Raw genomic sequence first — 72,089 nt, 5'->3', positions numbered from 1 at the left:
CGTTCTGCTCTCCACTTGTTTGTGGATTTCTCCGAGGGAAATCAGAGGTTAATGGGAAGTAGACTTTGTTTACCGACAGCCGATCGAGCCGTTTTGGAGAACGAGGGGAAAAACGAAAAGCTGCATCTCTTCTAACAAAAAGGAAAAAATATAAAAAGGGAACAGAAAATACCAATTCTCATGTTGCTTAGGGGAATCACAAAAACATTTACTGGTAAACAAGCCCACAGCGGAAACTCTGGGAATCACTTTGGGGGGAAAAAAGGCACACACATTTGGGCAAATCTCTCAGGTGGAGCCATCAAAAGCAAGTGTCGGCTCGTACGCGGAGAGACGTGGCAGAAAGGACCACCTGGAGACGAGGAATGGCACTCGTTTGAGCGTAAATTACTCAAACAAGCATGCCGGGGAATGGCATTTAATACTTGATGTTTCCCAGAGGGGATGCCTCTAATTCAAACAAGGAGTTAGGGTATACAAACACCTCTGAAAACAAACATGTCGTACGTTGCACGCTAAGTTGTGTACAAGGAGACGAGGAGGCCTTTTGGGATGCTAAGTAGGACAGCGACTCATGTGGGTTTCCAGGGGAGGATTTACAGTAGTAATGAGGAGTAGGGCATAGAAACAGGATTACTGTACCGTGTTACTGTTCTCTTAGAAAAAAAACAGGGCTGATCTGTTTGTCATCTTATTCCATTGTAAACAAATTTAAGTTTGAATTATTAGAAAAATTAGGAAAGATGTGTCAAATGTAAACATTATTCAAATTTTATGCATGGAGGAAAGTGTTTGCATCATGTTTCATCTTAATCACAAATACAACACCAGTTCCAAAAAAGTTGGGGCGCTGTGTAAAATGTAAATAAAAACTGAAAGCAATGATTTTCAAATTTCATAAACCAAAATTTTAATCACAACAGAACATAAACAACATATCAGATGTTGAAACAGACATTTAACCATTTCATGGAGCTCATTTTAAATTTGATAGCATCCCAAAAAAGTTGGGACGGAGCCATGTTTGAAATACTGTAGCGCCAGCTTCTTCTTTAACAACAGTCTGGAAATATCTGGGAAGTGAGGAGACCAGTTGATGGAGTTTTGGGAGAGGAATGTTGTCTCATTCTTGTCTAATGTTGGATTTTAGCTGCTCAACAGCCCTGGGTCTTCCTTGCTGGATTTTTCCTGTAATGATGCTCCCAGTATATTCTATTGGTGAAAGGTCTGGACTGCAGGCAGGCCAGTTCAGCATCAGGACTCTTCTACGTTGAAGCCAAGCTGTTGTCTTGCTGAAATAGTCAAGGCCTCCCTGAAAGTGATGTTGGCTGGATGTGAGCATATGTTGCTCTAAAATTTCTATATACTTTTCAGCATTGATAGTTCCTTTCCAGATGTGTAAGCTGCCCTCGCCATAGGCAATAAAGCAACCCCATACCATCAGAGATACAGGCATCTGAACTGTGCAATGATATCAAGCTGGATAATCCCTCTCCTAGTCCACAGGATGCAGTGCTGTTGTTTTCAAAAAGAACTTCAAATTTTGATTCATCTGACCACAGAACAGTTTTCCATTTAGCCTCAGTCTTTTGAATGAGCTTTGGCTAGGGCTGGGCGATTATGACAAAAATCAAAATCACCCCCAACTTTCTACTCTGTTTGTTCTGAAAATACGTGCATAATTTCAAAATAATTAACTATAAGGAGCACGCACAGATTAACAATTTATGGTTATTTATTGAAACAGTCTGAATCAAAACATGAAAACACACATCAGCTGAATTATTTTTGTAAAAAGCCAAATTTTCTAAGAAAAGTAGAGAATAAACAACTTGTATTTCTTGCTCAAGGAACAAATGATTTTTTATACTGTTGTATAAAAAGTAATAAATAACTTTGCTGCTCACATTGCACAGTCAGCTCTGTGTTTGAGTTTCAGTGGACTGAATGGGAATGAGCGCATGACTAGTACTTCCTCTTCTCTTAGGTTTACAGCAGGCTACATGCCTTGCAACACATCGCTACCTATCACATGACTGCACAGCCAGTGGTTTGTTTTTAAGGATGTGGTGCATTAGTAGAGAGAGAATTGCAAGGGAAAACTTTGAAATAAATGACACGGCAGGTTTACGGTGGTTAGAGGCTCTAAATATCGATCAGTCTTTGATTAATTGTACAGCTCAAGCTTTGTTGAAAGTTCTTGTGATTTTACATTGAGAATAGGGCTGGGCAATTAATCGCAAATTAGATTAAATGGCAATATGTTCTGCTGAAATAGAATACTGATTTGATACCAGTTTTTGCAGGAGAGATTTTATGCTCTACACATTATGCAAACAATCAAGTGTCTTTTTGTAGCATGCTTGTCTTGTTTATGTGTATGTTTTTCTTGATCAATCTGACAATAGTATAAAAGTGATTATCCCTTTTTATGTGGAAATTAAAATCAAAATTGCAATTTAGTTTGTCTTTCAAAATCTTTCACCCCATTTTAATTTATCTAGAATTGTGCTGGTTATAATATAGAATGATTTATTGCTTATGTTTGCTGAACAATACATAAGATGAGGAACTTATGAATAATTGCAGATTTAATCGCAATCACAATATTGGGGGGAAAAAAATCGCAATTAGATTATTTTCGCAAATCGTTCAGCCCTAATTGAGAAACATTTTTCTGAAACTGTTTCACAAAGGCTGGTGAATCTCTGCCCACCTTTACTTCTGAGAGACTCTTTTATATCTCCTTATAACCAGTCATGCTAGTGGCTTACTAGCAGTTTACTGGTTGCACGATTCTCCAGCTGTTTTTCATTAGCACCACTTACTTTTCCAGCCTTTTTGTTGCCCTGTACCTACTTTTTTGAGATGTGCTGCTGCCATCAAATTCAAAATTAGTTAAATTTTTCATGAAATTGTAAAATGTCTGGCAAATGTCAGGATTTGGCAAATTTTTCAAGGGTGCAACCCACATACTAAGCTCTGCTGCTCATCCCACAAATGCATGCTCTTTACAAATGTGGCACCATTGAAAAGGAAAATTACTCCCATTTCTAACCCACAAAGTCCATTACTTTTTTTGCTAGGTTTATGAAGTGATCATCAGTGTTACTGTTTTCTTAGCAGTTTTCTTTGCTCCAAGTGATTCATACTTCTCACAGAAGCTTTCAGTTATAAAGATTGACGCTAGTGCGTTACTGAAGAAGCAAAAAACTTCACACTTTTCTGAATTATTGCAGTCAACATGTGTCTGTGCAAAAACATAGTTCATAGAAAGGATCGATGACGAGATCAAGCAGGAAGTGAGACATGCTGCCACCCAAATATTTGCTGACTCTTACAGTTTTGTGGTTCTAAAAAACAAACCGTCACATTTTCCTTCCATTAAAGCCGGTGACCTGAGAGAACAGTCAGCTTCAAACACAAACAAGGACACGTATATGAGTATATATTGGTGTATCCATTTAGTTGCTTAGTTACCACTTCCCTACTATGTCTAAAGGTTAAACATAATTACAGAACTAAATGTGCATATGAGGAAGGTAAATAATAAGCTTCAACTCAGATGAATGCAGTGACATCAGCAGAAGCTCCCTTTATAGTGTGTTGCACACAAATGAAAAGTTTCTGTCAATTTCACTGTCATTCCTAACAGGATTAAAATACACCACAGTTACCATAAAATAAGTGAAATCAAAGCAGCAGGATCATACAAAGCATTAATATCCTACAAATGATTAATGAGCTCTATGCTACAACCCTTGAAGAGAAATTTCCTTTAAATTGGTCTCAATGTACACAACTTAATTAGCTGAGTTTTAGATTAAATGGAATTTCCAGAGACGGCACTAATTAGTTCCTGTTCAAGTCACCATCCTCAATGTATGCTATGTAGTACAACCTATCAGACGATGTAGTGCCATATGGTACACATGGCCTATGGGCTTTGAGAGAATTACTTCATGGAGAGAGTCCAAGCCAAGCAGGTAGAGCAGTGTTGTGGTTGCAGCGTAGCAGCAGCAGCTTTCATGGGAGACAAAGAGGGACATTTTTCTGGGATGAAGACGTGTGGGAAAAGGTTTGAGAGATCACACCGCATGAGAAGATGATAAAAAAATGACGTCAACCATGAATGGACGGGGAGAGGAAGGGGAAGACACTAACAAAAACAGACACCAGAAACTGAGCGAAATAATGAAGTCTGGCTTGTGGCCAAGTGAAACAAGTGACATGATGTAACTGACTCCTGTATCCTAGTAACACAACAAGGCTGAGAGAAAAAACAATGGGTGAATATAAATCATCCAAGAATGGGTCATTTTTTTCCCTCCAAGACAGGAGGCATGAAAGACAAGTTATTCACAGAGCATGCAAATATGTAAAATACTAATTAGAAAGCAAAAAACAAGATTTTTAGCATGTTTCCAACCTCAATAAGCATGCAAACAGAAGTGGACTGTGGGTTTACAGTACAGTAAGTTACTGTTTCATCAACTGTACAAGACAAGCAAAAGTGATTTACTTTTTGTAGGAGATGTCCCTTCATTCAGGCGATGCTGGTCAGTTGTTTCATGTTGTACAAACAGATTTTTGGGAGAACTGCTTGACTGCCGACCAACAAATGGCTTCTTTTTATCAATTTCCAGTCACTCCCAGCAGAGATTTTTGTTGCCACCGCAGGAAACCTTCGAAAATGAAAAAAAAAAACAAAAAAAAAAAACAAGCAAAACTAGTCAAGTAAGCCTATCCACTGAGCTAGCATTCACAAAGCATTACTGCAGTGCTCTGTGTTATCAGCAACACCGGGGCTTTCCCTGCTCTGATGCTATGATTTTAACAGATTTCACAACAGGACTTCACAGTTACACGGTTTCAATGTTAATTTATGTAAAGTCAAAATATTTATAAATTCAGTATTAAATCTGAACTGTTTCTGAGCACAGTATGTACTAACGTACAATAAATAGAGGCAATGACACTGTGCATAAGCTGTAACAATTTATACTGGTAGTTATCTTTCCTATGTACATAATTATTTGGCAACAAGTGAACAAGAAACTCTAAGTTTACATTCTGATGTCAGATTTGCTCATGTGGTATGAAAGATGCATATTATGAGACAAAAACTAAATTATAGGTTACTATTCCCCAAACAATTCTTTTGGAGTTGATTTTCCAAGTGCCAGTTCCAAATACACACAAGGGACACTAGGGGGCGATGCAGGTGGCATAGAAAAAAAATGATAAAAGAGGGCGGTCAATGGCTAGAGGTGGATATATGCTATTTACAGCAAATATAGGTAGATACATGCTAATATTTACAGCCAACATAGGCAGATATATGCTAATGTTTACAGCCAATATAAGCAGATATATGCTAATGTTTACAGCCAACAAAGTTTGATATATGCTAATGTTTACAGCCAACAAAGTTTGATATATGCTAATGTTTATAGCCAGTATGAGTAGATATATGATACTATTTACAGCCAATATAAGTAGATATATGCTACTATTTACAGCCAATATAGGTATATATATTGTAATGTTTACAGCCAATTTAAGCAGATGTATGCTCATATTAACAGCCAATATAGGTATATGTGCTAATGTTTACAGCCAACATAGGCAGATATGTGCTAATATTTACAGCCAATATAGGTAGATATATGCTCATATTTACAGCCAATTAAAGTAGATATATGCAAATGTTTACAGACAATATAGGTAGATATATGATAATATTTACAGCCCATAAAGGTAGATATTCACCAATTATATACATAGAATTATATATGTAGTTTGACATAGGATGATATTTACATCAGATTTAGGCCAAATTTTCTATCCGATACAGGCAGATATTTACAGACAATGAAGGCAGATATTTAAATTATACTTATATATACTTATTAAAGGGGACATATTAGGCAAAAATCACTTTTTCAGGCTTTTCTAACATAAATATGTGTCCCCAGCCCGTCCACAATCCCCTCAAGTACCAGTAAAATCCATTCCCTCTCCCCCTCTTTTTCTCCACCTTTCAGAAAATGTGTGCTGAAACAAGCCATTCTCAGTTTTTACATCTAGTGACCTCACCAGGGACCCTCAGCACCTGCCCCCAGGTTTGGTTGGCCCTCCCCCACTTGGAGGAAAGTTCCGCCCTCCTCTACTGATCCTCTCAGCTACCAGCTGAGATGCTGGATAGCGCAGTGGGTTACCCTGCTGACTACTGTCCAGGAGATTGATGGTTAGAATCCCAGTCTAAACTTTGGAAAAAAGTTTCAGTAATATCACAAGTGCTGCATCCATTTCCTGAGAGGGGTGTGGTCAGGGGCGGAGTCAGACAGTTAATTACCATTTAAAGCCACAGACACAGAAATAGCTCGCTCTGAGAAGGGCTGAAACAGAGGGGTTTTTAGACATGCAAAATCCAATACTGAAGTGTTTTTCAGCAATAAACTTCACAGGCATGTTTTGGGGACCTCTAAGACCAATATAAAGTTGTCTTAAAAGGGTAAAATATGTCACTTTTAACATCTGACATAAGCAGATATTTCAATCTGATTTAGGCAGATACTTCCTGCCAATATATCAAACTGTACTTGATATTTACAACAGCTATAGGCATTATTAGATTATTAGATTTACATCTAGTATAGGCCAATAATTACATCAGAAAATGTCCAATATTTACATCCAATTTAGGCTGATATTAACAGCAAACATAGGCCAATATTTACACTAGATTCAGGCTGGTTCTTACATCCAATACAGGTCGATATTTTGTCCAGTATAGGTGGATATTTAAAGTAGACATAGGCAGATATTTTCATCTCATAAAGGCTGTTATTTACAACGGGTAAAAGACAATTAAAAAAAACCTGTTGTAGACTGATAATAACATCTAATATAGACCAATATTTACAGCTGATATAGCCCAATATAGCCCAATATTTACGCGAATAAAGGCGGAAAATTACATCCAATATTTGCTAATATTTACATCTGATATAGGCTGGTATTTACAGCCGCTATAGGAAGAGTATGCCAATATCAAGAGATGACATGCAGATATTTATATCCAATATAGGCTCATGTTTACAGCCGATATAGGCAAATATATCGTCCTGTTATAGGCCAATATTTAAAACCACTATATGCTGATATTTACATCTTGATATTAACAGCAGATCATGACCATGGATTACATTTTTGCAATTAGTCAGCCTGACTTCTACAAGTTAAAAACAGTGTTTTTGGGTTTTACTATTGTGTTGTTATGCAACATAAATCTCATAGACTGAGACGTGCCCTACTGTTCTTTATGAAGACATTAGTGCTATATCTGTGGATGGAAAACTACATTGAACACAATCCAATGACCAACCAAAAGCCTGAAAGGATTATGCTGTGGCCTCTATAACTTTTTATGACATAAACTCCCCATTCTAAAGAGTCAGAGGCACGTTATGGTTCCAGAGTAGAGTGGATTTAACAATCACAGCTTCCTTGGATTACATAACTCTAGAAGGGAAAAAAGCAATGCTGTACGCTAGGAAAGAAGAAAAAATTAGGAGGGTATGAACACAAAAGGGAGGGTGGTATGTTTAGTATTATTTGGGGGGGAAAAAGTTTGAGAAATTATACAAGAACGAAGCTCAGGTTGAGTCAAAGAGGGTAAAAGCATGGATATTTGCTTTCACCTGTCACATGCAGCCATTTCCTAATTTCCAGACTATCATGAACAAGGCTCCGGCTTAGAAACAAAGGGCCCCGCTAACAAAGCTTCCCACGGAGAATTGACTGCGGCCTTGGCTGCTATTTACATACAGATGCACTGGCGAGAATTTGCATAATGTTTTTTTGTTGCTGGGTGCTCAGGGGAGCGGCATTGTAACATATTGGTGCCTAATGAAGTCTGAAAAAAATTGATTTTCCACAGAGTAAATTAAGAAATGCATTATAGCTGTTAAAGCAATCTTGGGGGAAATCGGAGCCTTCCTCTGCTAAACTACGCTTGATAAGTAATAAATTACACGTTACACTTATTTGCTTTAATTCATGCTAATTTTGCCCAATTAATGTATCACTGTAGTTCTGAGGGCAGCCACTGGAGATTTAATTATTTATTGTATTTTGGAGCGTGTATGAGCACTAGTTGTATTGTTAGCAAAGGATGTGTGCATGAAAGAGTCAAGGATTATTTGCAGATATTGTTAAATACTTCATACAGTTTATTTTTGTGTTTACAGCTTTCTGCAGTAAAGACAAATGTTTTGAGTGTCAGCAGAGTTAAACCTCACGTCTGCTGGGACTTCCCGACAGAGGCCTGATTGTCTGTGGTTGCTCTCTCTCTCTTTTTCTGACTCTTACACACACTTGGGCGAGTTTTGGCTGCCCTCCTCCCCTTCCTTCCTTCCCCTCCCATCCCTCACTAGCTCGCCGGGTGACTCATTGTTTACAGGCCTTTTGCTCTGCTGTCCTATCGGCCTGCTCTGACGCTACTTTTCCATTCAATCACAGCCCTCTGCATGTGGTGACAAGACACCAGGAACTGGACATTTCCGCCTGGGCCTACTGCTTCTGTCCATACAGGAAAAGGATACAACTTACTGCATCTTTAAACTCCTGTTTACAAAGTTTACTGCAACTGCTTGATGTATGCTTTTATCCCAGCAGAAAGAATATTACTGCTACCCCTGGAAAACACTTGGACAATTTTATTTCTGCTATTTCACCAAGAAATACAGGTGCATCTAAAAAAATTAGAATATTATTTAAAAGTTTGTTTTTCTTGTGATTTACTTTAGAAAGTTACATTTTCATACATTCTAGATACATCTCATACAAAGTGAAACATTACAGCTCTCAAAATATGAAAATATTGTGGGAAAATATAATTTGCAAAGGTTTCCTGAGCCTTCATTCTGTCACTCTGGTTCCTTTACAGGGAGGGAAGCCACAGAAGGTCATTGCTGGAAGGGCAGACTGTATTCAAAGGTTGTATCAAAGTTTAATGGAAAGCTGTAACCTGGCATGCCAGATAGTCTGTTGACAGGCTGTAACATGTATATCCATTGCATGGACATATTTCACATTCATCTGGAATCCTCCCATAGACAGGCCAATCAGGGCGGCAAAATAGAATAGGTTAACGCATGCACAGCTCAGAGGTAACTCCAGTTTTACAGGTAAACTCTGCTGTAGTGCATAAGCATGATTTGATATAGATAAATATTATGCTGAAGTCGGGAGAAGCAAGAAAACATATCCTCCGTCTTGTAAAGCTTATGGTGTGGTTCTTCACTATTGAATTCATGAAGAAATGTGGCTCAATTATGATAAAACTCCAAGCCAATTGCTACACATTAGCAGCAGCCATTGCAAATGGCTGTCAGTACAACTAAAACGCCAGTGGCTATAGCCCTGCTCTCCTCAAATGATGCTGACTGGTCCAAACCGTGTTTCTTGCTGCACAAACTGTGTGGACTGGGGCTTTTTGGGGCAGCAGATTACATGGCACCCCTGACCATCACTAAATGGACTTCAAGAACCTTGGATTTTGTGCCTCTCTGATCCTCCTCCAGACTCTGGGACTTTGATTTCCAAATTCAATTCAAATTTACTCTCATCTGTACTAAGGATGTTCCCAAGTGTCTATTTCCCTATTTGGCTAAATGCTCATTTAAATTTAGTTTAACCAACTAGTCAACTAAAGGGGAGAAAATCCTTAGAAAGCAGTCAAATTTATCACAGGGTCACTGTGTTAGCGGTTGTGATGTGAGCCTGTGATACTCTGTACAGCGTGGCTAACATTAGCAGCTAGCTCCACCAGCCTTTGTTCCTCTATGCAGATTATTATCTCGCTTTGATATGTGACCTCTTTCACTGGGGTTGAGTAGTTATACGTGAATTTAACCCTCGACGGCCTACATACCATTTTATTTCCATTTACAGCTTTAAAGAAGTAGTGAACACTTTAACATTTTTTTTCATTTGTACACTCGAGTATCTGACTGAACTATCATATGATAACACATCAATGCTGGTGTTATTTCTGACATTTGCAACAAACTGATAAACAAACAGGCCTAAACAGGTAGTGCTCAGGACCACCACGCTCCACCCCCACACAATAGCCTGCTTCAGGGGACTCTGGAGGGAAAAATCGTCCACCTTAAAAGATCACTAGTAGGCAGCAGTGCTGTGGGACTCTGTGTCACTCTCTGGCAAGGGGACATCACTGTCACTCCCGCCTCATCTGGAAAACCCTGTCCTTTCCCCCTCCTTCCTCTCAGTAGCAAACTGCTCACTTTCTGTGCATGTTTTGAATTACTCAAGTGGGCGGAGTTAGCTTTGAACTGGGGGTTCACCTCCACTTGAAAAACCGTCATACTGTGCTATTCCCACTACATGCTAACCGCTTCGGTGCCGTTGAGCTTCTCACATTTGCATCCAGTGAAGTGCCAGGGGAAAGCTCAGACAGGTAGGCAGCAGCCATTAACTGAAGCTACAGTGGCCTCTAGTGGCAGGAGGCTCATTACAGTTTAAGCATTATAGAACAAGAGTTCAAGCTTGTGTTAATAAGAAATGGCAGGTAATTAGATTTACAAACTCGTAACCGTTTAACCCTTAACCCTTAAACCGCATTCCTACTTTGGACCACTAAGCAACAGTCCATTCCTGGACCCGTCTTTGTGGTGGCTCTTGATCCACTGACTCCAGCCTCAGTCCACTCCTTGTGAATCTCCCCTAAGTTCTTCAATCTGCTTTGTTTGACAATCCTCTGAAGGCTGGGCTAATCCCTTTTGATTGTGCACCTTTTCTTGTCACACTTTCTCTTCCAGTTCATAAATATGCTTTGATACAGCCTCTGAGACAGAATGCCCTTTCAGTGATGACCTTCTGTGGCTTACCATTCTTGTGAAGGATGTCAACAATTGTCCTCTGGACATGAGTCAAGTCAGCAGTCTTACCTATGATTATGGTTGTGTGTACTGAACCAGAGAGGGAGAATGAGGCTCAGGAAACCTTGGCAAATGGGACTTTTCCACAACACTCTAATATTTCCTAACCCTAACCCTTCTAAAAAAGAAATGAGCTGTCTTGTTTGCTTAAGTGGGTCATACAGAAGCAACAGCACTAATTTCAGATCATTTCATAAGCTCAACTTGATCATTTATCAGTTTGGAAGGTTTTAGAATCAGATTTTACGCTGATTCTTTACAGACAGATGGAATTTCTGCTTGTTTGTACTCTGATAACTTTTATGGGAATAGTCCTGGTGAAATAAGGGTTAAAGAAAACAAACTAATATGGGGAAACTGCGACACTTTGCCACTATCTGAATGTCAACTGCTAAACACACATTTATACCCTCACAAATACCTTTCTGGACGAGTGAATGGAATCTCAAGCCGCTCAGTGTTCCTTTGTGAACTTTTGGCAAAGCGGCTGGAAAAATTTACTGTTGAATTAGCCTTTTGTTTCAGCAGCTGTAGCCGAGAACAGCCTTCTGTTTCCCTGCCACGGAAGAGCCTGTGATAGAAATGCATATTCCAGGTGATGCAAAGTTCAACTAAAGAACTTTTGCAATCAGAGAATATGCAAATTCTGGGTTTTGCTAAGCAGATCTGCCAGCATACCTGTAAGAAAAAAACACAAACGCAAACAAGACTGACATGATGGCCTAGTTAGCTATCAGCCTGCTGTCACAGCTAATAGGAATTAGAGGGAGTTAACGCTACTTTGTTTCTCTCGCCTTCAAGTACTCCCTCTACCCCTGCACTCACTTCTGAGGCATCCTCTAAGTATCCAACCTCATCACGCCAATATTAAAAAGCTTAGCTAGCGACGGTTTTTCAAGTAAATTAGAGAAAACAAAATCTCTCAGATTAGTCAATTAAGTGGCACATTAGCCCGAGACTTAATTAAAAGATAGCGGGGCATACAGTCTTTAAGGATATTGAGAGGCGACGGGAGTGTTTAAACAGCAGATTGAACAAATGGCACTTATTAAAAACTTGACTGTGAGTCACTTGACACCTCACATATCCCCTGCACCTTGAGCTACATAAACAGAGTGTCAGCTCTCCGGGTTCCTGCTATGCAAATCTGGAGGATGAGGCAAAGGGAGGAAGTGCACTCATCATACAGCATCCCCGCCTAGAACGTCAAGATGCCCTCCTACAATCAGCGGCTTAGCAACCGCAGCAAACCGAGCGGAAATTTTTACTATGTCACACTTTCCTCCAAACTACACCACTTCTGGAAAGTGGTTATCAATGTTTATGAGAGGACGGGAAGTTTAAGTCTGGGTTAGGACGCATCCTGTGATTTAACACAGAAAGTGTGTTAGTAGGTTTGACTCCAAAGGAGGAAAATGCATTCACACGAACCCTTTCTGAGATATGTGTGTGCATGCCTGGTGTCAGCCTCTCTTCGGAAAGCATCCTTAATTAAACCTTTTGTTCTTCCAAAATGACAAAAAAAGCAAAGCCAGGCGAGCAAAAAGGCAGTTATTGTGTCAGAGTGCCGAGACTGAAGAGCAAGGTACACTAAAACATCACAGTTCACTGCTCGTGTTGCCATCTCAGCGTCACTTTCTATCGGGAACAATGCGACAGCTGACAGCTCGCGCCCAAGAATTATCACGCTAAACTGAATTATTTCTGCCACGTGTTAATTTATTAACAACCTGTGCATGCTCTAATGTAGCCCGCATTTGCATATACATTTTTAACCTGCAAGCTCGATCGTCGTGAATATTCTTCCAGGGGGGGTAAGAGAATATTTCAAACCGCCTTTTGTTGCGCCGCGTTTGAATTTTGAAGATTGAGGTGGGGAAGAAAAGAAAGAAAGACGTAATTCTCACTCATGTCCGCAGGGCAAATATTCTTTAAGGGCAGATATCTGCACTCCATCACCTTCCAAGATATGAAATGTGAAGTCCTTTTCTTCTCTTGGTCTGTGAATTTCCTACCTCTCCCTCCCTATGACTGGCTTTAAATACTACGGATCCCTAAGAAGCAAACATTCAGTACAAATAAGCACAAAAGAGATAACATAATTAACAGAAAATATTACAAAATCTGTTTTCAAAGTTGTATTATGGTGAATGAAACAAAGACATTACCCATCGCCACTTTCATGAGTGTATTCTACACATGTCAATTATCACCTTCCTCCATAAGAACAACCCTCAACCCGCCCCAGGTGCCCTATTACACACGTCTAGGAAAATGACATTTCCCACCCTGTTAAAACACTTCCACCCACCTTTACAGTTAAAGTTGCCTCCTGTGTCTTAATTGTATAATTCTAAATCAATAATATGATTTATTCTAAAAAAAGACAGGAAAATGAGACACGGATCGCAGTGTTTACCTTGTTTTAGAAAGATGAATGCATTTGCGTTGCACCTCTTGAAGTCCCAGATGAAGACCAAAAGCCAGAAAGCATTAAATAAAGCTGTTCTCTGAACTTCAAGTGTTGCTGGATCTTCTGTTTCTACCTTTGTCACAGCAAAGATAAACACATTACTCTACTTAGATAAGAATCTAAGCTGTTGTGAGCTGATTTAAAACCCAGAAGACATTTTAACTCCATTGTGAGTAAAAGGCCTGTTCCATTTAAAGTTAGTCCAACTCCATAAAACAGTCAATTAATCTAAGCTCCATATACAGCCATGTCAGGCGGAAGAGTTTTCCCATAATGCCCTTGGGCTGAGACATTAGATGTGTTATTTTTATGGGTTTAGATGTGTTCAGATGTTCCCTTTTGTACAACGATCACTGTTGGGATTACTCTGCTCATGTTTCTGGTGGAATTTTGATGTTTCTGATGTTAAGACACTTCCGCACCATGACTGAAGTTATCCACTGAGTTAGTCACTTTCCATCCATGCACCTGATTTTACCACAGTTTGCTAGAGAAAGTCCAAAAGCTCAAATTTCCATTTTTTTTTCATTATTTTGTTGTTTTTTATAAATAAGTGCTATCGGCTCTTGTCTGTTGGATTTTCCTGCAAATTTTAAATCAATAAAAGTGTCACAAAGATGCCAACTACAACCGTCCATTATCAAACTATTTGTAAGATTTTTTTTGTTTTTTTTAGTCTTTGGGAAGTGGCGGCTTTGAGATAAGAGGTTTTGGCCGAACAGCAAAATTTTTGAAACAACGTGGCAATACTTTAATTTACACCCAAAGTGAAAGGAAATAAAAAACACTGTTGATTTAAAGGACACGTTAATGTTTAAAAAGACAACAATGTGAGTGTTAAATTTAACACTAGAAGACAGTTAAAAACATCAACACTTTCCAAAGTGTAAATTTAACTTGGAAATGGAAAAAAATTATATAAACTTGGAAAAAAGTGTTCAGTTTAACACTGTGTGAGTTAAATTAACACTGATGATTCTGCTGTGAAAATCGTGGAATAAGAACAGGTCACTAGTTAAAATCCCTTATCTAAACAACCGTTCTGTATTACAGTCACAACTTTGACCACAGTCATGTCACAGCCCACTTTGTTGCAGGCAGGAGTTGTTGCCAAGATAAACACAGCATTAGTTTACTTCTGGTTTGTGATTTTAAAAGCAAAAGTTAGCCCTGCCCCCCAGGTTCGGTTGGCCCTCCCTGCTTGGAAGAAAGTCCCGCCCTCCCGATCCGATCAGGAGAGCTACATCCTTTACTTAAGAGGGGTGGAGTCAGGGGCGGAGTCAGACAGCTCATTAACATTCAAGACACAGAAACAGCTCTTCTGAGAAGGGCTGAAACAGACGGGGTTTTAGTCATGCAAAAACCTAATCCTTCAGTGTTTTATCAGCAACAAACTTCACAGGCATGTTTTGGGACCTCTGAGACCAATATAAACTTGGCTGAAAAGGGTAAAATATGTGACCATTAAGCTGTTGTTCTGTACTTAAAACAAGCAGGTTATTACTAGAAATGACTCCTTTAAGCAGTTCTGTATTTACATGCACTTCTTTGACCACTATCAGAGTCACAGCCTAACAGAGTGAACCCAAAACAAGCTCGTTGTGAGTTGAAATCACTACTTAAAGTAGTTATTCTGTATTTACAGACATTTTTGACCACGATCAGAGTCACAGCCAACTTTGTTGGAAGATTATGGACTTAAAACAAGAAAGTTATTACTTGAAATACTCTTTTAAGCAGTTCTGTATTTACGGATACTTTTTTGACCATAATCAGAGTCACAGCCCATTTCGTGGGAACACTGTGGACTGAAAACAAGCAAGTCATTAGTTAAAACCACTCCAAAGTGAGCACCTTCATGTCTTTGTGTCACTATTATTAAAAACGCCAGGCTTTAAGAAGAGGGAACGCTTGTTTACCTTATTGCTACGCTATTGTGGTGTATTGAAACTGCCTTAATAAAGATCTTAAAGATAAAGATTCATGCTGAGTATCTACAGGAGAGAAAAGTAAGAGTTAAGAGACAAATTTGTTGCCTGGAAGAAGCAGCCTTTATCCTTCCTGCCAAACAAAACATCACATCTTTAACATCCTATGCACAATGATAGATTGCATTCAACACTAGTGCTTCTTCTGACAACACACCCCAGTGTTACACACATTAATTTACACTTTATGAGCTTCTCTTCTGCATGAAGGTGCGAGCAGGTGTTTCCACCGCACACCTGTAAAGTTTCCCCACATTTCCAATTCCCTGCGGCTTGTGTGTACAAGACACCCTGCCGATGCCTGGTTACCTTTCTTTTAATCCGCTTATCATCACAAACAAAACTGTCGCCACGGCAGTTTGTTGCTCAGTAAACAAAGATGCAACAGGAGATATGTTTATTTGTAGCAGATGAAACAATTAAGGACCCCTGACAGGCAAATAAACACACCAAGGGGAAGCATCTGCTAGCATAAGGGGGGTTATCGCTGCTGTATTGATGTTTGTGTTGGAAGCTTTTAGAGACACGCATCAAAAATGACACTGTGAAGAGAAGACGCACTTTTACGGTGGGAAAACAATTTATCAGATCTGACAAGCAATTAATTCTGTTTGTTTATTTCTGAAAGGGAAAGGAGAAGAAGCTGCTTTGAGTTTGTGCCTGAGTGGAATACGGAAAAAGCCGCATATGAACATGTTTGTTTGATCTTTTATGTTTTCTCCTGTTGTTGCAAAGCATGTCAGAGCCGGCCTATTTGTGTGTGCACTGTATGTGTGTGAGAGCGGCTTTGCCTGTCACTCATGTTAACTCAATGTGAAGAGGCTGCTCCAAGCGGAAAGTTGAGTCCTATATATTTGCCACAATGGCTGGTGTTATTAAGACCTTGATCCGTGTTTTCTTTCTGCATGGAGGAGCGTAAGCTACTAGATGCTTTCCCTCTCTCTCAGGCGGGGTGGCTTGAGTCGGGTTAAGAGGGACACACACACAAACACATCTTTGCTTTATAAACAAGCCTGTTATCTTTAATAATTTTGATGGGAGTTTCCGTTTGTGCTTGTGTTTATGCTAAATTTGAAGCATTTTCAGTGGAAGAAACATAAATATAGTTTGATTTACAAAAGGTTGCAAATCTTCTGAACCCTACAAAGACTGAAGAAGTCATTTTGATGGTTTGCACATTCCTAATACATTTAACTTTGCTGAATTAAAAGTTAGAATGCCGCTGGAAACATAGTTTTCCTAAATGTGGCTGTATTTGAATATCAAATGCTATTTCAAATAGCTGCACAAAAGGCAAAGAAAGTGTGATCACTTCTACCAAGAAGGACTGCAGGCAGTCATTTTGGCTCATAGACCAAAAAATTTAGCAGCTTAATTTATTTACAAATGCTTTTTGACCACAATCAGAGCTACAGCCCAATTTGTTGGGACATTGTGAATGTGAAAAAAGCATGTTGTGAGGTAAAATCACCCTTTTAAGCAGTTTTTTTCTGTATTTATAGACACGCAGTTGACCACGATCAGAGCCACAGCCTACTTCAACCAGTCTAAGGAGGTTTGAGGCTGTTATTAGTCAGGATAAAAGTGACTCTCTGTGGTGCTGATCAAGGGCTGATTCAATGACAATTTCATCTGGACCATACTCAGGCATCACCTCTATCCACCTGTTATGGAGAGGGACACATCAGAAAACATTTATTTGGCTGTTGCTGGAAATAACATGTACATACAGTGTTTAACAAATTTATTAGACCACCCATGTTTTGTTAGATTAAAAATATAGTTCAAATTGTTGGCAGTAGGTTGCAGTATTTATTGGAACAGTCTCGCCCAAACTTTCCAGTGATCAGGACAATTCATTCATTTATGATACTAAGATATTATTTCTGTTGTTTGGGTGTTGTGATTCTGCTTAATGTCGAAGCACTTTGTAAACCTCTGTTTTAATACAAATAAAGTTTTTATTTACAATAACCAAAAATTACAGGGAAAAAAGATAAATAATTTTAACAGTTAACAAACTCAGCCAGCTATTTTGTCCTTTATGTTCTCTGAACCAGTGTCACAGTTTAACTGATGTTGTCTTTGAAGGTATTAATGCTACTTGGGTAGAGTTTGCTGGACCATAGTGTTCATTTTCAGAGGTGAATGTGAGAAAAAAAAATTCAAATGACTTTGTAGACGCCCAAATGTAACAAAATAAATGGCAGTGGTTCATCAAATGTACTTTATGACCCCAGAAATACTTTCTGAATATGTTAATGTATCTGAAAGCAAAGTATTTGCATGGAGATTATCTTTTTATGAAACAAAAACATGATATTGATGATTAAGTCTCATTCTATGGTTGTAAACAAGGGTTTTGTTGGGCCCCTGAAGACTCTCAGGTCCCAGCTTGGGCCACAGCATACTGAAGTTTGGGAAATTGCAAATGCAGGTCTTGAGTCTGAATCGAGTCTATCATCAAAGATAGAAGAATTTGTAATCTTGCAGTTGAAATGATTTGTCACGGTCTTTCTAAAAGGTTTGGAATTCTGTTTTCTAGTGCTAAAAAAACTAAACAGGAAAAACAGAGCAACCAACAGAAACGGGTGTTTGTATAACGCACTGTTTCACTTGGCAGTGGTAGAAAATCCAACAAAGAGTCGAAAGAAAACTGCAGATTGAAACCCAAATTGCAAAAGACATCTTATTCCAAAAGCAGCATTAAGAAAACACATTCCTGTGTTTTGCAAATGCGCAAAAGTCAAAGCAACTCATCTGATCATAGACACATCCTGGCCTGTGTATTGCTGTTCATGTTCAAATAAGCTACAACACTACAAGCACGCCTGCCAAACAACCTGCCAATCAACCCGCTAGATCCAGATGACTGGAGGCCAGTGGAGTCGGCGTTCATTTAAGTGATGTTAAGAACAAACAATCAAAAGAGCTTGCTTGGGAGACGGCAACACGTCCACATCAGCAAATGACATGTAACAATGGTGACATCTAATTTATAGCTCAAGGAGCGTGTACAAGCAAATAAACAGGCATCCCTGGTCCGCACGTCCCTCTCAATTTGCCTCTCCCACGGTCCATTGCCTTCTAGACGGAGGACAGGAAAAGTTAAAACAGAGCAACTTTGCACTGATGTCTTATTTACAGGTCCTTTGCTTTCCCTGCTGCTTCTGGAAATCTCTGAAGGCAGCAGAGAAAAAGAGGAAAACTCCCAGAATACATGCTCACAAACAGAAATACTTCACTTACATGTTCGATTTAAGAAGCCGCAACATCTTAACTCTAGGGATGTGAGGAAGGAGGGGATGTTTTCAGCACTGTCAGGGAGGAAAAAATATGAAATGACTCGAAAACATCGTCTCTTCTCCCCTTTCATTTCAGTTTCATTCTTCAGGCAGATGTTGTCAGCGCAGGGCAGAAACTTTGAACCTCGCCGTGCCCCATGTAGAGTGTTTTTTCCAAGCTCCAGTCTCGTGATCTCGCTAACCGCCGCGTTACCGTTGCATCGCTGTGGCGACGCCTCCAGGTAACAAGGAGATTAGAAGCAGTCAGAGGCCCATGTACCACAGCAAAGCTTTAGCAAAAGGGGGTCTTTAAATATTTAAGGTGTGAGTACGATCACACGTTGTTGCTCTGAAGAAGAGAGGGGAACAAAGAATACAAATCTTTCCCTTGGAAATCATTTACATTTCATCGCTGTGACACTGTTCAGAGACTGATGCAATTTCTCAGTGTTGAATTTGAGCTTTTTTGTGTGAAATATGCAAAATTTATTTGTGAGGCATTAAAAAAAAAAGGCTTGCCACAAATCTGTCACTGCTAATGCAATTTTAATGCATTTTTCATGTTGGCGACCACATCAATAATTCGTGCTGCAAGAGAAATAATAAGCAAACAAATAACACGTGGTGGAAGTAGAGGCAGACTTCTTCGGCCTCTTGTCAAAGTCAATTAGAGTCCTCAGGTAATGACCCTATTTGCATTGTAAACCAGGCCCTTGTGTGAGAGGGCTAATGGGGCCACTACCTGAGGAGATTAATTGGAAGTGACATCACTTGAACTCTCCTTTTTTCCATTCTTGCACAGCCTTCTAAAATATCCTCTCATCTTATTTTAATGTCGTGCCACGAGTGTAAACAGCGAGGCCGAGTCTTTGCGAACTTTGACGTAGTGAAGGGGAGGGGGAGGAGGACGGGGAAGGTACAAGAAGATGCTTTCACCAGCACACAAAGCTCCTGAGAACGTCCTGTAATCTTCAGGGGGAGCTGCATATGCGAACACAAAAGTTTAAATTTACCCTTCATTTTTCCTGCCAGCTTCTTCTAAATGTTCTGCATGAAGTTGGGGGGGGGGCTCATGTGAGAATGTAGGAGAAAATGGTGCACCATGCATGCATACATTATGTTCACTAGTTTGTTTGTTGGTTATACAGTGAAAATGCCGCCTCAATGACTGCATTAAGAACATCAGCCCTATGTGAGTGAAGCAAGACTGTTTAGAGCCTCTTCTGATACAGGACATGAAACTGCCCACTCAATTATAACAGATGGGTTATGGGTCAAACTACTTGAACTTGAAATGCACATAAGGGATGCACAGATGCACTGGTTTAACATCTGTATTGTCCAAAATTGGCCCTGTTTGCAGACATCGTCAATCTGTAAAATTATGAGGCATGAGCAGATATCAGTGTTGGCATTTGGCATATTTAGCTACTCAATTAAAAAAGATTTGATAAAGAGATAGATTAGCAGTGTTAATTTTGACAGCACTTTTTAATTTAGTTTTAGTAATAGTCTTTTGCCAAAAACATCTTTTAGTCATAATTTAGTCATCTGTTTCAGGTTTAGTCTAGTTTTAGTTGACGCAACTTCCCAACATTTTAGTCGGCGAAATCTACAGTAAATTTAGTCGACTGATTGGATCTCTCCCCAACTTACCCCACCACCACACAGCCAAAGTAGCTGTGACTGGATCTTCCCTGTATCTCATTCCACCCTTCCACACAGCCAAAGTAGCTGTGATTGGATACACGCCTAACTTGCCCCTACTTTCTTCATGACAAAATTAGGTCTGATTGGATAAAGTCTCTGTCAAACATTTTCATCTCGTTTTTATTTGTTGACTACAGTGTCAATTAATTTTGTTTTAGTTTTTGTCCATGTGCGCTTGTTTTTATTAGTTAATGTCCCGATTTCATTAGGGGAAAAAAGGCTATTAACGAAAACTATAATGAAAATCATTAGTCAACAAAATTAACACTGCAATTTAGACAATTCTGATCTGATTTTATGGTCAAATATGGGAGAAATGTTGACCTACCAGGAGAGTTACACTATAAGTTCATGCATCTCTAATACACATAATTTTTTTCTTAAACCTGTAGTCTGCTGTGACAGTAAGAAAGTTATCATCATTCACAAAGTATACAGACCCCTTCAGCCATTTCCACGCCTGTCCAGAGATGTTCGATAGGGTTCAAGGGTTGCCCTTCTGGATCTTTGTCCCATCTCCACACAGGATCTCTGGATTTCAGTCAGAGTGGCCATCGAGTTCTTCTCCCCCAAACTGCTCAGTTTGGCACAACCAACTCTTGGAAGAGCGCTGGTTGTGCCAAACTTTTTCCATTTGAGAACTATGAAGGGCCACCGTGCTCCTGGGAACCTCCAGTTCAGCAGAATATCATTTGCAGCCTTCCCCAGATCTGTGCATTGCAACTGTGCTGTCTCTGAGCTCTCTGGGCAGTTCCTTTGACCTCATGGCTTGGCTTTTTGCTCCGATGTGCACTGTCAGCTGTGAGGCCTTCAATATAGAGGTGTGTACCTTTCTAAATCATGTCCAATCAATTTAATAGACTCCAATCAAGGTGTAGAAACATCTCAGCAATGATCAAGAGAAATGGGAGGAAGCTGAGCAAAATTTCAAGTGTTGCAAAGGGTCTGAAGGGTTGTTTCAAATCATAATATTCTCACCAGCATGTTTACATGATGCATTTTTACTCTGCAGGCTTTGCATCCATATAAACATCGTAGCTATGAGGTGTTTGTGTGAGTGACTATGTCAGGAAGATTTCAGTGGTAGCCTGAAGAATATTTCTCCTGGAAGTTTCTAAGAGTGAAGCTGCTGTGAAAATGACTGAGGAATGCGACTTTTATCCTCAGAGAGAAATGCATTAGTGAAGCTTTAACTGCTCTGCTTTACATAGATCATTATGTAGGAACAAAGACATATGTACATGTATTATGTTTACAAATGAATGTGACAGATGCCATATTGTATCAGTGCGTTTTATTCTTAATGTAGTCATGATCCGCACAGATGCTGACAGTTGCTGCATCTGCATGATTATCTTTAATGACTGACAACAGAATATCATAAATATATCCAAATGAATCACCTCATTGCTAACAGCCAGATAATGATGGCTATTATTGAGCCTATGGATTGACAGAGGACTAGAGGAGGGGGGTAGTGTGTAGTCCTATTTCCTGCAAAAAGAAGCATTGATGCTCCATCTGGAAAAAAAAAAACAGAAGGCGAATAAAGAGAGGTGTCACACATTACCGCCACCCCCTCATGTCCTGTCTAATTAGTCATATTAAATGTAATTATACTATGGTTATAATCTTATCAGTACACAACTGTCAGGGTCTAGCTTCAATATGAAAAAGAAGGAAACAAAACATCAATGTTGCCATCTGCTATTTTTCTAAAGTAAGGCAAAAGCAGTAATTTGTTCCATGCAGGAGACTTTCTTTGCATCCAATTGTGCAGGAAAAATGGATGGATAGACAGATGACTGGATGGGTATGGGGTGGAGGTAGTCACCACATGCTAATTTATTAAATATTGTAAGAGAAATGACCTTGACATCTGAGAAGTGGTGAATTTTCTCCCCAGACAGCAAACAGAAACAACGGAGCTGTCCTAATTGTGACATTACAATCCTGCACAGCGAGCTATCAGATGGGGATTGATTAGAGGAGTGGAGGGGTGGACGACTTTGTGAAAAGGTCATTGCACACTCTACCTGGAGTTTTTAATATTTCCCACCCTCCGCCTGCTCTGTGAAGTGATAGAAAGAAAAAGAAAAAAGTCAAACTCCTGGGTGATTACAGACTTTCTGGACAGTGATATTTTCCCCAGCGCATTAGTGAAATAAGATGGTAATTTCTGGATGCCAGGGTGTATCCAGGCAGAAAATGATAAAAGGAAATAAAGACAGAATTGAAGAGGGTGTTCTTTTTCTGTGCGCGTGCAGCAGGGGGGCTGACGCAGAGGTTAATTGAGGGGTTAACAGGGGGTGGTGTCGGCTGAAGGTCAGACTGCTGTTCCGGGCAGCAGGAGGTCCCTGCTCCCCGACGACCTCGCTGAGTGTTGTTGGTCATGTTTTCCGTGTAAGTGCGAATGCCGCTGCCAGGTGAGCACCCTCACAAATGGAGGAAGGACCAAAGGAGGAGGGATGTGACACAGAGAGGTGGAGGGGCAGAGCTGAAACTCACACTTCATTATGCACAGATGCTCCAAACATGAGAGAATAAAGAAGACATGTTCATTTATTGTATGCAAATCTGAAAAGACGTAACAATATGAATATGGATTTTACTGGTTTTTGCAATCATCTGACAAAATGTCCATGGGGGGGATCTGGAAGTTGGGGACAGCAGTTAGGAATGAATGGGAATGAAGGAAAGTTAGAACTTTACAGCTCTAAACAGACCTGTCTCAGCAATCATACCTTTGTCTGGCGTGCATGCAATCAATTTACTCAGTCCTGTGAGCCTTCAAGCATCTACTTACGAGAGTCGTCCTGAGGAGTCTAGTAGTAAACTACGAGTCTAGCTGTGCCCCTTTAGCATAAAAAAATCCTAATTTTGTCACAAAGGTAAATTTAATTGAAACTGTCATGCACTATCAACCAATTAAACCTTGTGGGACTGAATAATGAGTTGATCATGAAAAAGTCTAAGAAAAGGCTCTTTAGTTAGCTCCTGTTTGAGTGCCAGTTTCCTTTCCTCCATCGTTTATCGCTATAATCCACATTTAAAAAGTGAAAGCATCACTAAATGTAGAGCTGTTTGGGCACCAAATGGGTGCCAGAGATCTCATAGAAAGCTCTGGCAGGAAGTCAGCAGTCATTAACGAAAGCTAGAGCAGCTAACTGTGGGAGGATGTGTTGTTCCAGTCTTAAAAGAGTATTTAACTGGGATTTCAGGCCTGAACGTATAAAAAAAATGATTCTTTTATTAGTTTAGTCTTTGTACTCTTGATAATTTGATATCAGAAATTTGCTGTTTAGCATGCTAACCACATACATCCCTTGTGGCTTGGTTTAATTTGGGCAGGGCAAATATAGGAACCCATCACGCCACTGGTCCCAGGGGGGAATTACCCCTCCCCTCTAATGCTACAATGATAAATTTCCCAAATCTATCATCATATCATATCATCGTATCATAATGGAAAGATGTGTACCAGAAAACAGTAAATGTAATCCACAACTTCTGTCTCTCTGCTCTGGCACAGAGCCAGGCCACTACACTCTGACCAGAGTTCACAGTAAGGTCAGGGAGCAGGCTAATTGCTGGAGTGCTAGTGTACTTTTCACTTGAACCAGATGCAGCAGGAACAAACATTTTACCTGCTGTTTAATCCATTTTTATACTGTCTTTAGTCCTGGATGATTAAAATAAGCGGACTGTGGCTTTGTCTCTCTCGAAGCAGCCACAGTTCAATCCCTTACTTTTGTCAGCGTTGCGATGCCAAAAAATCAGTAAAGTACCAGATAATTATATTATACTTCTGCCAAGTCTTTCACAGTAAAAGCCTCCAATGCTTATCATTACTGAGGACTTTTATTTTGACGAGAAATTTACGGACATTAAGCGTCATTAAAGAAGTCTCATACACAGGAGGGACATAACTTCACATAACTCAGAAAATGAGATATAATGAATACCTGGGGAGTTAAATACAAAATGAGAAAATATAAAATGAGACTTTCATTTCTCATTTAGAGAAGATTTTACTGCCTCATTTTCATGATTTTGAACTTTAATTTTATACACTCAGAGATGTCTTTAATGACTGCAATTTGATCTGGTGGTTCATAACACAGTGGCCTATCACGCAGCAAACTTAAAAACAGATTATCAGTTTATAGGGTCTTTAAGAAAATCTTTAATAAATTATTCTAAAATGATTATATCATCATGCCTGTAAAAGCCATAGATTTTAAGATCATTTTCTTATGGTTTTGTATTTCTTAATTTATGAGCTCAGTTTAATATCAGGAACATTTTATTTCTAAATGTTTCTGTTAACTTTCCACTGTTGAAAGCACATGGCCCTAATGTTTAAAGCACAAATGCTGTTTTAACTCTTGACAGTCGGCTGGTTGAGGAAGCAGGCAAGAGTGAAAAAAAGACATTTTTATCATATGACAGAGTCACTTGCTGATTTTTATCACATGACAGTTTATATCAAAACACATGATACACAAGACTTCAAATTCAAATACAGGAAAGGTTTGTTGGTCTTTAAAAACAATCATTCACTCAGTCTTTGGTTATGTTTATTCTTAGGAAACAGATCTCTAGGATAAAGGCTAATGCACAAAACTACTCAAAGCGATATGACCTCATAGTTGAAGACGTTTGAGATGAAAATCAAGTTTAATGCAGAAAGAAAAAACATAATAAGAGGACAACTACTGCAGCTACATGTATACATGGTTCTCTTTTCAGATAAACTGTTCACATTTTCTATATAGTGTTTCCTAGACACTAATAAGCCCGTAACAAACTTGCAGAGTGAGTTAATCATAAACATAAAAATGAGGTTTTCTCTCTGCACATTATCTACTGCAGAGGTGCCCATCCAACCTCTAAAGGCACAATAACAGTGCACCATTAAGACAAGCTGTATGTGACAGCACATTATCTTTGTTGGCGTTTGGAGGGGACTTTTTTTTCGTAAGCGTTTAGCCAGCAGTGCTAATGAGGGCCAGCATTAAGTATCATCACTTAAACAACATCAAAGCGGATCTCCAAGACAAGAAAATGACTTGGCTTGTGATTCACCACAAACTCATCTGCAGATACACAGAATTACAGATCATTAAAGAAAGGAGAAGAAAACTGCCTTTACCCTGCATTAGTTTACCATTTCCACATGACAGTTCATGATTCCCCTTTTTTGTGTTGTGAGTCACTGGGCTTGATACATGAAAGCCGCTTATATGGCGACCACGGTCACCATTTTTTAATTCCTTATCGCGGCCCTCATGAACAGAGTGCAGTTCAACAAGTCATGCTCACACAGTTTGTATGTAAAACAGCATCACAGAGCAGACGGGTACCATATACAGCTGACAAAGCCTTTTGGTTAATAAAAGAGGAGGACTCTGGGAGAAATAAAGACATAAGCTGTACATTGTTTATCTTCATGGAGCAGAAAACTGTACAGTAAGCCAGTCAGAACCCTTTTTTAATCAAACACGGGAGTATTTGCACAACATTTCCAGTAAATCAAGGCTTCAAATATCACAAAATAAGGAGATGTGCATGTTTTCATAGAAATAAAGAATAAGAGCTTTAAAGAATAAAGTGGTAATATTATGAGAATAACTAATTTCAAGACAGAAAATTTCCATACAAAATGACTGCCTGTTTGACTGTCCCTTCGAATAAACTGTTTCCAATCTATGTATAATAAGGCTCAACCTCACTGGTTGCTCATTGTAGCAGAGGTAGCTGGCAGCTTGTCTGACAAAAGTAAGACTGACCACACCAAATTATATCGCTATTCTCTACACAAGACCTTGTCCTCAAAAAACAAGGCAGGTGTTGTTTTATTAAAACTCTTTTATCAAAATATTTTTTTACTTTGATTTGATTTATATTTATGTGTACTAAGAGAGTAAAGTTTAACCAGAGTCAAATTTTGCTTAACAGGGTGCAGGTCTAGCTGATAGGTCCTCGCCAATTTTTTTAGGAAAGGCTGGCATATGTGGCATGAAATCTATATCACTGAGATAAACCATTAAAATGCATATCCAGGTGTTAAAACCCCTTCTCTCCCTAAAACTCCTGGCACAATGAGCTTATGTCTGAGCATCAGATCACAGAAAAATGATTTTGTTTATCACTCTGTGATCAGTTATAACCGCATCTGTAGTTTTAAGTTTCTCCAGTCTATCCTGCTGAGGTGTTTCAAGCTGCTGTAGACAACGCCACACTTTCTGATGTGACCATTCACAATAAAAGCACTCCATCAAAATAAAAACTAAGGACTTTTACTGTGAAGAACTTGTCTGAAATAGCAAGTTTAGCTCAAACACACCTTTAAAGTTGCAATGGACAAACCGAGTTGGTCAACTGCAGCTCACAGCTTGTGTTAAAGCCATAGACAGGCCAATGGAGATGCTTTGCAAGCTGAGCATACTTGCTGTATGTTGCTGGTATTGCAACATTAAACTTTGAGAGAAGAGGGCCCATATTTTACTTCATGATTGCATTCAACTTTGATTACACTGACAAAACAGAGGGCTGTTCAGCTTGTCACAAAACACATGCATTTCAATCTGTGATGATGGTGCAGCTAATTCAGTGGCAGAAATTATACTAGAGAAGGCCAAAGCCCATGTGTAGAGGTCACAGTCATCCAAGCGGGAAAGCCAGGGCTCGAGTCCTACACTCTTAACTGTCCTATCCTCTCCACATAGGCAAAAAGGCAAAAATCCCTAAAAAAAAAAAGAAAGGAAATCCAAAAAACAATCTGGGACTTAACCTCCCGAGACCTGTGCTTTTGTTTGGATTGCATTTTTAGTTTCATACATTTAGGATCAGTAGGACCTGGTAACTAAAAATCTAAGCTTTGTCTTTGAACAGGAAGAAGTTTTCACCAAAAAAAAAAAAAAAAAAAGTCTTCATATGACAACAACAGGCTCTTCACAACGTTTTTTTTTTTTAATGTTTTGTTTTAATTTTAATACATATGTTGTGTGTTTCTGCAAGTTTATAGGGGTGTACGGTGTAGTCCTTTTTCTGTGTTGAGGCCAGGTATGAATTAAATATCCACTGAAAGTTCTGGAAATCCTTGGAAATGCCTTTTTAAATCATGAGAGCTAACAGAAACATTAAAACCCCCCTTAAAATATTCAAAACATTGGCAAAAAGTTTTGTGAAATTCAAAAATCCCTTTAAAAATAGCCCAAGATGTCCCCCAAATATACCCACAACACCTCGGTAGGCTTTTTAGAAAAAGCCTTAAGATTTAAATAAAATGTAATTTTTAAAAAGGCCATGAAAATTCCCAAAAATTTTCAAGCAAATTCCCCAGAAATTCTAATAAAAGTCACAAAAAATGACAAATAAATTCTCCCATAATTCCATGAAAAATTATGGAAAATTTACAAACATTCTCCAAAAAATCTTAGTAAAATCCCTACCAAAAACAAGTAATTCCCTAAACACATTAAAAAAAAAAGTTTAAATCATACTCTCCAAAACATACATATTCCCAAAGCTTTTCAGATAATTCCTTAAATTTCAAAGGGAATTCTTCAGACATTCCCAGCATGTAACTTAAACTTTGATGGGAATTCTGGACAATTATCCTGTTCTAGTGGCAGAATTCACAGCTATGTCGAAATTAAATGTAACAGTTTCCTCTTAGGTATATGCAGGGTCTCAGGAGGTTAATTCCAGTGATTGGATTATTTTTTGTAGTAACATTAGCACGTAATTCTCATAATAATAGGACTTATTTACAGTTATATTACCACTTTTTTCTTAAAAGACTACCACCAATTTATTCTCACAACTTTTACTCCATGATCAGCATATTTTCCCTTAATTCCAGTAATAATAAAACTGCATTATTACAACTTATCTTTTTCCATTTATATTTTGTCATTGTTGTCATTATTGACACAAATATTTTGTTAATATAACAACTCAAACAACTTAAAATCTGTGTATTGTTCTTACTTTTTTTGGTCCTAATTGTCCATCATACCTTCCAGTCTCTTTAAGAAGCTTATAATCAGAAGCTTAATGTGCAGTTACTTTCTTTTTAAATAAGCCATCTGAAACCTTTTTAAGATTAAAATTTAAGTTGGAAGCACCTCTCAAAAATTTGGCACATTCTTCATCTTTGGTTTCAAAAAGTAGCGGATCCTGATTCACCTTTGATATTTCACCAGTTTTGGCTGTTCTACAGTAGATATGAGTCAATGAGTCTGTGTTACAAAACTACAGTATCCAACTAAGAATGAAGAAGTGTCACATGAATCCTTACAGTGTTGTACAGTACTAAGACTAATGTTTCTGAGCATCAAAAAAAACACGTATTAACATCAAAACAGGTTGGATATAAGCATTTTGTTTAGTGCATGCAACACCTTGGTCATCAAAATGACAAAAAGGAGAGGAAAGAAAGGATGAGACAGCATTCCTGATGTAGTAGAAATCTCTAAGGCAGTCTGTGATAATACTTGTTATACAAAGGAAAGAGTACGTAACAGAAAAAATCCTACACTCTAAAGGTTTAACTGACATGTTCATATATGTGGAGTTATTTGTAGCCCCTGCTGAGCTGGTTTTGATGGAAAAGCCCAGTGTCAAAATAAGTCTTTGAAAGCATGCTTTACACTACCACACAGCCACACTCCACAAACACATCTGTCAACCATCACACACCACACGCACTCACACATTCCCTCTGCTGCTGTATTCAAAGTGACAGCAGCAGCAGTTTCCTTCTTCTATCCAGGGTCCAGTTATCCCCTGCAGAGACATCTGAGTCTACCCCAGCGCAGGCCTCCTTATGTGGGGAAGCAGATGCCGCAGCACTCCATACAGATCTCCAGGCAATCCGACGACTCGCAGCAGGCATCCATGATGCCGCAGTCCATGTCGCAGGGGCAGTTGCAGTCGTCGCCCAGGTCGTCGGAACAACAGCAGCAGCAGCACGCCTCCGACGTACACGCCCCGCACGAGGCCTGTGCCACCACCATGTTGCAAAGTGTCAGGAACTCACAGAACAGGCACGCCAGGATGCAGTGGACGCAGCAGTCTTTGTCAGCAGGAAACCAGCCAAGGTGATACGTGGCAAGGTAAAATAAATATGTGAATACAATAACAATCACAAATACAACACAAGTGTACATAGTGATGCCCTTTAATGAGTTTTCATTAATGAAGGCAGTGCAAGCAGAGGGAGTGCATGCTCAACAGGCTGGCAGCGGTTAAAGAAGGGCAGAGCCAACTAGACAGAGGGAAAAAAGGAGAATTCAGAGAAATCAATTCACCCCCTGCAGTTTTGATTAACGGACTGTTAAATAATTGTGGCATTATCATGCAAACTGCAAGGTTGATCACACAAAGATGATTAGCAAAGTCCAAGAGTCTCTGCTGGTAAATAGGTGGATTAATGCTGGCAATGCTCACACCTCTGATTAACATTTAACCTCCGCACAGACCCTTTTTAAGTAGCTGGTTGCATGTTTTTGCTCTCATCAGAGGAGAGTTTCCCTTTAAATTACAAATACAGCCATTAACCAGAGGAAAAAGTGTGGTTCTGAGTGGCTGGATTAGTGTGTTTGACAGAGAAACGTTCCCTTCTATTCATCAGACCTTTAAATCCCCTACAGCCCCGCACCATCTCTCAGGTCCTCTGAGCGGTCCCTCCTGGTCGTCTCTAGAGTCCAGCTAAATTCAGAGGTGACCGCTCTGATGTGTGGAACAATCTACTTCCCCACATTAGAGGTGCAAACACTACATTTATTCTAGGCTCAGCTAAAAACCTACGCATTTTTTCCTGTCTTTTTAATACTACTTAATACTTAATAATTTCTCTAAATTGAGCCTAATTCTATTTTTCTGCATATGCATGCTCTTTCCATTGCTTCTTTGTCTGTCCATTATATTTACTGCAATTTTAAATACTGTGGTCAGCTGAAGACTGTTTTAAATGTGCTATACAAATAAACTTTACTTACTTAACTTACTATAAAGTACGATAAAAAGAACACATTACATTTTTTAATAAGAAACTTTATCTGATAATGAATGTTAGTCAAACCAAGAAAAAGTTCAAGGACTTTGCAGAAAGCATGAGTTTGGCTCCCAAATTCCTCCATTTTTATGGAAGCCCATTCATGCAATGAGAAAAATGTAAAAGTTAATGAAAACCAAGTCAAATTAAAAAGAATAAGTCTTAATGTTAGAAAAAATTATAAAATAAAAAGTCATAATTATAAGCAGGAATGAAGGTCATCATTTAATACAAAAGGTCAAGACATAATTCTGACATAGTCATGACTGGGATATAAAGGGGCTTCATTTTTAGATAAAAAGTCAGAATTTTAAGATAAGTCACATTTCTGACATAAAAAGTCATTATTATGACATAAAAAATTGTTTATGGGCACGCCGGTAGTCGAGTGGTTAAGGCGCGCGCCATATACGCAGGCGACCCGAGTTTCCTGCATGTCTCTCTCTGCTCTCTTCCCTGTTTCCGACTTATCCACTGTCCTATCCAATAAAGGCAAAAAGGCCAAAAATAAATCTTTAAAAAAAAAAATTGTTTATGAGAATTAAAGTCAAAATTTAAAGATAAAAATTCATAATTGTGAGACAAAATGTCAGAATTATTGATAAAAAGTCATAAATTTAGGATCAAAGATCAAACTTATGAGATAAAAAGTCAAAACTAAGAGATTTAAAGTCAGAATTTTGGGATAGTCATAACTGAGAAAAAAAATCAGAATTGTGAATAAAATCAGGATTAGAAGGAAAAAAGTCATAAATGTGAGATGTAAAGTCATTATTATAAGATAATATTATTCTGAATTCAATTAAAAGTAATAATTGTGAAATCAGAAAGTCAGAATAATGATATTAAATGAAAGTTTACTATTAAATGTCAAATTGTGAGATAAAAAGTCAAGTTAAGAGACATGGAGTCATAATTGTGCGGTAAAAAAAATCTGATTTTCAGGTAAATCTGAAACATAACTTTTCTTCTAATGATAAACATGATTTTTCAATTTTTAATCTCCAAATCTTGACTTTTAAGTCATTTTCAGTCAGTTTACATAACAATGTTTTCTTAACATCTCATTAGCTCAATGTTCTGCCACATTATTATGAACTATTTTCTCAAAATGTTGCTTTTTTGGTCATTATTTATAACTTACTCATAATTTGACTTCTTATCTTACAGAGTTTACTTTGTATATCAAAATCATGACTTTTTGTCTCATGATTTTGACTCTCTATCTCATTATTTTAACTTACTACTTCTAGTTTTGACTTTTTGAACTTTTTATCTCATACAGTAATAATTCTCTTAATCGTCAACTTTTACTTTCAAATGCAGTGGTGGTGATCTGCAAAAAGCTGCATTTTTGAAAAAAAAAAAAAACAAATTTTCATAACATGTAGGAAAAAAATCTTAAGCTGTCGACAATATGATTTAATATAAGGCAAAGTTTGTTTTTCTGCTCGACCACGGTTACAACATTGTACTGGTAACAAAGAAATGTACACAGTTCTGTTGTCATCAATCATGCTGCTCTGCTCTCCTACTTCTGTAGAGGTATCTGACTCAGTTAATCATATTTAATATCATTGGGCAAGTGTGCCTGGCACACACTTCTTGCAGCTGTCTCCTTTTTGAACCGAGCCCAGCTCAGCGCCACTGCTTTGGAGTGTTAAAAAGACATGATGTGGATGTATGCAGAAAAATAGCATTACAAACAGGGCACATTTGCATAACTTTCATCAGCCCATCTTGAGCTGTCAGAAGGCGCTGTTACTGATTGGGTTAGAGGGAATAGCAAAAGGAGGAGAGTGTGGAGGACGAACATAGGGAAGGCAAGCTGTGGACCGCTGGATGCTCATGTTTGATTAATCAAAGTAAAGGGGGGATTTTTTTTTTCCCCCTATTTGCGCGGTGCTCAGGGGCTGCAGAGCTGACCAGAAGCAGGAGCTGAGAGTGATACAAACAAGATAGAGAAGGGAACATGAAATGAGCAAGTGTGCGCATACATGTGAGTGTGCCTGAAGTTTGAATGCATCTTATTATCCTTATCTGAGGCCATAACACCAGCAGTGATGGAAGATGCATGAGAATCCTTCATGAAACACCTTAAGTGGGCAGTGTATGAAGCTGCTGCTGGCCAGGTCAGGTTTTCTCATTGGCTAAACAAAACTCTCTAAAAGCTCTTTACTGGCACCTCAGATCAGGGAAGGGGGGTAAGTTTGCATAGAAGAATGTGATAAACTCATCACAGCAGAACACAATGAGCAAAGATAAGGAAACAGAAGGAAAATTATGTTAACTTGAGTATAATGTGATGTTATATGTTGAACTCAGACGTAGCCTACCAAACGTCCATTGGGTAATGGCTGACACGGAGTACTGATCTGATACCGGTAAACTTTCCAGTCCGAGATTGCTGTGGAAAACTGGCACACTGTTTTAGCCTGCAGTAAACTCAGAACATGGCTCAACAGAGTCCCCAAAAGGTCACCTGAGATCTAGACTTGCTAGAGATGCCTACACAGAGGCTACTAAGGATAAATTTGGACATATTTCTGATTTTGGTATCAGAATCAGAACAAAGAGACATCTAATGGACCTCCTTTTCACGTGCTTGTGCATTACAGTCACGCTCCAACGATGATTAAGGACCACTCGCATATTTCACAGATAATCTCTATGTTATAAGAGAAACAGTTCTGTTTGTGACCAGCTGAGTTGTGAAGTGAGTGAGGTCTGGGTGTGTCATACATATATAAACACAAGCTTGCACTCACTGTGTGAGCGAGGGAGAGGAGAGAAGGACTCTGCAGCAGTCAGTTTAACACTTTTATTTGCTGCATTGAGCATAAATGTGCATGAGTTTATGTATTTTGGGACACGATAGTGTTGCATCAACACTACCATTATGCTATGTTTTGTTGCTGTGTCATGTAGGGATGTTCTGATACCATTTTTTCCTTCCCGATATGATTGTGATACCAAGGTGTCTCGGCCAATACTGAGTACTGATGCAATACCAGTGTGAACTTTCTGGACTGACTGTGCAAACTAGCAAATTATTTAAAACCTATATTGTACTGAAGGCAAAACCACTAGCTTCAACAGGAAAAACAAGTAAAAGGCAACGATTTATGGTTCAAAAGTTATTTAACTTTTGATAAACTGTGTCACTTCTTGTCGTGTATGAGAGCACCGGTCAGGAAGGCATTTTAACGATCATATTCAGAGAAAAACTGTCACATAGCCGACATTCTTTGCTGCTGCAGTGGGTCCTTTAGTTCTTCTTCAGTGCTCAAAAAACAGTTGCTTGTGCATGCAGTGTTTTCAGGCAGTGAATAAGAATTGATTTCCAGTTTATAGTGCTAACACCATGACTAAACAAATCAAAATATAAAGCTGAACCAAACAGAATCAGATCGGTGCATAAATTTGTGTACTTGCAGATACCAATACCTGCATTTTAAGCAGTAACGAACATATTTCCGATAATGGTATCGGAATCGGAACAACTTCAGTGTCGTGTCACTATCACTGATTTGCATGTACAGTGCTTAACAAATTTATTACACCACCTGTCATATTAGTCTCAGAGACCATCCAGCATCATGAAGTGCTTTAATGCGGATTCTTTCATTTTCAGTGAGCTCTCCACATTTTACCATTTTGAACAGGAATGAGGAATTTCAAACCGAATTCACCTTTTTATACCCAAATTTCAGCCGGCTCACTTGGCTTCTCTGAGAAGTCAGAAATTATTTAAGCATAACATTCAACCACTTAAACTCATTTTTCTGTTCAGGAATGCAAGTAAATAACTATAATTTGACACATTAATCAAGAAATAATAATGTGCTTTACTATTTTTTCAGTTTTTTTGTAAATCAGTAAAGTTTTTTAATTCATGGATAACAATAATAACTATATTTTAGCATTAAAAATATAATTTGGGTTGAAAAGCTTCTACATATTGGTGTATTAACCATTGCAGAAACATAAAAATGATTTTGGTAATTACCAATGTTGTTAATTCAGGGCAGCTGTGGCATAAACCTTACTTTGGGTGGTGGTCTAATAAATTTGTTAAGCACTGTAATTCTGAGCAAAGATTGCAAAGATGTGAGACGACTCATTCCTCATGAATCTCCATGCTGGGAAAACACAAATCCAAATAATCAACAATGAAATTTGCCACTGACAAATTTTGTCACCAAATTTTGTTGACAATTCATTGCATCCTTATTGCTTATAAAAAACTTTGAAAAACTTGCAGGAAACTTTATGAACGAGTGTTGTCTATGAGTAACCTGCAGTATGCAGAATTTGTTAAGCAGGTCAATTAACATCAGAGCGCTGGGTCTATGTCTGAAAATGATGTCAACAAAGGACAGGCTCAAGGCACATTTGATTTGAAAATCTACTTCTCAATTGTCACAGTGGGACAGTGAAACCAGTTTAAGATGTCCAAGCACTGAGAAAATAAAAAAGTTTCATACAAATTACCTAAAGTCTGTAAAGGAAGTATTTCATGCCTTTATTTTGGAGGGGTGGCAGGCGACTGCGCCAGATGAACTGTGGGGGAATAACTGTATTCAATGGGATATTCCTAAAAAAAATTGCTAGAAAGTATCCTCAGTCAAGAGCATTTTCCACCTCATTGGGCCTTACTAATATCCACTATCCTGCTCTGCCCGTTCGAGTGCTACAAAAGCCGATATGTTAATAAATGCTGCCCTGCCACAGCCCCATGCACAAAACCTCAAAGTTCATCCTAACAAACTTTGAAGGACCCAGAGGGTATAGCCATGCCAGTGTTGAGAATGTAACAGCGGACTGTGAATACGATATAAACACAGTACACAGGCATTAAGCAGCAGCCGGCCATCTCAGCTATTCACTTGGATGTATAATTCAACACCAGCGATTAGTCTGGATCTTACAGAAGCCAGTAAGAAGAGGGGGTGGAGAAGGGGGGGGGGGGGGGGGGGGTCGTACACTGTACACAAGAGAGAGCTGGACGCAAGGCACATCTCCATGAAAACAAGAGAGAGACAGACAGAAGGGCAGACAGAGACACAGAGTGAAACCAACCAACAGACAGACAAGAACAGCACACACTGACACTGCTCCTGTTTAATGTCAGAGCGCGGCGATGAAGCCCACAGTTTGCAGGGCCAAAAAAACAGCGTCCGGCGCCTCAGAGGAAATAGTTTGAGACATCTGGAAAGCTAACATCAAAAAAAAGGGAGCGGCATGACACAAAACAAGCTGGATGGGCCTCAGAGCGGCAAGCTGTGCAAAACATTCAAACTCTCAAAGAGGGAGAGAGAGGGCAAGATGGCTAGACGGACGGAGATAAAGAGAGAGAGATTGATCAGGAGAAAAGCCTTGGTGGCCACGGGAATGCACTGAAGGCACCTAAGGGTAAAAGAGGACAGAGGATGTGGTCTGTAGGTCTGTAACATGCACTCCAAAGCAGGCCTGTTTATAATGTATGAGGGAAAAGTAAAAGTAAGAGGAGTTACACAATACAAACAAATACATCAGAGGCATAGCATGCTCACGGCTTTGGCTCTAAATCTCTAAATGAGGCTAAAGCAGCTTGAAGCCCTTAACTGATTACACACAATTAACAAAAAACTCAAACTGGATGACAAGAGTTGACAACCCGCCCCGCTGAACAAAAACAATGTGGGTAAATGACTCCTCAGAAGCAGCGGTGTTATCACAGATTGGCTACGCCGCCAACGGCATGTGCCAAGAAAACACAGGGAGCCGCAGAATCCCCAGAGCTAGCTTCAACTAGCTTTACGCCTTTTATTTCCTGTGTTCAGGGGGCTGTTTAGGAGGCTAATTTCACAGGCAAACAGATTATGTTAATCCGTGTAAACATTCAAACACCACAGCTTGGCTGTTTTCCGGGGGGAAATAAATAGTTGAGAGCGAACATATTGATTCTGAGAGCTCTTGCGTCTGCAAATAAGCAACACAAAGCCATAATGAGACAGACTTGTTGAGATGCTGTTGTGTTTTACACCCTCTTTATTCTGTTCTTTAGCAATTAAGATGTTGTGTGATGAATCCCACCTTATCTGAGGAGGTGTTGTGGTTGAGTTGAGTGCTGCTTTTTTTGCCTGCAACTCCATCTGATGCACATTTAAAGCAAACAACATCAAATAAAGATCTGTCTTTCCACTTCATTTAAACTTAATCTGACCATTAGAAATCTTTTAATCACATGACATATTCTGTTTCCCCTTTCACCCAGGAGTAAAATCCCCTCCCAAAAGAGGAAAACAGAAGAGGCCAAGGGTTGGATGAACGGGTCAGAAATGCTTTAACCCCCACACTGTCCACGCTACAGAGCACACGCATGCCCACACAATACAAGCACATGTGCATAGTCGGAGGAAGGATGCGACGGGGCCTTGTTAATGAGGGCCAGAGGTGGTGCTGACGAGATGTAGGGAGAGCCAGAGAGGGCCCAGAGAGGTGTGAGGGGCCGTAAGGGGCCCAAAGACGGCTGGTCACGACTTTTAATAGGCACCCTGTGCTCTCAGGCCTCGTTAGACGGTCACACCTATCTCCCTGATGGAAAAAGGACCAGCAGACCGCCTTCATTACTGGACTCACCTCGGCCTTGCACCTGACAAAGTGACGGCTTCCCCGCATGGCAAACGGACCCTCTGACTTGTTGTTAAGGCAAATAAAAGCCACGGGTGCGGGGTAAGATGTCATTTGGACGACGGGAGTGATAAATATGAGGGATCATGCACTCCTATCATTAAAAGGTGAGAGAATGGAGGCGTTTATTATCAATATATCAAGAGGTATTATTTCAGCTGAGCCCGACAAAAAAGGCCCTTCAGAAGACCCCTGACAGTCTTGTTTGTTCTTGTGTATACTTTCAATACAATTAATCATTCCTTTTCTTGAATTTTTAGCTGCTTAATTTTAAAGTTTTTTTCCTTTAAATGTGGTGTAATGACCTTTTATTTTATGAACAAAACTGGTAAAAAAAAAGATTAAAAAAAGGGATAATGGGCACTTAATCCCTCTGTATTCTCGAGAATATTAACATATAACTTGCTGTCTAAATTCAGGTATATATGAGGAAAATACAAAAATAGTATTAGTCAACATTAAATAAAAATTACCAAGAGCTTAAATTTGTTGTTTTTCAGTCATTTTCAAGTAGCTTCACTCAAAACTAGGGCTGTCAAAACATTACATTTTCAAGCGCGTTTAATCCCATAATTTCTGTGGTTTGTCCTGATTAATCGCACCCTTTTGTTGGCATTTAAAAATTTCACAATTTTGCATTTTAAACTGTTGTGTCATTTTGGATCTTTAAAGTGTCTTTAACTAAGGGTTACTGAATTCCTGTTTGAACACAGGCCTGCCTTCATAGATGAATGGAAGATTATGACGTGAACTCAAGCACAAAAAAAGGAACTCATTATGGACTGAAAACCCAATAGGAGGGCATGAAAGTGTTCAGATGACTAATTGTAAACCTTGATTAATCATGTTTAACTTGATTAATCTTGACAGACCTAATTTTTAAATGATACACTTTACAAGTTTAAAACCTCAGAAACTCTGACTACAGCATGCCAACTGTGAATGAGTCTTTAATACACCAGTTATGTTAGTAGCAGTACGTCTGAGCTTTTTACAGATTTCGTTTAACGCTGATTTGTTGATAGAGATCTGTATTTTACTATAACATATCAAGCTAGAGCTCTGGGTATTAATTTAATGATAAGATATCAAGACACACTGCTCTACAGAGAGCAGGTGACATGAGCAAGCATGTCTACGCTTAAAGAGAGCTTTTAATGCTCACTGTACAGCCAAAACATTGCTGCCACCTTTTATTCCTGGTGTTTTCTGGGCAGGCATTAATAACCAAGAGAAAAACAAATCATCAACTAGAAAAAGGATAGGATTAAAAACAAGTCTTGAAGAAAATACCATCTAATATTTCAGACTTTTAAGAGGTAAAAAAAAAAAAACACCTTTTAAGACTTTTCAAGGATCTGCAGCAACCCTGTCAATTAACTCGTGCAAGTTATGAATGATTGAAAAAGCACACAAAAATGGCCTTGATTCCATAAACTAAAGGAATGATTTTACAAAGTATTGATGATATGATGCAGAAAGAAAGCATGCAAGCAAACAAGTGTTAGAACAGTTAGTCTGAGAGTTAATGTTGATTTGCTCTCTTACAATCATCCTTGACTCTTATTTGATACTCACCTTCAGGTAAAGGAGGTTTCTGTGACCCTGTAGAACTGCCTTTGCTGCGTCTGCTGCTGTCACTGTTGACCGACAAGCTCGATCTCAGTTTTCTCTGCATCCTTGTTGACACCGGTGTCGACGGCTGCTTCCTGGGCTGCTCCGTCGTTGTCGCAGCTGCTTTTGACCCGCCTGTGGCACCCTTGCCGATGTTGGCACCGCAGGAGCATGTGCACGTGGCCCCGGTCCCGCCGATGCCTGGGTGGATTCCGTTGCCGTTACTAAGCGCGGGAGTGCCGGTGCCATTGTGGAGAAAACCATTTTGGTCCTTGGCAGCATCTCCCCCGGCAGGCTCTGAGGGCACATGCTGAGTCTCAGACTGAGGCTGGGCTGAAGGGAGACATAGAAGATTATATTTTCACTCATGTTCAGTAAAGAGTGGGCTGTGTAGAGCAAGTATAATTAATAAAATTAGTATTTAAGGACAGTTTCCCTGCAGTGTTTCACATTTCAAGTATCTATTCACGTTTGGAAAGTCTGAAATTTGATGGTTGGGATGCCAAAACTTCAATTCCAAAAAGTTGGGACACTGTGTAAAATGTAAATAGAAACAGAATGCACTGATTTGCGAATCTCATGAACTCATATTTTATTCATAATAGAACATAAACAACACACCGGATGTCAAAACTGAGACATTTTACCATTCCATGAAAAACATAAGCTCATTTTAAATTTGGCAGCAACACATCTCAAAAAAGTAGGGACAAGCAACAGAAAACCCAGAAAAGTAAGTGATACTTCTGAAACAGCTGAAGAGGCATTTTGCAACTAAATAGGTTAACAGGTCAGCGGTACCACTGGGTAAAAAAAAAAAGGAGCATTTTTGAGAGGCAGAGTCTCTCAGAAGTAAAGATGGGCAGATATATACCAATCTGCAAAAAAAAGAAAAGGGGAAGGGTAAAGGTCAGTGTTGGATGCTCAGGCCCCTTGGGTAGCAATGCATCAATAACAGACATGATTCTGTACTTACAATCACTGTATGGGCTCAGAAATACTTCCACAAATAATTGACTGTTAACACAGTTCACTGTGCCATCCACAAATGCAAGTTGTATTTGTGCTGTATCATGCAACAAAGCAGCCATATGTGAACAAGATCCAAAAACACCACCATTTTCTCAAAGTTCATCTAAAATGGACTGAGGCAAAATGGACAACTGTTCTGTGGTCAGACACCGTGTCCTGACCATCCAGCTTGTTTTCAGTGCACAGATCAAAAGCCTGCATCTAGTCCGAGAGCAAAACCAGCCTGTCTGCAGCCCAGATCTTTCACCAACAGAAAACATTTGAGGCATTTTAAAACAAAACATCCTACAAAGAAGATCCAGGACTGCTGAGCGGCCAAAATCCTACATCAGAATTTCAAAAATGAAATTATTGTGCATAAAAAGGTATTCCTGATTGTTTTATAACCAACCTTATATTTCTAGTCTCTTTTGTGCAGTGGAGAGAGATGTGTAGATTCCGAGTCTTCCTTTGTCTTGAATGCTTAAGAAGCCTCTAACTTTATTTCAACTGAAAACAACTTTGTCTGTGCCTCACACTTCATACTTCTCACTCATATATAAAGCTGCTGAAGCTTGTGAAGATAGTTCTTACAAACTAAACCTAGCAATGGAGACACACCACCACTTTCAGCCAAGTAATTCTCAGCAAATCTTACCACCATTCCCTTACATGATAAAATCGATCATATGGCAAACATTTCATCCCAGCATGATAGAAAGAAGTGAGAGATATAGGATCCTTATATGTGACAGGTTCACAAAAGCCAGCCCTGCAGGCAGATAGACATTTGTGGGAGCAGCACCCAGGTGAGTTGAGACAGTGTGAGAAAAAAGAGATTAATGCAGCAAGAAAGAGAAAGAGAGCCTGTGATACTGTGCATATACAAAATAGCTGCTGTCTGCAACGGTAATGATCTCCTTTCCTCTGAAAAGCTCAGAGATGGCCTCCACTAGTCTTTCTAAGCGGATGTGTGACAGCCTCGGAAAGTCAGGAGACAGCGACCTGTCTGATAAGAAGAGAAGGCGAAGGATGTGAGTGACTAAAGGAGGTGGCATTTTACTGAGAGGAACACCTGCACATTCAGCTCTACTGGGAGTTACTTCTACATTACCTTCCCTGCACATCTGAACGCTGTGCATGTGCACGCAGCGACAGTGCACAGTGAACTTGAGAGTTTGTGAATTATTCATCTCTTTTCAAGTCTGTCTGTGTGAACCATACTTATTCTTTGTCCTACTCCATCGATATACCTTAAATATATGGTATATCCTTCACCAAATTCAGTCTTATTCAACAGCTGCATGGCATAAGCTGAGTTTTAGTTGTCCGGGAATAAACACATTTTCCAACATGGATGCAAACTTCATTTTTTCCATCTCTATTTTCTTTCTGGAGCTCACCAACAAGTGCAATTACAGTTAACAAGACAGGGTGAGTGTGTGGGAATCAGGGCCTAGCGCCTTTTTAACAACACATCACCCTGGGAGAGGCCGGACGTGAATGTGGATGTAAAACAAAGCAATTAAATACGCACGCTGGGTTTTTGCCTTCTCCTCATTCAGGCTCCTGCATGCAGCTTGGATAAACAAATATAGACTTTGGGGATCAGGATTCCATGCAATTTGAATTAGACAACTGGGTAGCGCAGACTAGAATTCATTATGCAGTGATTTAAGACCAGGTTGATGGATTTTTCTTCTCTAAAAGACAAAAGCTTTGCAGGCTGCCCATGACAATGTGGGGAGGGACTAACGCTGGCTAACAAGAAGATCCAGAGTATGCCTCATCTGTTGTTGTTCAGTTTTACCCCTGACAGCTGCATTTTGGTCCATTTTCAATCATTTTTAATATATGCAACTTGCATTTTTCCCCTCGTGTTTTGTTTAATGCTGGAGAACTAGGAACACACACTTCAGTATGCTCACCAACATCCGCAACACTGAAGGCCGCACTTGAATGACCAACAAAGTTACCCCTTTACAGAAAGACGACAACTTTGTAATTAATGGCAAAGTCCTAATCAGGTGCATCAAATCCATATCAAACTTAAGTGGTAATGTGATGCAGCTTTCACTATCCATGCTCAAGAGAGGTGTCTATTTATATATAAATGCACTATAAGAGTTGTGACATTTCACGTTAGAAATTGAGCTTTTTGCATTGTCTTTTAAACATTATTCTGCAGCTGCTTGCTGCAGATATACTCCTGTACTCATGCACTTAAGGATGATGGTTGCAATACACTATCTCATCCACAATAAGCTTTAATAAACATGGCCCAGCAGCTATAATAAAGGAATATCAAGTAATACATTTCAAGAGGAAGTGATGATTTTTTATACAACATACTGCTAGTGATGGGCAGTAAACTGGTGTTAAAACCACCACAAGTATAATTTCTGCCACAAAAGGGATTATTGCAACACCCACATCATCAGTTCTGAGTTGTAATGCACATGCAAGGCATAACCAATGCTACTGATAACTCAAACTACCTGTAACATAATAGTGTGACAGACAACAGCCCAGTCTGTCATCGGCATGTTTCACTGACACTACAGACATGCCAGGTAACCAACTGAATGTTAGCTCAACCCTGAGTGTAATTAACATGAAACCCAGTAATAATCTCTCCAAGTTTGATGTTTGTAATCACAACATACAGCTAGGGTGCTCGCTTTGCACAGCGCCTCTTTCAGCCTGTCTGGGGCTTAAACACAAGCTGCGTGCTCCAATGGATCAACTGGGTTTGACTTGAGATTGTTTCATAATAAAAGCCATTGTATAAATAAACATTTGAGGAGTTTTATTGTGAAGAATTTGTCAGAAATGAAATGTGCTAATCATGTAGGGGTGTGGCTCAGTAGGTCGAGTCAGTCAAGTTACTCAACCCCAGTTTGCTCTGACTGACTCACTGGTGGCATGTAAATGTGTATGGATGCATTTGTACTGGATTAGCTAATGCTGATGGCCAGGTTTCCATAGCAGTCTCTACCATCAGTGTGTAAATGCTGAGTGAATGGGTAGGTTTGACCTGCAGTGTAAAGACGCTTTGAGTATTCAGTTGACAAGAAAAGAGCGACACAAGCTCAAGCCCATTAACCATTTACTGCATCATTCATTGGGATTTGGTGGATCGACAGCTAGCAAAGTTCATTGATAACAGAGCGTCACAGTATTTACAGGGGCTCTTTTTACAACGAGTCACAGCCACAACCACAGCCCACCTCTGAGTGGAGTCAGTGTCAGTGGCTGTCTGTCTGAGCAAATTCCCTCGACACTGCACAAAAACACTTGCTTTTGGTCCTGTTTGTGACCACTTCAGAAACAAAGTCCCATCTCTTCAACTTTACAAAAAGCATGGAGGCAAAGAGCTCAATTTCTTTTCCTGTTAGGTAACTAGGCTTAGCAGGACTCAATGTCCTGTTCAGTTAGAATGTGAGCAACTATAACAAACCATTTTAACATTGAGTGATGGCTCAGACTCACTACAACCTACTTCTGCACATTGAGCTAAGCCAGAGTCAGAGAATGCAGGTCCATTTAAGCCCAATCCAGACCAAATTTCTTGACATAAAGAGTCTAATTTATAACATTGCTGGGGACTGTTGCAACTTGATGTAAGTCCTCTAATATTGTTGCCTACAATTCAGTTTTTCAGACTGCAAACAGCTGTTTTTTTTTTTTTTTTTTACATTGCAAGCAGATACATGTGAAATGGAAATTTCATTCTGGAAGGCTATAAAAGGCCAACAAATATGTGCTCTAAGTGGAATATATATTTTTCAATAAAATCATGCTGTGAATTTTGAAAATGTTTACATCTTTGTTTTTTTTTTTTTTTTCCTTTTCACACGGAAACTTAAGCCTGATAAACACCTCTGGAAAAAGTATTATTCTCAGCAGATACTTCAGTTATAACAATACTGAGCAAGACTAAAATTTTCTGTTTATATGTGTTGTGAAATCTCACCGTCTCACTAGAATAGTAATGACAAAGGAATGAGTGATGAGCACAAGTCCCACAGTCTGATGTTACACATCACCATTAAGATGATCAAGACACAGGGGGAAAAACATTTAATGTGCGATACTGTCCTTCTTTAAGACAGACTTTTTAAGCACTTTAGATGCATTGTCTCTTCTAGCCTCAGCAGTGTGAACTGACAGGCTTTAAAAAAGCTGCTGAGTTGCCATCATACACAGCTGCCAGTTTTAACTCATCTCATCACAAATTTTAGATCTGAATTGGGCTTTAATGACGTATTATGGGAAAACACGCAGTTTTTCCTCTAAATTTGCGCCTTCACTTTTTAAATTAGAGAGATTAACTAATTCACCATTCATCATTAGACAAGGTAAGGTATTAATGTATAAAAATGAACCTGAAAGTTGCTTTTTAAGGTGCTGACAGGGGAAATCTGTGTCTTCAGCCAATAATAAACTTGTCCTAATTTATTACAAAAAATCTTTCGGACATGCAAACACAACTTGCAGCTAACAATATAGAGTCTTGAGTTTGTTTTTTTATGTCAATCAACCCAGCAAACTTTTGTCCAAAGGATGACACTTCATAACAAATCAATCACCTTAAAAACCACCAGAACATCTCGTATAATAAAACAGTCATGTCTGCCATTTAGGTTAAACAAACTAGCCACACAACTGCTCAAAAAGGCTGAAGCAGACTGGGAGGCATAATTACCTTTCCTTTTGAGGAAGTCAAGCTTTCAATTTAGCAGAGTATAAATAGTCATTAAGAAACCACCACGTAAAACCCAGAGTACATAAGCGGCGACTCGGGTTTCTGACACACTGCAGAAGACCCAAAAAGTGGTTCAAGTCTGCAGAGATGTGTGTTTCAGTGGCAGGTTCTTGGATGGTCCTAACACAGTCCCATACTTTATTTTTATCCTGATGAATAAGGCGACTAAGACGAATGGACACAGTGGAGTGATATTCATAATCATTGATCATGATAATGATGATACTGTCAAAAATGGCAATGACAGACTTGTACAGTCACTGAGAGACAAATGAAGACATAATGAGAAAGAGGAGGGATAGAGTAAGTCCTGTTGGAGAATTTGAAACTTTGACTGTCCATACACTGCAGTAAAAAAAGATCAGACGGGCAAAAGAAAACCTTGTTGTTCATGTACAGCCTTTTATCACAAGTTTACACCAGTTTTTATGTCCTCGACTAAAATTATGACTAAAAATGTTCAGCAGCTACCTTTTTTTTCTACGAGGAAGACTCACTAAGACTATACTGATACTGATAGTCAGTGTTTCCTATTAATTACCTAGACTATGACGGCCAGCCATAGGCTAATATTTCCATACAGTTGTCTACTATAAGAATGTTGGCCTGCCCAGTAGTTGGTGCACACCTCTGCATGCTGGACGTAAAGCTGACACAACACAGAAAGTTAATAGACAGTCAGTGTTTTATTACTGACATGAAAGAACGTTATGAAAATAAAATCTGATGTTAATAACATTTTTTTTTTTTCAAGGAAAGACAATATGTATCATCCAAAATATTTATGAGGTCAAACCAGAAAAAATCCTTTGGAATTGGCGAATCATGTTGTAATCAGTGCACCTCTGGTTTGATTACTACAATAGCAAAAAATGTTTAAGATAGCAAAGTTTTTCATAGATTTGGCCTCTTAATTTTTCTCTCACAATGCATAAGATTGATGCATTTAAAATGTAAACATTTTTCTCCTGGTGAGCATGTTTCCAGACCCCTTTAGACCATTCCCCCCACCATAGTCTTACTAAATTCTGTGGGAAACCCCAGAGGTAGAACAAGTACATGACTACTGTACTCAAGTAAAAGTAGAATTACTGTGGTTAAAATTCATGAAGTAGAAGTAAAAGTACCGGTCTATAACCCTACTCAAGTAAAAGTAAGAAGGATTCAATTTAAAGGACACTTCAAGTACTGAGTAGCCCCTGAGAAACAGTACAATAAAGTCTGATCTTTACTTATCGGCAAGAACAACAAAGAATAACTCTCTACCCAGGTTGTAAAGGTAAAATCACACCTCTGTAATAAAGTAAAATAAAAGCAGAGTCCACGTCATAGCAAGGCAAGGCACACCACTGAAGAATAATCACTATGCATCCCTAAGGGCCACCTAAAGTCACAGGAGGGATCTCTAACCCAGCAGATTACTTCATTCATGGTGCAAAGGTGGCTCTCATGAAAACCAGTAGTCATTAGCTGTTTAGGGATGTTGAAATAATTCTCTCACTATGCGTGACTGTTTAGTCAACAGAAGTGGAAAAAGTACAAGAATTTTGTACTCAAGTAAAAGTAGAGTTACTCTGAATAAAATCTACTTAAGTAGAGGTCTAAGTACCCATTTCAAAATGTACAAAAAAATGCATAAGTACCTCAAAAAACTACTCGCTTACAGTTATTTGAGTAGTAAATGTTAGTTATGTTTTACATCTAGGAAATAATGACGGTGTTTAATATGAATATTTTACTGTAATATCAATTATATGATGGGGCTGATTAAAATGGCTAAAAGAAAACAAATGCATTCACAAAAAGTACAGACTAAGATGTAAGGACTTTTTAAACACTAAAAGTGGACTAAAATGTTTTTACAGTTTTTGTCAACTTAAACTTATAAACTAAAACTTTCAAGAGTGAAAATACCTAAAATGTAACTAAAAGTAAGAGGCACTGTAGTGCTGCATGATTAATTTAATTGCAATCACAATAATGTAACTGAAAGGTCTAAAAATGCTTGCAGAAAGGTCCTTTATTTTTTAAAAAGGAAAAAAAAAACATTTATTCTGGGGGGAAAATATAGAGTTATTATAATCCAGGACTGTAATTTTTTATGCAACTTAATATCCGTATGTTTTGAGTTGGGAAATACACTCTTAGCTATCATTTTTTTCTGTATATGACTTGATAACCAAGCAAGTAGACTCATGATACCATTTATGTATAATTGCAATCACACATTATTATAGGAATTGTGCAGCACTTCTTGATATTTACACCAAACTTTTATGGCAGAACTTTGCTATGTGTTCATGATCATTGCTTACAAGGCAGTAAGTTGGAAAAATCTGTCATTTTATACTGTGATTGAAGTAGATAAAATAGTGATATTGATTCTTGCATCATCTAATTTAATCATTATTGATAGGCCTGGCCTACAGGCAAAAACAAACTATTTTTTTATCCATCTAATATTGTGTTGGTTATAATATTGAATTATTTATTGCTTATGTTTGTTGATACACAATCTGGGGAACTTAAGAAATAATTGCAAATCACAATCACAGTTGTGATTGTGAAGTGGCAATGAGATTATTCTACCAAACCACTGAACTCTAGTCTATGTGCCGCTTCTTTCAGCTTTTACTACAGGTTAACACAAAATTGGACATAAAGTGATGTGCTGAAAACAATTAACTTTTAACATCAGTTTAATTCTGCACTTGAGATTTCAGCTGAAAAATGCGGAGAAGAGCTGGGCCTCCCCCTGATGGATGAACACAGACGCACCACTGTTGCATTGTTCCTATAGCACAGCAGGAAACACAACCTGCATCAAAATTTTATACGAACAACTCCCAGCAAGTTTTTCAAAGAATAATACGAGTTGTGCAGAGAAAGGTAGGTGTCCTGAGATAACCGAATGCACACAACCTGACAGGTAGCAATAAAACACCGTGTTTTGGAGGAAAAGCCGGACACACGCATGCACCCACGCTTCAAATTGGACTTGTAACCTCCCTCTTTCGAGTACATCAACAACTGTTGAGAGTGTACATTTGTAGTTGAATAAAACATGGTACTCCCCTACACACGCTGTCACACACATCACTGGGGAAACTAGGGGGTGAGTGCTTCTTGACTGTCTAAGCAGCATCCCAATTTGGTCGCAGCTACTAGTAGCTGACAGCCTCAAATATCTGGGGAGCATTTTTAAAAGGCCAGTGTTTGATGGATTCATGAAGAACACACAAATATAATTGCCATTTGTCACTGAGTCTTCAACGGCTGCGCCACACAGGGACCAAGAATCGGAGTGCCTGGAGAGCGCTGGAGCTGTGCAGGAGCTGTGTGGGGGATCGCTCTGTATGTAAAACTGAGTATATAAACACCTCAGTTTTTTTTGTCATAGAAAATAGGTCCTACAGGAGGGAGCTGGAAATTGCACCCAAAAGACACAAGGAAGAAGAGGGGAAGCGTATACATATGTCACATGCCCACACATGCACACAGTTATACCCACTTAGAGGCAGACCTAACAGGAAGAAATATGCATGCATGCATGTCAACTATAACAGAGCTGTATAAACAAGAATTCTAAAATAGTCAAGAACATGAAAATATAACACAGAGGTCAAACAGGGCAGCATGGAGATTCTCATTTGCACACCATCGTCGCAGGTAAGTCAGGGAGAGGACTGAACAACCGTACAAGCTCTGTGTTTCTAAAGCTCAGTCCTTTTTAATATTAATGCCCCAGAGACGGAGAGAAAAAGGGAGAGGAGAGACGAAAGGTGTTTGCCTAGGCTTATTAGAATGCCCATCATAGCGGGCATACAGTTATTCAAATGTCACATCATGTCAGCCAAATAAACACCACAATCCACATCTTGTTTTTATCTCCTAATAGCTGTTATTACACAATGCTGCGAGTTTGTCAGTTAACACTGAATACAATATGAGGCTGGAAGAGGCACCTTTATTTTTCCTTATGAGTTCTAAACAGTTTCTTGTACAATATCTAGTGACAGTTAGCTGTGAAATGCTAATTCTTCCAACATGGCCGGCGTTTTGTTTATCTTTTTGTGCTTTGTATTAGAAAAACATGTATATTTTCTGCTTGGCTGCCCATGTACCTGCATGATTGAAATGCTAATTTGCAAATGTGCAATGACCTAGCCAGACTCCTCTTACCACCACTACACCACCACCACCCCTTCCTCCTCCTCCTCCTCTCTCTGCCAAAACAGCCCGAGGTATCATCTCTCCTCCTAACAAACAGCAGCACGTGGAACAGCTCTCTGCCTTTCAATCCAAAGGGATATATTTTCTCATTAGAAATTATACATCTTCCCTGGCCATATTTATAGACGCAAAACCAGGGGAATTATACTGCGGAGAGAGTGAGGGGGACAGCAAGAGAGAGAGGGAGGAAAAATAGTACAATGAATGTTATTACAAAGGGCTCTGATTGAAATTTTCCTTGGGCGTATCAAAGCCTCGTTTACCGTTTGACCTTCCAAACTACGGGACAAGGACTTTCTTTATTGTCTGGAAAAATGCATCTGAACGAACAGACAAGCGACTCCAAGATCATCATTCAAGTGTCCCGGCACAACAAAACCCCATAACTGTGATTAGCATCAATATAATGCAGATATCAGCCGTGTGAAATGAGAACAAATTAGGAGATGTCAACCAACACTGAGCATTTGGTTGGAAAATTAGCCTCCTGGCATGGCGTTTGCAGAGTGGACAGCAACCTGACAAAGGCTAACAGAAATGTCACTTGTTTCAATAGATATTTTAAAAAATGTGATGCTGGACGTCACGCGGCCATGACGGCATTGTCAGTTCATACACACAAGCACAATGTTTTCTATTTATCCAAGATAATTTGACGGTGATGGCGAAGGAACGGGTGATGATGACCGCTGAGGATTGCTAAATTACCTGCTCTGATATTGGATCCTCATCAGCAAAAGTGACATGCTCTGTGTATGTGTGTGGGTGTCTGTGGGTTTGTTAACCTGCAACAGAACTCTATTAGCTCTCGTCACCTGTCAAGGCTGATCATATTGTGTGGCGTCTCATTTAAGCAGGAAACGTCACATTTTTCAGCCTGTTTTTATGCCCCTTCTCCAGCACAGTCAGTGTGTATGGCTCAGTTTGCTAATTTCTGACCTGTGAAAGAAGACCACAGCAGTGATTGTGACTGTTTTCACATTCACAAAACTTTGATTAATTAAAAGTTACAAAGCTGCTGGTTTGACTTCTCCTACAAGTGGCTAGAATTTCATTTAAAATGTTATTGTAAGAAGATGCACAAAAGGCAAAGAAAATAAGATCACCTCTACCCAGAAAGACTGCAAACATTTTGGCTCACAGAAAAAATGCCTATTTATTGGACCAATTTTAGATGTTTAGTAGTTGAATTAAACCAGGCTGAGGAGGGTTTAGGCTGTTTTTAGTCATGTGCTGCTCTGTGATGCTGATCAAGGGCTGGTTTAAATGACAATTTCTGACATCACCTCTGTTCAGCTGATGTAAAGAGAGCGGCACATCACAAAACACTAATTTGGCAGTGATGAACACTTCATCGTGGTTTCATGAACTAAATTTATCTGAAAACTTCTGAATTAAAGCTCATTATTCTACTAGAGAGAAGTACAACTAAACATGCAAATTTTGCACCAACAAAAAAAAAAATCGGTTTGATACAAAAACACTGAAAAATAATTCTAAAAACATCAAAATAATAGCTACAGATGTTTCTAAGTGTATAATTTCCCATCTGATAAAACAAACTAAAATTGCAATAAGCTGACAAGCTTAAAGACAAATTCTATAAAAAAACTTAACACTGCATCAGTCAACAATGTCACACCATAAGGATGCAAATTTGGTTTGCAGAATGTGGTTAACTTTAGCAGTGCTGGCGTCCAAAGCTGACTATTGTCACACATTGTAAGACCAAACAGTAAAAGGTGAGTTGTGTTAACTTAAAAAATCCAAAACAGTTTTATTTTTAAGTAAACAGTACTCAATCACTGAGATTTTGTCATTGTACTCAAATCATTTGGCAATATTCCCTTAGGCATCGTTTTCCCAGAATGTCTTTGGGTATTAGATACTTACGCACCATGAGTGAAGTTACCTACTCAGTTGGAGCAGACCCAGCTGTAGGGACCAACTTCAACCCAGCAAGTAGGGATGTTCTGATGCATTTTTTCCTTCCAATATGATTCTGATAGTATCGGCCGATACCGATACTAATCCAGTATCAGTCTGAACTATCTGAAATGACTGTTCAGACTAACAAATTATTTTAGATCTATATTTGACTCAGAACATGGCTCAACTATTAGAATTGTAAATGTACAGCGTCTCTGCGACCCTAAAGGTGTTTTTCCTGCTGATTATTGAGTTTTGCTGCTAAATATTAAAATAATACTACAGTAGCCTGCATCACAGGCTCTCTCTATCACTCTTTTTTTTTTAAATACAAACTTTAGTGCACTTTTCCAAATACAAAAAAAAACGTACAACTCACATATTAACAATTGTTGTATACAGATATGCACTAAATGTATACAGTTATATAAATCATTAAGTGCGTTGAACTCTCTCTCTCCTTTCTGTTATTTTGTGCAGCATCACGTGATTATGGAACAGCCTGCTATTGGCTGACGGGCACTCAGAGAGAAACAATATGGTGGTTAGCATTCGAGCTAGCGGTAATAAATGATCGTAATTCGATTAAAATGGACAAAACAACGTTCAATATCGGGTTTACTGGTGTGGATTTAATCATTAAAGTCCCCAAAAGTCACACGAGTTCCAAGCTCGCTGAAAACGCTGCCGCACGGGATTCACAGGCATCAATAGCGTGAATGGGAAAACACAACGGCTAGCTTCAGGAGGAAAACAAGAGGCAACGATTTATGGTTCAACGGATATTTAACTTTTTATAAACTGTGTCACTTGTTGTCTTGTACGACAGCGCAAGTCTGAAAGGTATTTTAACAATCACATTCTGATAAAAACTATCACGCAGCCTCCATACTTTGCAGCTGCAGCAGGTCCCTTGGTTGTTCTTCGCTGTCACTGCACTAAAAATGGAAGCCTACGGCAGCCAAGGAGAAACTATTTCCGGTTTATAGCGCTAACAGTTAGCATGGCTAATCGCAGCAAACTGTAAAGCTGAACCAAACAGTATCGCATCGGTGCATAAACTCATGTACTCGCCGATGCCGATACCTGCAATTTAAGCAGTATCGGACGTATTTCTGATACTGGTATCGGAACAACCCTCATTTGACTTAACAAATAGAATCATAATGTACAGCATCTCTGTGACCCTAAAGTTGTTTTTATTTTGATTATTAAGTTTTACTCCTGAATATAAAAATAACAGTAATACAGGGGGCTGCAGCAAAGGCTCTCTTGGCCTCTCTATATATATTATGCTCTATCCAGGCAGCATACATGCTTATAGAACAGCCTGCAACTGGCTGACAGACACTCACAATATGGTGGTTAGCATTTGCATTAGCATTCGAGCTAGCAGTAATAAACAATCATAATTTGATTAAAATGGATAAAAAAGACGTTGAATGTTGCGTTTACTGGTGTGGATCTAATAATTAAGGTCCCAAAAAGTCGCACGAGCTCCAGGCTCGCTGAAAATGCTGCCGAAAAGGATTCAAAGGCATCAACAGCGTCAATGGGAAAGCACAACAGCTAGCTTCAAGGGGAAAAATAAGTAGGAGGCAACAATTCATGGTCCAAAAGTTATTTTAAGTTTTGATAAACGGTGTCACTTCTTGTCCTGTATGACAGCGCTGGTCTGAAATGAATTTTAACGATCACATTCAGAGAACATGCAGGCAGTCAGCATGGCTAAACAAAGCAAAATATAAAGCTAAACCAAAGGCTATCGGATCAGTGCACAAACTTGTGTACTTGCCAATACTAATACCTGCATTTTAAGCAGTAATGGACATATTTCTGATACTGGTATCAGAATTGGAACACCCCTACTAGCAAGGATGATGTCCTGGACTCTGTGGAAAAGTACTTCCTGGGTCAAAGTGCACAGTCTTTGTAACTTGTAGTCAATACAATAAGCTGACTTTGGGTGGCATGAATTTCCAAAATTAAAATATCTGAAAGACATATGGGATGAGAAACATGTCTATTATATATTAAAACTTACAATGTGCTCAAGATAAATTTATTTCCCTTACTTAAAACATTTACACAGTTCCAATAAATATAGAGCGTACTTTCAACTTTTTTGGTTTTACAGTGCACATTACTTTGTTTAAATGCAAGTACAACCTGACACAGCCACTGGACTTTAGTGCTATTTTCAGGATCAAAATAGAGTCAAACCACCATAAGAGGTTATCGGTGCTACAGCACTTAGCAGTTGTTGAAATTGGGTTAAAGAGCATTGTAGCAATGAGGCAGTAGTCTTTAAGAGCAGCTACAGTGGCTACAAGTGGCAGGCAGCTGCTTTGACTTTAGACTGAGCGTCTGACTGGGATTGTTGGTTTAAACTGATAAAAAATGGTTGATACTTAGTTCAACCGACTTGTACTTATGGTGCGGTTTACCTGGCTCCTTAATAACAATAATGAAAATATGCTTTAATGATTAAAACTTCTTTTGCTGTGTTGATTTAGCTTAGTTTGTAATACTTCTCCTGAGTGAATCTTTGATGACACTTAATTTTTTTGCGTTAACTAATAGCACAACATCTTATCTGCAAAAAACTGAGCCAAAGTCTCCGTGCTTTCACACCAAAACTCTGTAGCGATCGGGGCAATTCCACTCTCAAAATGCATTTTCTATAAATACTTTGTTTATGACACTTGAATTATTATTTAACCATGAGAGGGGGGCAAAATTGAGCTATCTATTGCAAATACATGCTTTTATATGGAATGAAAAAAAAATATCTACATGAATTAGCAACATTTTGTGTTATTTCATTATTCAAAAATATATCCTAACAATAAATGTTTATATTTTTGTATTGGGTATCTATCATCATCATCAGAGACAACAGGGTTTGTGATCCAGCAGTCAAATTGTGAGACCTCTCACAGTCTTTCTAGTAGGTTTAGTATTCTGGCCTCTCTTATGTTAATTCTCTTTGACAGTCATTCAAACTTGGCTCTGCCAAACCTGCTGAAAAGGAAGGGACACGTGAAGACAGAGCTTAATATTATTTCCAAGCCCCCCTCCTTCTCCTTTACTACCGCTTCCATGCAACAAAGAGAGAAGCAGGGCGTTAGGGACTAGCTAATTTCAAATTTTGCTGCTGATTAAGTGGAAAAAATAACCCCCTCGGACCTTGTTCTGCTTAATTACATTTTACAGTAGAAAAGGCAACTTGAAAGACAAGAGCTTGATTTGACGAACCTCTCAGCGTACTCAGTGCATGAGGCTGGTTAAGGTGTGTGTGTGTGTGTGTGTGTGAGAGATGAGGATGGGGGTGGTGGTGGTGGGGGGGTCATCAATTATCCTTTGATTTCAAAACGGAACATTTTCCCCGATTAATATGTCTGACTGCTATCTAAATCATTAAAACGCCCAATGAGATGCCATTTTCTCTTACATGAATCACATTGAGAGGGCGTCATTCACCTCACCCCCCTACCAAGCTCTGACCACAGAAGTCTCTGGTCTCTCCACTGTTGTGTGGAATTTGGCATGGTGCTAATTTGAGTGCTGCTAATGTAGCACAGCGCAAGACATCAAGGAGTGTTCAAAGCATCAAAACCTGGCTGCTGTGAGGGGCTCTAAATGGAGCCTTATTCTCTTCTTTTCCTCATTTCGGAGATGAATTTGTACAAGCCGGTTTCTGCATTAAGCTTTGCCAAACGCCTTTTATTTTCCCTCATCTGTGTCTTACCATCCAAGAAGAGGAGAAGGAGTGTGAGTGAGGAGAAAAAAAAAAAAAAGAGGAGTGCAGTATCTTTAAAAAGCTGCACATCTTGCACAGATTTAGGCTTTACACGGCTAGCTACCACAATTTCTAGAAAGATCAATTATGACGTGACTCAGAGCAGGCCTGAGGGAGCTGCCAGGCTCCATACTCCAAAAACGTGCTCCACCCTCTCCTTCGCTGACGACTCAAAACAAAACCAGAGCAACAGAGCAGGAGTGAGCGGGGAGGGGAAAGGGGGGTATTTTCAGTTTCAGTTACATCGATGACTCAAATATTCCACCGGCTTCAAAATCTCCTCGCTGAAGTAGAAGTTCCACAGGAAACTCGCTTGTTTGAAATTTGACAGCATGCACATGCGCATACTTGTACTTGTACACATACACAAAGGCATACAAAAACTTAGAGACAACTGCAGACTCTGGATAAATATAGACTGCCGATCCACCGCTGGAGCGAGTGATGAGGATCTACCACTCCCTAAAAGCCAAAATAAAGCTGAGATCTGACTCTGGGTCAGAGAGGGGATAGGCAGTCTATCAAAATACCCCCACATCGAGTTCCTTTATTTGCTCAGTATCAATCTCAGCATTAACCCTCTGCTAATGGGACAGCTGTGGGTCAGCGCCTCGCATCTTCGGGATGCCAATCAAGGCCTTAAGCTGAGAGATCAGCCTCTGGGACAGAGGTGCTCGTCTGCCTCTGAGTGGCTTTTTAAACACAGAGACGCCAGTATCGATTTTAGCTCTTGCCTGAAAGAGAGGGGGTGGATGGAGGATGGAGAGGGGTGTATTGCACTCGCTGGGGCCTGTGTCAGCTGTGGCTGTCTGTGAGTCTGGACGGGAGTCATCCCCGCGGTCCCTGGTCACCCTCGGATGATCAGGGGAGGGGGCCTGACAGAATGACCTCGCAGAGAGGCACTGAACCTGCAAACACGAAGGGGGCAAGACGCTGGAAGCTCGAGGGGGCCAGGGCTTTCGGGGGCAACATCAGCAGAGATCTCGGTAATAGAAAAGGGTTTTAACCTTAATGTTGGAGCCAAAACCCTGTTAGGGGCCAAGTAATCCCCCCTGTGCTGCTCTCATTTGAACTAGCTGATTTTTTTGCTCCCTTCTCTGTGAGTAGCTTGTGAGAGGCAGTGATGCTGTCTTTAGTGACACTGGTTAGAGAGGCAGTACACCTCAGCTGAACAGTCTATCATAGTCTTTAATAGAGATCAGGTTGAAAGAAGTATGAAAGGTGCATCAAAATACTCTATGAATTATCTAAATGTTAAGATATACAGTCCACAGTAAAGTATCTAATCTCTTAGTTTCATATTTTCTTGGCATTCTATCTAAAAAAAACAGTGAACTGATGTAAAATATTAGTTCTCTTAATCAAATTATGACTTTGTCTGTAACTGATTTGTCACAGTCAATACAATTCAAGTTAATATTAAACAATATTGATATCTGTTTAAAACTAAAGTATGAAAAAATCAGATAAACAAACCCAAGGTTTTGTCCATATATCTGTTAAACGCAGTATGCATATTTTTTAATCTGGTTTCTTTCATTTAACTACATCTGTGCTTGAGCAAAATACTTAAGAGGAAGAGGAAGAAGAAACTGAAACTTGGTAAGCAGCAGAAGAGCATTTGTACACAGCATTTTTGGAGTGAAGCTAAAACAAAATTCATGCCCAGTGAAATGTAGGATATGAAATTCCTTCCTCTTCTGCATTGGAAATGAAAAAAACTTGAGAAAATTTCTTTAAAAAATGGTCAAGATGGGGTTTACAAGGATAATAGAACAGATCTTCTGCCACCAGAAAGCACTTAAGCTAAGATATAAAACAGCATGAGTGGGTCTGAACATGAGATCTTCAGGGTCATAGACTTTTGTCATCCACTGTGGAAAGAAATCCAATTATTGAAAGGATCATGTAAATGACTTTTTTCTGATATTTCATTTCTGAAGTGCATGTAATCACGTCAAATCAGATTATTACTATTACTTGATTATTTCCAGTTATAGGATTAATAGAATTATATAGACGCAGTGTGTGAATGGCATATTTGTGATGTCAATGTATTGTGCAACACAGACCATGCTCTTACTCTTTCGCCTGACAGCTTTGGGTTAAAGATGTGATAAAAAATATACAATATTTAAATCCTAAGTAAATTTGGATACTTTTGAAAGTTAAACACCAGAGATGGAGTTGTTTCAAGAGTTCTGTATGACAAAGTAAAGAAAAGTTTGACAATCTTAATTTCAAAACAGTTACTCGGAAGCTTAGTTACTGTAAAATCAGGAATATAAGTCACTTCCTTATCAAGCTGCAGTCTATTTTTTTAATATCCCACTGCAAAAACGTTAAAGCTGTCCTCCCATATGATAATTTCAGCTGTCACTCTTCTAGAACTTTCCGTTTTCACCAAATGGAGTGTGCATCTTCTAGCTACGGTAATGTAGTTGAGTTGTCTTCCTATAGTGAGACAAACATCCTGTCAACAACGTGCTCTGCCCTCCTCCGCCTGTCACTTGTCCTTGCTGAGGACTGTTTCCTGTCAAACCCTCACTCAACAGTCACAGTAGTACTAATGGTAAACTTCCAGTTTTCTTTAAATGCACCAACAATGTAGAAAAGCGGTTAAAGAGTGGCACCAAACCCAGCTGTTCTGGTCTTTGGTGTTATGCATTCCACTATATTCTGAGAAGTGAAGCAGTGAAGTTGCATACCTTAGGGATGCACAATATATGATTTTGGCCAAAATCCTATATGCCAATATTTCCAAATTTACTTTGGCTGAAACTGATGCCAATATATACACATTTTTTATTGTAAAGAACACCAAGTGTCTCCTGTGCAAAGATAGTCTAGTGGAGATAAGAAAGAAGTAGCAGTTTTACATCTGAGGCTTCATTCAAAATGTTCAGGGCTATTGACGGGCCTCCTTGAGTGTGTGGTGCCTTAGGAAACCAACTACACCTGATGGTACAACATTTTACAGATACCAAAAGCCAATATTTGATACATACTGCCAATATGCACGGCCAATATGTCATCTGTAAATATCAGAAAAAAATGTTCATATAGATACTTAACTAGTTAATATCTGCAGATACCGATATCATGACAAAACCGCGTGCTTCTTCTTCCAATAGCTCCTCTATGATGTGGCTAAAAAAATGCATATTTATATAGTTTTACTACAATTTTGGATGCAAGACTTGTCTTTCTTTGTTTTTTTTTTTAACTGCTGTATTTATTTTAAATGGATAAAAGTCTGAAGATTTCTTCTACTACTGCAAATATGTTCTGAATACGAACCATTTACAACGAGGAGGTCAATCAGTGTTAAAACAACTTGGAAAGATTACCCTTAATATAGAGGAGAATTGCAATAAAGAAAGAAAAACACTCTCCCTACATAATCAGAGTCCCTATATGTTGCCTAGTATCTTGTATAAGCACTTAAAAGAGACTGCGGTCCATGGATCGAGGTATGCATATCTAATCATTTGGCTCAAGTATTTTGAATATCTTAAAAAAAAATTAAGAGTGAATAGGCTTGGGCACTTCGGGTAAAATATGCTAATTAACACACTTGAAATTTCCCATATGAAATCTATCTGCAGCAAGACAATGAGAAAATAATTACAACAGAGGTAGAATTACAATGGCCATTTTAATCAACCCCTACACTAGCATTTCACCCTATTTATACAGTTTTTGATTCCATGACCCACTGGTAAGTAATCACTTGAAAATTACGGTTCAGTTTATAATAGGTCTTTGCTTTAGACACATAATTTCTGCAGAGACAGGGCTCAGAGGATTACAATGAAGATATGAATCTTGCATAACAACAATTGCTGTATGCTTCCTATAGAAGAAAAAAAACACTGAGGGAGAGGAAAACTGGCATGAGGTTAAAAAGTCTTTAAGTAACTTTGGAATATACATGAGGCAACGTGTGACAGTCTAAGAATGTTGATTCAACACTTGGGCAGCAAAATATTTCAGTACTGATAATGAAAATGATGATGAGGAGGCACTTGCCCTTTGTTTCATCCTCATCTCACTCACTCAACCGTCTAGTATCATAATGCTTTATTGTTTTGTGTATAAACTTTAATTATTGGGCTGTCGAGGAATCTTTTCCTGCAAGAAAGGTACAAGTACGAACATTTAAACAATCCTTTTTACAGCATTTATAAAGGGGTCACAAATTCGCTTGCAAAAGGTCAAATCTGCACACAGGTAATAACCTCGAAGGTGTGCCTCTAAAGCGCCCAATCAGGGATTCACACAAAGGCCACACTAATGTCTTCCTTTAAAAAGTCGTGTTATTTGACCTTCCTTTCTCACTACAGAATTTCACAGAGATAAAAAAAAAACCCTCTTCTTCAGGAGGTAGTAAGGTCATCTTTATCAACCACAGAAGCTTTAAAAAAGTATTTGACAATCTGGTGAATAATGTGACGATTAAACTCCTAGAACTAGTGCTGGCTGGGTGGTAGTAATTTATTCTGAGGCAGGGGTTGGAGAACCGAAGTCCTGTTTGCAGGAGATATCAGCTGCTTGAAAACCCAGAACGCTCTCTTGAGGAATGTCTGTCTCCCCCACAAGATTCTCCCTCCTCCCCCAGGACGGCAGAGCCACAGAGGAACCGTTCTCTTACAACGGCCTTGCAGGAAGGGCAGAAATGTAATTTTTTTTTTTTTTTTTGTCTAACAAGCTGTTGTAGTAGTTGGCATTCCTGTGAACCAATACATTTGGTGATTGGAACTAGCAGAGTTAATCACAGCATGTAAAGCTGCACACTGGGATGTAATGATACACTCAACTCACACCTATCATGATGTTGGGTTCACATTGAAGGCTTCAGCACAACGTTTAACAGTTTTAATTCTATTTTTAAGGACATGAGATTCAAATTCATATATGATAGGATAAAATACATTGTGACGCAAGCCCTGAATGTAAAATACACTGAACTCCTGATAGGTATCATGACACTGGGTTCAAGATACAACATTAAACATGACTTTTTAAAGACAAGAGATTGTGTTCAATCTATAAATAATTATGATCATTTCAATTTTCTGATGATAAAATTCCAAAAATCTCTGACCTTAAAAACTCTTCTTAAATCTAAGTTATGCAACATTTTGAGGTTGTATAGTTTAGGAATGTACAAACAGTAGCAATTCTATTAATGTTATGGAAAAAAGAATGCTCTTTCACTCAGCATGTGTGCATCTTACTAGTTCAATGGAGGCTTTAGTATAATTATCCATGCTCTTAAACCATTTTCTTGCAGTCACATGAAGCTCAAGCTATCTATTAGCTGCCCTCAGATTAACTGATACCAAGTTGGAGGTAAAATAAAATAGTATTTGGATTAGTTTAGGATTGTAGGAGAAACATGTTGAGGCAGCCAAAACTAATGTGGATTCTGAAGTGTGTCTCTCATGCTCGATTCCCTATCACACTATTGAACAAGTTATTCCATAGGGATGCATGGAATTGGATATGAAGCTTAATTTCCTAAACTTAGGGAAGTTTTTCATCACTCAAATTTGGCCTGTTGGTTGATAACACAGTGGCCTGTCATACAACAAACCTAAAACAAAGACTTTTTTAACACCAGATGGACTTTAGGGTTTATGGAGACACAAAGGCAACAAACTTTAGTCCTCTACTTTAAAGTTTAACTAATGAGGATGAGCAAAGAATCTTATCTTGGTCTACATTAACTCCCTGTACTTACATGGAATTCATTTTTCATAACGGAGTACATATCATAGAAAGAAAAGATGCCAGAGAGCCATTTTTTCTGGTATCCTTCAGCCCTAGTAATCACACTATAAACAATGCACATTGTTCTTTAGAAAAGTGACAGATTAGATCTTGCAAAAAGACATTCTCAAACTAGGGCTGGACAATTAATCGCAAATGAGGTTAAATCGCAATATGGCCTGCTGCGATTTACAAATCCCAGATGTTGCAATATTGCTTTAACTTGAAATATGTCAAAATAACAGTTGAATACATCCATTTTTTGCAGCAGCAGAGATTTTATGCTCATTTTGCAAACATTCAAGTGTCTTTTTTTATTAAATGGTTTACAAAAATCATCATTTTCATGTTTTATGTACGTTTTACTTTATAAAAACAACAATCCTCATTCAACAAAGCAGCTGATGTCAAATTTGCAATAAGAGCAACAATAATTGCAACAACTGTGCTTGTTCCTACTACCTAATATTAATGAAGCCCACTCAAGTCACACCCCGCGCAGCTATTGGCTGATAGCCAGGTGCATGCTGGCAAAGCTTCACCTCCTCCACCCCTGCCTCCTCCTTTATAGCTTAAAGCTTGCAGCACTCTCCCACTCAGATTCATGCTAGTATGGATTTATTGCTTCTGAATAATTTCATTGTTTTCAATGCAAATTGCCACAAATGTGTCTATCCATATGGGTGTTTCTAGCTACACACTCCCTGGAAAGTCAAAGCACGATGCTGACTTAATGTAGGTTGTAATATAGAACCTAATAATAGTCGCATTCAAATCGCAATCGCAATGCAGGGGGAAAAAATTGCAATTTGATTATTTTTCCAAATCGTTCAGCCCTATCTCAATCCCTTCTCTTGCTTCCACCAGGTCTGTATGTCTCTTTTCACCTGCTAACATCAAACAAACAAGCCAAAGACAGACACAACCAATGGTGTTTAGAAAAAGATAAGTGATAGATGTTTTTCAGTCAAAATCAACAGAAATTGTAAGTGCCTGCAATGAGTTTTTTTTTATTTTTTTTATTGTATTGCAAGATATTGTTACAATCCTGATGGGACACGATGGGATTCCCCATACATGAAACAGGATTATGTTACAAAACACAAGAATTCTGTGATAGTTTATATATTGTTCCAAATTTACAGGAAATCTGTGTCGCATTTTTTAAACTAAAATGTTCAAATTAGTTCCAAGCATGATGATACTTTTATTGCACATGTCAGGACAACAATAAATTGCCACATCACTACTTTGTCCCACTATTTCCTCTTGATTTTTTAAAGACTCTGCTGAAAATACACACAGCCCTTTAAAATAAACACTTTCAATTTAATGTGGGGTCTCTGCCGTGTTTACTTTCCTGTTTTCAGGACACGCACTGCCGCTAAAAGACAACTTGTCAAAACAATGTTACCCCAACTGAAATAGGATCTATGCTGTTATTATAACATCACAATAGGCTTCCTCTTGTTGTGAAAAGTCGCCCTCCACATACTGTACACAAGCCTTAAATGGGACATCAGGAAGAGGGGGGGCAGCAAGAGCCAGGATGTAGGCAGGCAGATGATTTCTTATTGATTTCCTGTTTCTGCTTTGAGTAGGCTCTCAATTACCCATGCAAGCAAGCATTCTTATTGGTCAACTCAACAAACACACACATAGTGGGGCCAAGACACAAAGAGGTTAACTTGAGCTCCTTTCAAAGTAAAACTCTGATTTAACTACAAAGAGACACTGTAATTTAAAACCAAGGAAGGTTGTCATAGCACAAATTTGTAGCTTTGTCTTAGTGTCTTTGTTCTACCTGACTATTTTCTGTTCTTGTGACTCTCTCAGAAGAGAAGTAGTACATCTTCCTCCCTCTAAATTCCCCTACCAGACAGTCTGTGTATGTGCGAGAGAAAGAGGAGTGTGTGCATGTGTGGATGCTGAGGGGGGGTGACATCAATTACAACGCAAAACTGTTGTCACAGGGGCTTATCTGCTGAGATGAAAGAAAAGCATGCCCCCCTCCTCCCCAGAAGTGCAATACTGCACACACCTGCCAAGCTAGAAAGACCTCTTGACAGAAAATCTTTTTATTTTTTTGCAACTGAATCTCTTTTTCCTCGCTGATTCAGTAAACAAGCCACCGGCAAGTCATTAAGCTTAATACAAGAAAAAAAAAAGGAGGCAGGGAAAAAAAAGCGCCCTGGAAAAGTTAACAACCTAGAAACAAAAGAACTGTTGTGGCAAATGCAAAAACACAATTCTTATTATAGCTCGTCGGCACTAGCGTGGATGGAAGCAATCGGCTGCTATTAGCCTTTGCTGACACGTCTCACTCTTCTTAAGAACAAGAAAACACACAAAGCTTTTAGCCAGTTTCCTTTTGTGACCTGCAATCCAGAGCTGAGTATCGAGTCACTTCACAGAACAGAAGAGTATCTACACTTAATTACACCGGCTCATAACTCAAAGACTTCAATGCCAAATAATTGTTTTGTAACTCTCTGTGTCAGGAAGTTTGCATATAAACCTGGTTATTAGAGGAGTGCAAAACAGTTTTCTAAAGTTCTAAAATAAAATTATAAGATGCACAAAAGACATGACTGTAAAACTTCAGATGGCTGTGACAGGTATGCTAGCTTATCATTAACCTGGGGTGTGGGGGGAAAAGGCTATGAATAGCAATTATAACTCTGACTCAATTCAAAACAATGTTTAAAAACATACTTTTTTCTGTCCTGTTCTGGATTCTAAACCCTCCCGATAAGAAGAAGCTTGATCCAAAACATTTAAGATGTAAGGTCTTAAAAAAAGGGAAGTACTCTGGGAACGATGCAAATGACCAAGCTCACATTTTATGCCACTAGCTAAATTTAAAACAAGTGGAGCAACAGCCATCAACCACAGACCAACGCACACGGCATCACTTCACCAATCTGTCAGTAGCTTCTACATGAACAATGAAAATAAGATCCATCAACTCTGCCGTGCCAAAATGCGTCTATTTAATAAAGTTGTTCTCCAAACTTCTACCATTTATGAAGCTTTCTGTTTCCACACGGTACAATATCAACCAATCAATCAACGTTTATTTATATAGCACATTTAAAAACAGCAGCAACTGACCAAAGTGCTGTAAATTAAGGGAAATAAATACAGATCAATATGGACAATCACAAGAAAAAAATAAACATATATATGTTGCAGGTAAAGATAAACAATATGAAAAAACTTCCGGTCTGTGCTTTTCAAAGTAAAATCCAGCTTTAGAATTCTTTTGGAGAAACTCCCTGGTTTGTACATAATGCTTTCATTTTGAAAAACCCCTGTCATGCTTCCACTGCACACTGAATCCAGTCACTTGTAAGGAGTTTTCCTGAGGGAAAATGTAGGAGGAATGACAGAGCTTTAACAGCAGGGAGACAAAGCCAGCACGCAGCAAACTTGTGCCTGAATTGAAAGCTGTGAAGGTGCGTACCAGAGCAGACACATTAGCGGCTGCAAGCAGCAAAATATTCTGCCAGTCTGAAAGGGCCAGTTACTGCATAGGCACAGCAGAGGAGCGCTCTGGCCAAATGACGTCATACCACCAGTGCAGACCCAAACATGGCAGCCTCCTGGGGAGCTTGTAAGCTCAGATGTACTCAAAATGCAGATATCTAGTGAGTTTTTTTGTTCGATACACATATAAGCTATACAAATATCTATCCAATCAGGTGAATTTGGCTGATTATTTTGGGTTTCTTTTAAGTTTGCCTTTAACCACAACTGTGCACAAAAAACATATCCACTAGTAGATGTGTTCCATAAATGCACTGAATGAAGTGTGGTGACCAGTGCCATGGTTTCAGCATTTTTCTGCAGCTTCCTGTTTCCATCGTTATCCTGTACTCCTGCACTCGATGTTGGGTGCCATATGATACCTCATCAGCAATGAAGCCTGTTTCAGACTGGGCACATGAGATGTGCATCTTGACAGCACCACAGCTTGGTTATTATTTCATCCTACATGTAAACAAGTCAGGGATTCAGACTGCCTTCATAAGCACAGTGTCTCATGCACCTGATACGCATGTCTCCTCAGAGAATCTAGAGAATAGAAGGCTCGCCTATTTTTTCTACAAACAGTGTGCACTTGTTGGTCAAAATAAACAGGGAAATGATTAATGAAGAACTATATTTACATTTTTGGAAGATACATACATCATTAGAACTAGAGATGCATGATATTGGATGTTTGTCAATATCCAACATGCCAATTTAAATTTAGCCGTTAGTGATACTGATACCGATATTTATATGTAGTTCAGACCTAAAACTTTTTTCCTTCAAACAGACAATGTTTAGTTTGAGGATGAACAAATTTTAGTCATTAGAACACACTTTATAGTGTAAGTAATAATAATAGCTAAGAAAAAAGACTTCAGCTGAAGTAGGTCTGTTTGTCCAGCCTAAAACTCCCCTAACTTATTTGCTCATATAACCAATTTTTACAGCTGATAAAGGCAGATCTTTAAAGTCAAAATATAAGCAGAAATTTTCCAGTCAGCCAATAAGGATACTTCACTTTTAAAGCGAAAATCTGTCGATATAGATATCCAAACATTGTGCATCCCAAATTAGAACATATTTGCAATTTGTTTCTTGATTCCTTTGATAATTACCACAAGCCAGAAGGCACCAGTCTAACAAAGATGTTCTCTAAACTTCAACTATTGGTGAAGCTTTCTGTTTCCACAAAAACAGAGTAAGGCACATGCAAAATCAACGCTAATGATTACATTTTTCAATTTATGCTTTTCAAAGAAAAAGCCCAGTTTAGCATTTCTTTGGAGAAACTCTCGCTTGTAAACACTTTTATTCTGAAACTTTCCAAGCTCAGCTGAGCTAAAAAAATCAAGTCACTTGAAATGAGACTGACTGAGGTAAATCCAATGGAGAAAGGCAGGGCTATAACAGCAGGGGGATAAGCCAACATGCAGCACACACGCCTGGTATTAAAGCCATGACGGTGCTAGCCAGGGAGGAAATGTGTGGCAGCTGCACACAGCAAACATGCAACCGGTCTAAAGCAGACATAAGCCTCCACACATGCAGCCACACTGCTATGATTACAGAATATTGGGTTACAATTTTTAAAAGGCACATCATTTGAGTGTCATTATACAAAGCACTGCTGAGTGCTGATGAATACTATCAAAAGAACAGAAACACAAACAAATGTAACAAAAAAAATAGGAAGGGCAGGCTGATTTTCCCTCCAACCAAGTACAGACTCATTCTGTAGAAAGGCAGTGCATTATTTTTTCACAGGCAAGTTTCTTATAAATACCTAAGTGGCTGTCTTAAGCCAATAATATAATCCATATTAATGTATATTTGCAGGCAAGGTATATGTAAAGAGTAGGTGCCTATGTACAGTTGCTACAGTCCTTGATCTATTTGTCGCAGGTTCAAATCCTAATCCTACTGCTGTTTGGTGCATGTCCTTCCTTCACTCTCTCTCCCCACATTTCCTGTCTCTCTTCAGCTGTCCTATATCAGTGGTTCTCAACTGGTCTATCCTCAGTACCATTATCTCCTTAATAAGAGATCATGACTCAAATATTCTAAAATTTTCCAAATGTTCTCTTACAAAAAAGTTTGTAGTGTGGACCTTAACAAAACATGACAGAACGAAGAGTAATAAAAATGTTTAAAAAGTACACAATTACAAATGCCCTGGGAGGATATACATCCATACATTCTATTTTTGTCTGTCTCCTGTAAAAACCTCCTGATAATGTGTTTGTTTTCAAGGTATCTTGAGAAATCAACACATTATCATCAAAGAAAAGAAATATAAATGAGTCCAAAAATGGAGAGAGCTCATTTTCACAGCAAAATTGAGTAAATAAAAAAAAAGACATGGGCTTACATGCACTTACTGCTTTGGCACATAGACTCTTTGCCCCCGTTTTGTTTTCCAGGCACACAATCCCGACTCACTGATCCCAGTTCTGGGACTCACTTGGTGGGTTCCAACCCACCAAGTGAGAACCACTGTCTTATACAGTACATTTAAGGCAAAAGCCCACCTGCCCTCAAAAAGTAGTCTACAAAGCATATCTTCATGTTCAGCATAATTAGCTGATTAAAAAAATGTTCAAGTAAGGTTTATTATTATGAAGCATATTCTTATTTTAATTTGAAAATCTGTAGCTTCTTATAGCACAGTGGCTTGGTGCTGATCCAGAAATAAGAATGCAATTGGAACAAATATGGCAATCAGTTGAATTGTAAATCAATTTTGAACCAAATTGTGAACCTGAGAAACTAAATCCAGCTAATTAATGAGACACTGGGAGATTCACATCCCTTCAGTGCATCCCTACTGTGTTGTCTCAGCCTTAAAGTTTCGTGTAACTGATAAGTTTGCAGGGAAAATCGCCTCCAGCAGCAGCTACAATTCCTTTCCAATAGGTAAATGTTTGGTACACTGTAAAAACATTGTGGCTAAGAAGCAATCAGTGCATTAAAACAGCCGATGCCAGAACCGCAGAGGATTTCCCACTTCCCAACAGAGCGCTGAGGCTTGGAAAGTAGAAATAAAATGAAGAAATGAGCCAAGTCTTGGTCAGTGTGGCAGGATGAAAGAGCACGCACGTTACCTCTGAAAGTCAAAAGTCAGTGCTGTCTTTGTTACTTTAATTTTTAAATACAAAAGCTGATGTTTGAGTTGGCTTACTAACCATGTTGTATGCATGTGCAACCGTCTTAAAACAGCAGTCTTGTTCATAAAATGAAGAATTTTCAACCATTTAAATGTTACATAAAACAACACTAAACACCTACTGCATTTAAGCTCAACAATCTGACTTAACAGGCAAAATATGTTAATGATTTTCCCTCTTCAATTAAACGCCTCATTGTTGTTTATCATTAAAATATAACACCACGATACCCTGCTGACCGCCTCCAGCTTTCCCAGGTCGTTAAAACTTACTTCTTACAGGCTCACAATAATTAGGCTTCTCCTCGGTCACGTGGCTTTGTCCTTCACTGGCTGGTTTCCTGGGAGACTGTGTTCGCCCTGATGATTCACTGTCGCAGGCATCTAGGGTCACAAGTGTTTCAACGTTAAAACATGGCAGAGGAAGGATAAACTTGTTGCACAGAAAGTTAAGCAACAAAATATTATGGTGCACAGTCAAGAACTGTGAGTGCTCTGGTTGTTTACTTTAATGTTATCCCATTAGGAGCTCAACTGTTCTGAATTAGCGTGCATTACCATTACGTTCTTCCAAAAAGCAAGGTCAGCCACAGTGGACAAAAAACCAGAGACAGCTGGACGAGCAAAAGGTGCAGAGGCCATTCTGAGTCGCTCTTTTGCCAGAAAAAACACAGGCCGCTGGCAAATGGTTGCACAACATGGTGGGGCGGTTCAGGTAAAGGCCTTGCCAGAGCTCTGGATTTCATTTTTGCTCCTTCTGTTCCCGAGTGTGCTCTACCTGCCAAGCTGCTTTTTTACTACCATAAAGGCAGCATTCATCTAAATTGGAAAAAGTATGTGGGCAAGAACTCTAGGCCTGATAGCTTGGCCTGCAAAAAAACATGGGACAGCACCTCTCATCTTCTTAAGCCATGTCTCCTGGCTTTTTGACTTCAAGACAAACAGCACAATGTTGCTTTGTTCAGTAAATAAACCTTCCACAATGACTTCAAACCCTGGAGTCCTGCTCTCAGCCTATTTTTTCTCATGCCCTGCAACTTTTCAGTAACATCCTGTATCTTGACCGAGAAAAATTGCTAAAGAGTGTTCCAGCAACACGTTTATCAAAGCCCGAAGCGTTTGCTCCGATGCTACACCACTCTCTGTTTGTAAGCAGTGATGGATGAGGGAGTGGAACGGATGGGCGCAGGCCAACAGCCCTAGATAGATGTGGCACATATCTCAGCTTGGAGCTGATGTATGGTGGCCGCACAGTGCTGCGTGATGCATCGCAGTATTTAGTGATCACAGTTAGAAGTAAATTGCTCTATTCTCAGTAAATCTACAGTCCCTTGAGAGGGGAAATCCAGTCTTAACTGCAAGCGCCTTTGAAGGGTCCAGCGAAAATCCATTCGCAATCCAGCAGCCCCAGTGATTGCTTACTTTGTCCTACTTTGCTATTTTTTGACAGTGCCATAATGATGCTTGGTATAAATAGGGTGGTTAACGGTTCATTGCTTGTTTGAAGAAAAATGAAAAGGGGGTGTGGGGGTAAGCTTATTTTACATGTGATAATCTTAGGGGCAACTAGAAAGTTAATTAAAAACTATAATTGGCTGTGGTTGCTGTTAATAGTCACCAGGGCGTTTCTTCAGACTTTATTGAGGGGAAAAAAGCAAAAACATTATCAAGGCTTAACACTGAAGCACACAGATACTGATGTATACTACAACTCACATGAATGTGATTTAAAATGACAAGGCTGATATTGTCCAAAGCAGACTGATAAACCAGTAATCTGTTACGCATTTAAAGAGTACTTTTTTTTTAATCCTCTTGTTTGACCGTACTTGCAACATGAGTTCTTGACGGAATATGTCACGGGTATTTATAACTCGGTTTCATTACTTGGCCACTCAATAAACATTCACAGCTTCATGTGCACATTAGCAGTGTATTATATAGCAGGCAATTCTGCCTGTTTGGAAGTCATGAAGAGGCATTTTTGGCTTTTGAATCACCAGAATTTGGATAGGAGACCCACAAAGAGAGGAATTATGATGAGCTAAGCATGCTTAACACTAGATTTTACCTGTAAAACCAAGTTTTAATTGAGTTACATGTCTAAAAGGAACTTATGGGGAGCCAAAGAAGCCACTTGAATGTTATTTTGAGCCCCCTGCTCTTTAAGGCTGGTGTGTCCTGAGTGCCCTTACCTTGAGAGGCTGACAGAAGGGGACTTTTCTCTTGCTGGGGGCCCTCCCCTGGCCCTGCCAGCCCATCCGGAGGACAGACAGTCTCCTTGGACATGAGACAGTCGTCTTTTTAGGACAAACACAGCCGAAGTAGTTCCTCCCTTTCCTCAGCCTTCAGCGCTGTGAAAACCAATGTCTCAGTATCAGCACAGGCTTGAAGACACAAAGCAACACCGTGTAACTCATTACTCAACTTCAAAAAGTCGTCTGCTTATTCACACAGAGAAAGTGACGTCGAGCTGCAGTTAAACTTAGTGGAAATTTCCCTTCCCTAGCTTTTTACGTAAACTTGCAGCCACATGCAGCCCATTTGTTCACACAGTCCCCTTTTCTTTATCAAAACTCGACGGACGCTAGCTAAGTGCTGTTTATAGCTAAAGCGGACATATTTTTTACGAAGCTTTACTTACCTTTCAAACATGACAACTCGCTTCAAATTTGACTTATTCCCATCCTTCCTTCCTCCTACTCTCTCCTCAAGAAAGAAAAAAAAAAACACACGAGTGAAAGAGTTACTTCGAGTCCAAAAGTTGTTTTTTTTTTGCTAACTTTCGCGGCAGCCTGTCTCGGTCCAACTTTATCCAGACGTTAGTGACGTACATAAATCATCAATAACAATCCGCGCGCTGCCTGCCGTCGACGTCCAGTGTTGCTACTTTGCTGAGGTCTGAAACATTTTCATCATATCCGGATTCCTGAAGCCAGTCAAGCCTCTCTCCTCTCCCCTGTGCTTCACTTGGCGGCTGAGAAGTGAGCAGAGCCCTCCCTAAACATGTGTCCTCAAAAATTAAGTTAGGAAAAAAAACATGAAGAAAACAGCAAATTAAAGCTTCCACTAAGACTTTTTATGTCTTACTGTGCTATGAAATGTGTTCGAAAAGATAGGTTAATCAGACTGAGAACTATAGTCTCTATCTCATAATCCTGAATTTAAATTCAAACTATAGATTAGATTTTTTTTCCTCACAATTACGCTTTAAACTCAGAATGCTTACTATCAACTCAGAGTTCTGATTTAAATCTCAGAATCTCATAATTCAGATTATTGTTTTAGAATTCTGACTATAAACTCACAATTCTGATGTTTTCAGAACTCTCATTTTGAACTCATATTCCGGTTTTCTTTTTTAATTCTGAATTTAACCCCTTAAAGCCTGTTGTATCATATTTGATACATACTTTGATGATACCTCTATCTAATCAATATGATCAATAAAGTACAAAAAAAATGTATACAATCTGATAAATGATGAAAATTCCCTCAAGTGGATTATCAGTTACAAAAAACGCCTAATGTATCAAATGCGATACAAAAAATATGTGTTCATTTTTATGGACATTTTGATTTGGTTTTTTTTTTCAGCAAAAAATGAAATAAACATTTCAGTTCCAAAAAAAGAGAATTTTCTGGCTATAATTTGTGTATTCAGGCTTTAAAGGGTTAAACCCATAACTCTGATTTTTTTAGGACTCCAACTTTCAACTAATAATTGTGATATTTTTAAAATCCTGACTTTAAACTCATTATTCTGACTTATAAATTGGTAACCAGCCTTTCTTCATAGATTTCTGACTTTAACTCAGAATTTTAACTTTGTTTTTTTCAGATTCAAATTCGAGAGGGACCACCTCATACAGGAAGTTGGTAACCTTGCAAAGCAGATGGATACGCCCGTTTCCTTGTTTTTCACTGGCGAATCCATCGTGCAAAGCTCCCATCTGAACCGTTTGGCACGGTTAGAAAGTGACAGGACCAATCAGCGACGAGGGGCAGTACTTTCAGGCGCAGCAGAGTCGTGATGTAAACAAGCAGCAGCAAGAGCTGGTGCAGTTATGGAGGAAGAGATTAGCGTGGATGCTGCTAAAGCGCCATTTTTATCAGAGCTTTTCTTCGTTAAAAGAAGAACAAAGAACAGCAGTGAGTTGTTTTCTTTTCAAAAACCACAAAAGTCGAGTACTTACATGTCTGCAGTTGCCATGTTTCACGTTATTCCTCAGTAGCTCTGTACGCGCAGCTTGATAGCGGCTACATCACGTGTTTTGTTGCTCTGATTGGCCCGTAAAGATGTGACAGACAGAAGGTTCGCCCAATGAGTTTTTTCAAAGCCTCTGCCTTTTCTCAAACATTTCCTATTGAAGCTTTCCCAGATGGATGTGTGAAACAAATCAGATCAGAAAAAAACAGATCTGACCCTCAGCCCATACACATTAACGGGGACTGTGTGGAGAGGGTCTCGGACTTCAAGTTCCTGGGCCCGCACCTGAATGATGACCTGACCTGGGAAACCAACACCACGGCGCTGATCAAAAAGGCACAGCAGTGACTCCACTTCCTGAGGGTCCTGAAGAGCATCGCCCTGGCCAAGGAGCTGCTGGTGTCTTTTTACACATGCTCCATTGAAAGTGTACTGGCATACTGGATCCCAGTGTGGTTCTCCAGCTGCACTGCTCAGGAGAAGACGGCTCTCCAGAGGGTCATCAACACAGCACAGAAAATCACAGGTTGTGCTCTCCTCTCCTTAGAGGAGCTGTTTAGGCCCCCCTGCCACAGGAAGGCCCTGGGCACCCTGAAGGACTCATCCCACCCAGCACATCAACTTTTCAAACTGCTACCCTCAGGAAGACGGTTCAGGACATTAAGAACCAAAACTAACAGACTAAAAAACAGCACATATCACAGAGCAGTTTCAAAGTTTAATGAGAAACTGCTCGAGCACTAAATGGAACTGCAAAAACAATTTCAATGACAATAAAATGAATGAATAAATGAACAAATCTAAATAGCACAATAAAACATGGTTATGGAAACACCTGAATTTCGAAAAACCTCTCAAATATCGCAAAAAAGTTTTAAGGC

The 72,089-nt window shown here is 39.1% G+C and overlaps 1 protein-coding gene across 2 annotated transcripts; it reads right to left on the bottom strand.

Moving 5' to 3' along the window:
- Positions 1 to 21,823: 21,823 nt before the first annotated feature.
- On the bottom strand, positions 21,824 to 69,916 carry mdfic (MyoD family inhibitor domain containing). Of its 2 annotated transcripts, none has more exons than XM_041780692.1 (5): positions 69,643 to 69,916; positions 69,194 to 69,352; positions 67,272 to 67,382; positions 38,745 to 39,113; positions 21,824 to 21,946 (listed from the first exon to the last, which is right to left on the bottom strand). In XM_041780692.1, exons 2-5 carry the CDS (start codon positions 69,285 to 69,287, stop codon positions 21,825 to 21,827), a joined length of 696 nt encoding a protein of 231 aa, XP_041636626.1. In that variant the 5' UTR covers positions 69,288 to 69,352; positions 69,643 to 69,916; the 3' UTR covers position 21,824. The 2 variants fall into 2 exon arrangements, with proteins under 2 accessions (XP_041636626.1, XP_041636625.1); XM_041780691.1 differs by lacking the exon at positions 21,824 to 21,946 and adding an exon at positions 24,888 to 29,510 and having other exon boundaries at positions 69,643 to 69,913.
- Positions 69,917 to 72,089: the final 2,173 nt, after the last annotated feature.

This window comes from Cheilinus undulatus, linkage group 23 (assembly GCF_018320785.1).
Source record: "Cheilinus undulatus linkage group 23, ASM1832078v1, whole genome shotgun sequence".
Classification (NCBI taxonomy): Eukaryota; Metazoa; Chordata; class Actinopteri; order Labriformes; family Labridae; genus Cheilinus; species Cheilinus undulatus.
This window is presented reverse-complemented; position numbering and strand designations above follow the sequence as displayed.

What these genes read in the sequence shown, in the direction of transcription:
- mdfic (XM_041780691.1), bottom strand. Translation starts at nt 69,287, where the DNA reads ATGTCCAAGGAGACTGTCTGTCCTCCGGATGGGCTGGCAGGGCCAGGG. An exon ending in CCTTCTGTCAGCCTCTCAAG is followed by an intron (nt 67,383 to 69,193) that starts GTAAGGGCACTC and finishes TTGTGACCCTAG; the next exon opens with ATGCCTGCGACAGTGAATCA. An exon ending in GAAACCTCCTTTACCTGAAG is followed by an intron (nt 29,511 to 38,744) that starts GTGAGTATCAAA and finishes CTGCTGACAAAG; the next exon opens with ACTGCTGCGTCCACTGCATC.